The 72,089-nt window shown below is 37.2% G+C and overlaps 2 protein-coding genes and 1 long non-coding RNA gene across 3 annotated transcripts; 1 reads left to right on the top strand and 2 right to left on the bottom strand.

The window, feature by feature from the left end:
- Window positions 1-45,365: 45,365 nt before the first annotated feature.
- LOC104234390 (uncharacterized) lies at window positions 45,366-47,137 on the bottom strand. The gene is made up of 2 exons (XR_011402525.1): window positions 47,073-47,137; window positions 45,366-45,501 (listed from the first exon to the last, which is right to left on the bottom strand). It is a non-coding gene; the product is annotated as an uncharacterized lncRNA (long non-coding RNA).
- Window positions 47,138-49,340: 2,203 nt separating this feature from the next.
- Window positions 49,341-52,655, top strand: LOC138878505 (putative late blight resistance protein homolog R1B-8). Its single transcript, XM_070158191.1, has 3 exons — window positions 49,341-49,459; window positions 51,381-51,596; window positions 51,694-52,655. Exons 2-3 carry the CDS (start codon window positions 51,561-51,563, stop codon window positions 52,318-52,320), a joined length of 663 nt encoding a protein of 220 aa, XP_070014292.1. The 5' UTR covers window positions 49,341-49,459; window positions 51,381-51,560; the 3' UTR covers window positions 52,321-52,655.
- Window positions 52,656-69,816: 17,161 nt separating this feature from the next.
- On the bottom strand, window positions 69,817-71,091 carry LOC138886476 (uncharacterized mitochondrial protein AtMg00810-like). The gene has a single exon (XM_070167626.1). It carries the CDS (start codon window positions 71,089-71,091, stop codon window positions 69,817-69,819), a length of 1,275 nt encoding a protein of 424 aa, XP_070023727.1.
- Between the last annotated feature and the right edge of the window lie 998 nt (window positions 71,092-72,089).

Here is a 72,089-nt window from a genome sequence, read left to right as displayed (position 1 = left end):
CTCCTGATTGCAAAATTTGAAATTGAATGTCTCTATTCTCCAAGCGGACTCCTGACTTTTAAAATTTAAACTGTATGTCTCTATTCTTCAGGCGGACTCCTGACATCAAACTTGAAAAGTATGTCTCTGTTCTCCAGGTGGACTCCTGACAACTTTAAAATAAAAATGTCATTCCTTTCTTTAGGTTGGCGAAATTTCAACAACTTTTAAAAATAAAAAACGCCTTTCCTATGAGTAAAAATAAACTTAGGAGGAAATACATCTCTTATGGGTAAAAACAAACTTAGGAGGAACTGCATCTCCTATGGGTAAAACAAACTTAGGAGGAAATGCATCTCCTATGGGTAAAAATAAACTTAGGAGGAAATACATCTCTTATGGGTAAAAACAAACCTTAGGAGGAAAGGCATCTCCTATGGGTAAAAATAGACTTTAGGAGGAAATGCATCTTCTATGGGTAAAACTAAACTTAGGAGAAAATGCCTTTCCTATGGGTAAAACTAAACTTTAGGAGGAAATGCCTCTCCTATGGGTGAAACTAAACTTAGGAGGAAATGCCTCTCCTATGGGTAAAAATAAACTTTAGGAGGAAATGCATCTCCTATGGGAGAAAATAAACTTAGGAGGAAATGCGTCTCCTATGGTTAAAAAAAACAAACTTAGGAGGAAATGCGTCTCCTATCGGTAAAAACAAACTTAGGAGGAAATGCCTCTCCTATGGGTAAAAACAAACTTAGGAGGAAATGCCTCTCCTATGGGTAAAAAAAATAAACTTAGGAGGAAATGCCTCTCCTATGGGTGAAACAACAACATAGGAGGAAATGCCTCTCCTATGGGTAAAAATAAACTTTAGGAGGAAATGCATCTCCTATGAGAGAAAATAAACTTAGGAGGAAATGCGGCTCCTTTGATTAAAAAAAACAAACTTAGGAGGAAATGCGTCTCCTATCGGTAAAAACAAACTTAGGAGGAAATGCCTCTCCTATGGGTAAAAACAAACTTAGGAGGAAATGCCTCTCATATGGGTAAAAAAACAAACTTAGGAGGAAATGCCTCTCCTATGGGTGAAACAACAACTTAGGAGGAAATGCCTCTCCTATGGGTAAAAACAAACTTAGGAGGAAATGAATCTCCTATGGGTGAAACTAAACTTAGGAGGAAATGCCTCTCATATTGGTTCAACAACAACTTAGGAGGAAATTCCTCTCTTATGGGTAAAATAAACTTAGGAGGAAATGCGTCTCCTATGGTTAAAAAAAAAAACTTAGGAGGAAATGCCTCTCCTATGGGTAAAAACAAACTTAGGAGGAAATGCCTCTCCTATAAATGAAACTAAACTTAGGAGGAAATGCCTCTCCAATGGGTGAAACAAACTTAGGAGGAAATCTCCTATGGGTAAAAACAAACTTAGGAGGAAATGCCTCTCCTATGGGTAAAAACAAACTTAGGAGGAAGTGCGTCTCCTAGGGGTAAAACTAAACTTAGGAGGAAATGCCTCTCCTATGGGTAAACCATTTCCTTATTCCTGAATTATTTACTTACCTGTGTTGTCTTCCCTCGAAACTGCTGGGGATTATTTTGCTGGGGATGAATTTTCCTTTTCTTCTTTACCCACTCTGGGTTGTCCGACCCTCTTGAAACTTGGTCAAAACTCTGTCGAGGATGTTTCTACATCTCGATGATCAGCTGGGGATAACACTGCGAACTGCTGAGTAACCCTGCTGGGGCTAACACTGCTGAGGATAACTCTGCTGAGTAAATATGTTATCTTACTCCTTCCAAAATTACCTCCTTTTAAGTAGGATGCTTCATTCCTCTGCAAACTACTTCCCTTATTTTTCTTTTTTTTTTCTTGCTAGCTTCTTCCTTCGAAGACTACCTCCCTTAAGACTCGTTTTGCCTTTCCCCGAAAGGAACCGCTGAGGATACCGATTTTCACTAAACTTGTGTTGTACTCCTCGAGACTGTTGGGGATAACACTGTTGGGGAATTTTATCCCTTCAAATCGATGCTTCATTCTTCTAGAAGCTGCTGGGGATGATAATGGCTTTTGCTTTTTCTAAACACAAGTGTCATCCCTTTGTTCTGTCTGCTGGGGAACAACTTCCTCCATTGAAACTTATTATATTGGGGGCAACACTGGTTCAAAGACCACTTCCCTTGAGACTGGTGTTATCCTTATTCTTCCTCGAATGGGTACCTGATTTCCAGAAAATTTTCCAAATGAAAGAAAAATTTTCTGCCCCAGTTTGACAATCTCCCTTATGACATGTATTTCTATCATCAATGCCATTTCCTTTACCTGTTTCAAATTAAACAAAATTTGTTAGTTTAAAACACGGTGGTTGGTTGTGATACTCCTACTGGGGATGACTTTACCTTTCTCCTTCCTTGCTCTGCGTTCCACAACTTGTTGGGGATGATATTATTTGCTGGGAATGATCCCTTTCTGCTGGGGATATCCCTCTTCTTTTGTGGCACAGCTCGGAAACTGGCATTTCCCTGACATTTTAGTCTCGCATGAATTTCCCAAATCATGCTCATTGCTCTCCCTGATTTGTCCATGGGCCTTGGCCTTGAGGTTTAATAACCTTTGATTTCGGCAAGGATATCCCTCTTGACACTCGTCGATCCTTTTGTCAATTCCCTTTTGCTGGGGATATCTTTCTTGACACTGGCCTCGCGCCTGTTCCTTGCTGACTATACCACTTGGATGTACTATTCAGATCTCGTCTTGCATAATTGGAAAGTTGATGGCCTATTTTGAAGTCATTTCCCACTTATTCTAACCAGACAGACTCTACCGGGGAAATTTTCTATGAAAGGAAAAGATAAAAGGGAACAGAATAAAAGACAAAGGAAAAAGATGACTCTTTAACAAAAGATACTATAAATAAAAACCTATCAAACGCAGACACCGACTCTAATGGTCATGACATGCACATGTGGCCTATCCTCCGCCGTCAATCGTCTTTCAAGACCTTCAATTGGCAATTCCCCATCTGATTCTCAATCTTATTCGACTTGTAGTGCCCGAAGGGTTTTCACTATCAAGCCTCTCTCATTTTGGTTTTTCTCTCAGCTTTCATCGCCTTATGGTGTCCGTGAAGATTTTCACCGATAAGACTCTCTCATTTGTATCACTTTCCCGCTGGGGATTTGGAGTGTTGCCGGTATGACTCTCTCTGCTGGAGATTAGAGTTCTTTCTGCTGTGGAACAGAATGTTATGTTCGCCGGTAAGACTCTCATTTGTCTGACTTGACATCTTTTGTAGACTGGTCAGAAGGTCTTTCTTTGGACCGTAATGTGGGTTTTTGTACAGGCTAGAAAGAAAGGGTATTAAAGGCTCAAAAACAAAATAAATTTGGGGTTTAAAATTACAACCTTCGGAACCAATTTTGTTTACAGCAAGCGCAACCCTTGCCCCAGATTTTTTTTGCTTGGGAATTATTTATTATTTTTTATTTTTTTTTAATTTTTATTACACCATGCACACTGTGACCATTGTGGCCATTATGCACCCTATGACCGAGCCGTGAAGCGCCTACGTATCCTCTTTGAGGAATCAGGTCAAACGTAGTTCCCAATTCCTCTTTTTCATTTGACTCTCCTTTTTTTTTTTCTGTTATCATTTTTCTTTTCTTTTCTTTTCCTCTTTTTTTTCGTTTTGTCGTTTTCTTTTCTCTTTTTTTTTTCTTTTTATCTTCTATGTTTTGTGTTTCTAACCTGTTGTTACCGATTCCGAATGAGGGGTATGAAAGAAAATAAATAAGGCTCAAAAGGGGTAACGAAGGATAAAGTGTTTGGGTAGCAGAACAAAATGCCTTCGTCATTCCAGTCTTCAAGACATGCCAAGTGCAAACAACATAATTAAATAATAGATTTATAGTCTCTTCCGATGGTGCTGGACTTGACAATTATGTTAAACATTTGCTTTTCCCTTTGTCATTTCAAAAGCACCGTTGGGCGACACTCTCATTATCATGAATGACCCTCATGCCAATTTGGAGAATCTTGCTTTCAACTGTTTTATTTGTGTTTTCCTTGCCCTAGTTCCACATGACTCGGGATCCAAATAATCTCAAACCGTTCTTATTTCCTTTAAATGCTTTGATCACCTTCCCAGGGTTTTATGATTAACTTTTAAGATTAGGCCCAAACTGGGTGCGCATGTCATGTCCCTAGAATCGGCATTGAACAAAAATGATAAAAGGACTAAACAAAAAGATGACTGGAAATAACAAAAGACCGGCTTTGTATTAGACTACCGGCGAAATGGTTTAAATTATAAAACAAACAAAACAACCAGAATAAAATCCTAACACAAACTGGACAAAATTCAAACAAACTGCTATGAAAAAAATGGAAAGATAAAAAGGTTTGACATAGGACAAAATCCAAATTACAACCTTAATAATCCGGACAACAGAAATGACAACAAAATAAGCCACCAAATACTTCTTTTTTGTTAACCAAGGAACGGAGCGTCCTCCCACTTTAGCGAAACTGGCATCTCAGCCACTGAGCTTTGCATCAGTATTGCCAGACCATTGCCAACTTCAATATCATCACCCTTAGTCAACAAGTTCCCAATAGGACTTGAATGCTTCTGTCATCACGCCTGATCCCCGCAAAGCGTGCTTTTGGATCTTGTATTTCCAGCTTACCACAAACCAACCACCTTCTTTCTTTGTGATTCAAAATAAAACAGGTTAGAATGGACTCAGTCGGTCCTCATTATTGACAACATCTTCTTTTCTTTTCTTTTTTTCGATTTTTTTTTCATTTTTCCATTTTCATTTCTTTTTTTTCTTTTTCTTTTTCATTCTCTTTTTTTTCATTCTCTTTTTTTTTTTTGCTTTTTTTGTTGTGGTCGAATCTTATGGAGATTGCATACGTATCATGACCCCGCATGAATCAGACCTTGCGTAGTGTAGTTCGGACCCAATAAAAGATAAACAATACTAAACATTTTTTTTCCATATTATAACAAACTGGGTTTCAAAGGTTTGAAGATGACCTACAAACTAGAAAATCAAACAACCCACATATCTTAATTAGAAGATTTACAAACTCCAAAAACAAATGGCCAACTTCCTTTCTCCGTTTGACAAATGCAACCGAACGGTTATTTTTGCAAACGTGGCCCCTTCCAAATTCCACATGAATTTTGAGGCCGAGGAGGATTATTTTATGAAACTTTATAAAATTGTCCGTTCTTTTACGAAAATAACCTTTCGACAACTGAAAGGTACTCTAAGGCTATTTCGGCAAGAACGGTTTAAGACGCGGACGAAGCTGGCTCAACTTATTTTGACTAAAAATTCAAACGGTATTCGCCTGACCGATGACTCTTTGTTTTTTTTTCTTTTCAAATTACAATAAAAACCAGGTGAGGCGAACACAGCCTTTCAGCGCCTCGGGGATGAAAATTTTTAAGGCTGTGTGGGTCAATTGGACCGAAAATCCTAAAAAAATGACCCAAGGTGGTTGTTTATACAAAGTCAGCCTTCTGGCGTCCCTTTCGGGAACATTCGGCTATATTTGACAAAAACAACATCACCCGACTTGTTTATGACTCTTTTTATCATTTTTCAAAAATAGAAAACTCAATATTGCAAACACGGACTTTCAACGCCTCGGGGACGAAGATTTTTAAGGCTGTGTGGGTCAACTGGACCAAATCCTAAACATGACCCAAAAGGTGGCTATTTATGCAAAGTCAGCCTTCCGGCGTCCCTTTCGGGAACATTCGGCTATGTTTTGACAAAAACAACATCACCCGACTTGTTTATGACTCTTTTTATCATTTTTCAAAAATAGAAAACTCAATATTGCAAACACGGCCTTTCAACGCCTCGGGGACGAAGATTTTTAAGGCTGTGTGGGTCAACTGGACCAAATCTTAAACATGACCCAAAAGGTGGCTATTTATGCAAAGTCAGCCTTCCGGCGTCCCTTTCGGGAACATTCGGCTATGTTTTGACAAAACAACGTCACCCGACTTCTTCATGACAAAATTAAAATTTTGACATATTTTTTTTTTAATTTGTTTTTGGCTATTTTAGCAAAATGTGGGGTTGGACCCGATGAGGGTTGCCTATGTATCTCACATCCGGTGAGAATCAAACTCGCGTAGTTCGGGCAAGTAAACTAACTGATTTTGAAAACAAACATATTTTCCCTTTTTTTTCTTTTTTTTTTTTTGAAAACAAAGCAAACTAAAATAAAGGACTTTTTCCTACACACTTCCTGCTTTTTTTTTGGGTAAACAAATAATTTTAAAAGTAAAATATATTTCGGCAGAGTTCCAACAGTACTTGGACACTGGGTTTTTCTAAAATAATCAATTAACTCCCTAACTGTTATTTCTCTCTTTTTCTCTTTTTTATTTTTTTTCAGTTTTCCAACGTTCCCGAGATTCAAAAACCGGTCAACATGAGGGTTCAGAATAAATGCACAGCACAAATAGGATGCATCAGGATGGTCTTTTCATTTCAGGTTGCTAGTCCTAGACGGACCCAACCCCTGTGTTGAGTCCCCTAAGTCAAATGCAACATGATGCAAATAATCGTTCCTACTAGGGATCCGTCATGAAGTCATGTTATTCTATGTTCAAAACCTGAGTCGGTGTTCTAGACTGTGTACCCGAGCGGACAACTCAAGTCGAGGAGGGGGCAACTTACCGGGAACCAAAAGGCCATCCGGCTTCGTAACTTATCCAAGCCTTTTTTATTTCAGGGTATGACACTAACAGAATAGGGAGTCTCAACCAGTAAGCACATCCCCGGAGGTGAAGAGAGAAGGGTTCGGTACAGTTTATATATGCAGTCAAATAATATCAACGCGGTAAAAGTAGCATCTAGCACATTAGGCTCAAACATGTAAAAATCAGATAAAGCCAAATATAACAATTTATCTAAGCTCGAATTTCTAACCCTGAACCAGTGGTTCTGGGTAAATAGTCCCCAGCAGAGTCGCCAGAGCTGTCGCACCTCCTTTTTCCGGCACCGCGAGGGGCGCAAGAGAGTTTTTTTCCAATTAAAGGACAATCGAAACGGGATTTGTTTATTTATTTCAGAGTCGCCACTTGGGAGATTTAGGGTGTCCCAAGTCACCATTTTAATCCCGAATCGAGGAAAAGAATGACTCTGTATTACAGTCCGCGAACCAGAAATCCGGATAAGGAATTTTGTTAACCCGGGAGAAGGTGTTAGGCATTCCCGAGTTCCGTGGTTCTAGCACGGTCGCTCAACTGTTATATTCGGCTTGATTATCTTATATAATACATATTATAGACTTATGTGCAAATTTTATCCTTTAGCCGCTTTTATTATTTTTATTTATTGTTATTATTTTACAGAGAATTGCAACATTGTGAAAATGTATTTCAAACCACGTCACAATCAATGCACCCGTAGTTATTGGCACATTTCAACTCTGTTGAGATTTGGATTTGGGTCACATAAATGTGCACCCGAGTTTTAAGAAAATTGAATTATTAAAAGGCGCGCCTAAAGCGACTAGCTTATCATTTACTTTGGGTAGGCCCGTGAAATTTTGCTAAACGGTCCATCCCGAAGTCTAAGCAATTTTAAAGCAAATATTTACCGAGGGCCCCGCAATTTTGTATTTTTATTCGGCGAGGCTCATCTCATTCTTATTTTTAAAAGGAATTTGCAACGTCATGGACATGCATCTCGGACCACGTCACAATCAATGTACCCGTGATTAGAGACACATTTCGACTCCGTTGAGATTTGGATTTGGGTCACATAAATGTGCACCCGAGTTTAAGAATGTAATTTAATTAAATCGCGTCTAAAGAGTCTAACGCATTATTATCTTTGGGGAAGGTAGTGAAATTCACTAAACAGTCCATCCCAAATTCTAAGTATTTATTATGACCAATTATTGAGGGCCCCGCAATTTGCATTTTTATTTGGCGAGACTCGTCTCATTATTTTAAAAAAAAGGATAATCTTAGAACGACTACATTTTTTATTTTTCGTTTTTCTCTAAAATAAATGAAGAAAAGATCATACTTTATTTCAATACTTCGAGTTATTATAGTTAAGTTTCGAAAGTGAGTCGTTTAAAGAGTTTACATGGGCATCGCATAGAATATTCTACATACAGACAGTAAAAGAAAGAAAAGACTACATTAAACTACAACTTCAAATCTTTCACATTTTTGCATTCATGCTTCGAGTGGCTTACAAGATGAACCAGTGTATCAGTTTGTGTACCTGGTATTTGGAAAGCAAGGAAAGAAGATGAAGATCAGTAGAAGCAGCAGTAGTGTAAATACACAGCAACAACAGCAACCCCAGCAGCAATTCGACCCAGGTTCAAGGCCCAGAAAACTTTGAAGAAAACCGAACAACTCAATAGAACAAAACCAAAAGTATGTAAACAAACTAAACAACAACAACCCACGCGTGTATTAAACCCGAAACTTCTCACTTTGTTTTTGTTCTCTTTTTAAACTCTACCACACTCTCTTCGGATTTTCAGAATGTATTCTTCTCTCCCAAAATTCTCCCAAAAACCCTCTTTCTAAAAATTCTCCTCCTAAAATCTCTTAAAATTCCTCCCAAAATCTCTCCCAAAATTCCCCTATATCTAAAAATTCTTCTCCCCCTCCCCCCTTATATACAAAGCAAGACCCCCTTTTACCTCTTTCCCCTTTAACTTTTATTATTACTCACACTTTTACTTTAGTAAAAGTAGTCAACGTGGCCCCCCGTGTTCCCTCTTTTGAAAAGTAGTCAAAGTGGGCCTCCGTGTTCCCTCTTTTTGAAAAGAAGACATTATTACCCACCTTTTCCTTTTTGCTTTTATCATTATGTCTTGTTCCCACCATAATTAAATATTCTGCAATTTGTTAATTCCCATATTACCCCTAAAACTACTGTTACTGCCCTGATTCAAAATCTGTTATAATTTCAAAAATCTGTCCAAATAACAATTATCGCACATTTAAATTGCAATTAACTATAAAAATCACACAATTTAGACGTTAAATGCTAAAAATGCAACGTACATTATTTTTATGATTTTGTAAAACAAACTTAAATAAATACTAAATGCAAATGCGACATATTTTTGTAATTTTTTATTAATTTAACCAATAAACACGCACAGACAGAAATACAAATAATTATCAAAAATGCCACAAAAATTCTAAAATTTCACACAAAGGAAAATTATTTTATTTTGGATTTTTTGGGAGTAATTCTCTCATAGGGCAAAAATCACGTGCTTACACGGTCCCTGTTATTAAATCAAAAATCAAAAGATGAAAAAGACTAGCTAAGCCTATCGACTACGAGTTACAAGATCCCTATCTATAAGTCTTCTGAAGCTTGATCTTGAGTCTTGAATGGTTCTTCATACAGACTTTAGATTTGAACCTTGACACTTGTTAGCTGCAGGTGCTAGCTCGTTCTTCTGCAGCTTTTGGGTCAGGACCGGACATGTAGTGCTTGGGACCTCGGCCATGTCTTGAGCAGCTCACATCCTTCATCAACTTCTGAATTGCTTTCTGAATTGAATTCCTTTTTTTCCAGGTAGGTCCCTGATTGCTGAACTTGAAATTGAATGTATTCCTCTGTTATCCAGGCGAGTTCCTGATTGCTGAAACTTGAATTGTATGTCTCTGTTCTCCAGGCGGACTCCTGACTTCCGAAACTTGAAATTGAATGTATCACCTCTGTTATTCAGGCGGGCTCCTGACTACTGAACTTGAACTGAATGTATTCCTCTGTTATCCAGGCGGGCTCCTGACTTCTGAAATTTGAGATGTATTCCTCTATTATCCAAGCGAGTTCCTGATTTCCGAAACTTGAACTGTATACCTCTGTTCTTCAGGCGGGTTCCTGACTTCAAAAAGACAAAGAAATCGATTGAGAACTAAAAATTTGAATTGTATCACCTCTGTTCTTCAGGCGGGCTCCTGATTGCTGAAACTTGAATTGTATGTCTCTATTCTCCAAGCGGACTCCTAACTTCCGAAACTTGAATAGTATGCCTCTATTCTTCAGGCGGGCTCCTGACTTCAAGAAGACAAAAATCGATTGAAAACTAAAATTTAAATTGTATCACCTCTGTTCTTCAGGCGGGCTCCTGACTTCTGAATTTTGAAATTGTATGCCTCTGTTCTCCAGGCGGGCTCCTGATTTTCTGAATCTTGAAATTGTATGCCTCTGTTCTCCAGGAGGGCTCCTGACTCTAACATGGACAAAGAGATTGATTGAAAGCTAAACTGAGTTTTATCATCTCTGTTTTTCAGGCAGGCTCCTGACTTCTGAATTTTGAAATTGTATGCCTCTGTTCTCCAGGTGGGCTCCTGATTTTCTGAATCTTGAAATTGTATGCCTCTGTTCTCCAGGCGGGCTCCTGACTTCAAAAGACAAAAGGTCTATTGAAAACTAAAATTTGAATTATATCACCTCTGTTCTTCAGGCGGACTCCTGATTGATGAATTTGAAATTGAATGTTTTCCTCTATTATCCAGGCGGGCTTCTGACTTCACAAAAAATAGACAAAACAAAGAAAACTTTCTGCCCCAGTTTGGAAACTGGGTGTTTGTTACCCCATACCAATAAAAACTAAAACTTGAATTGTGACAAGACTGAAATGCAACTTTTAAGAATTTGAAAAAATTTAAACTTTATCTTAGGTGAAAAATTCATCAGACTAAGATTTTCATCTTAGGAGAAAGATTCAACAGACTAAGATTTCTTTATCTTTATCTTAGGTGAAAAATTCATCAGACTAAGATTTCTTTATCTTTATATTAGGTGAAAAATTCATCAGACTAAAATTTTCATCTTAGGAGAAAGATTCAACAGACTAAGATTTTTGTCCTTATCTTAGGTGGAAAATTCATCAGACTAAGATTTCCATCTTAGGAGAAAGATTCAACAGACTAAGATTTTTATCCTTATCTTAGGTGAAAAATTCATCAGACTAAGATTTTTATATTAGGAGAAAGATTCAACAGACTAAGATTGTGACTCTAGGAGATAATTCATCAGACTAGGTCCATTTTGTGTGATCTCGACTTTCTTAATTTTCCAAATTCCAACTTCCTTTCTTTTCAAATTCTGCCTTCTTTTCTTGTTCCCAAATTATGCCTTCCTCTTTTTTCTCTCTTTTTTCGATTTCTGCCTTCCCCTTTCTTTAAATTATGCCTTCCTTTCTTTCTCCTCAAATTCTGCCTTCATCTTTCCCAAATTATGCTTTCCTTTCGCTTTTCCAACTTCTGCCTTTATCTTAGGTGAAAGATTCATCGGACTAAGATTTTTATCTTAGGTGAAAAATTCAACAGACTAAGATTTCTTTATCTTAGGTGAAAGATTCAACAGACTAAGATTTCTTTATCTTAGGTGAAAAATTCATCAGACTAAGATTTCTCTTAACCATTTTCCTTCAAAATTTGCTTTATCTACCCACTAACTTGAATTATCTTCTTTCAGAACTACTTTCCTAAAAACTAGTGTTATCCTCCTTCATGTTCTTCAGATGGGTACCCGAAAAAACTTTTAACATGACAGAAAATTTTCTGCCCCAGTTTGGTAATCTTCCTGTAGCATATCTTTCTGCTATCAATATCATTTCCATGCCCCTGTTTCAAATCAAAGAAAATTCTATCAGTTTAAAAGTACGGCGGTTGGTTGTGGTACTCCCGCTGGAATGGCTTTCCTTTTCTCCTTGCCATGCTTTGCGTCGTCCGACCATCTTTGAAACTTGGCTAATAACTTCCGCCCTTCTTGACGACTATCTCTTAATTATTAGTTCTAGTCTTCTTATCTAACCCCATATGTTTTCTGAAAATTGATTCTTCTTGAAGGTCTTGCATGTTTACTGATTTACCGCTTTCCCCGTCATCTGTGTCACTGAAATACCCTTTTTCCCCTGTTCAATCCCAATACCCTCTATTTGTTGCATTATTCCTGAACCGGCATCTACCAAACTTTGTGTTTCATAAGGATCCCAAAGTATGTGGATTATTACCAGCTTAGTGCTCTTGTTATTTTTCTGACTTGTGACCCCATTTTGTGCAATTGGAAAACTAGTGGCCAATTTTGAAGTCATTCCTCACTTGTTACAACCAAAAGGCTCAGAAAGGGGAAATAAACAAAACAAAAGGAACAGAGTAAAGGACAATAGAAAGAGATGATTCCTAACAAGAAAACTACACAGTAGAAACCTATCGGATGTGGATACCGACTCTAATGACCTTGACATGCACCTGCGACCTACTCTGTTAAGCAAATATGATGTTCAGCTCTTGTTGTTCCTTTTCGCCGTGAAACTGGGCTTCATTGCTCCACTTATCCGATTTGATTCGCATTCCTTATTCGGCTTGTAGTGCCCCAAAGGGTTTTCACCATCAAACCTCTCTCATTTCATTCTTTCTCACAACTTACTGTCGCCTCAAGGTGCCCGTGAAGGTTTTCACCAATAAGACTCTCTCATTTTTTATTTCTCTCAGATTTCATCACCTTGCGATACCCATGAGGATTTTTATCAATAATATTCTCTTATTTTTATTTTACTTGTTTGGACCGGAGTGTTGCCCCTGACAAGAATTACCTTACCTGCTTGACTTGGCATTTCTCAAAGACTGATCAGAAGGTCTTTCTTTGGACCGTAATGTAGGCTTTTGGATGGGTTAGAAAGAAAGGGTATAAAAAGGCTCAAAACAATTTCAAAGTGGGTTAAAATTACAACTTTCGGAATCCAACTTCTCATAACAACCACAATTTCTGCCCCAGTTTCTTGCTTGGGGATTTTTTTGATTTCTATTTTGGTATGACTGAACCTCAGAGAGGCTGCCTATGTACCCTTTCGGGATCAAGTCAAACGTAGTTCACGTCATAGAAACTACGTTGTTGCAATTTCCTTTCTCTCTCTTTCTTTTTTTTTCTTCCTTTTCCTTTCTTTTCTTCATTTTCCTTTCCTTTCTTCTCTTTCTTTCTTTTCTTTTCTTTTCTTTTCTTTTCTTTTCTTTTCTTTTCTTTCCTTTTCTTCTTTTTTTTTTCTTCTTCTTTTCCTTTCTTCCTTTCTTTGTTTCTTTCTCCTTTTCCTTTCTTCCTTTTCCCTTTTTTCCCTTTCCTTTTATTTTTCCTTCTTTTTCCATTTGCGTATCTCCGGCACTTGCATTTCTTTAATTGTGTCGTTGATTCCGAAAGAGGGGTATGAAAGAAAACAAATAAGGCTCAAAGAGGTTGACAAAAGGGTAAAGTATTTAGATAGTAGAACAAAACGCCTTCGTCATTTCAAACTTCAAAATATGCCAAATACAAACAAGTACAATCAGAATAAAGAAACCATACACATCATCTCTTGACCGCATCGGAATTGACGGCCATTTTCACACATTTTCCTTCTACATCTGTCAGATATAATGTGCCATTCGACAACACTTTTACTCTTATTACTACGACCGGCCCCCTGTCAATTTGGCCAACTTGCTTTTACGGGGATTTTTATGTTTTACTTGCCCCAGTTTCACATGGTTCGGGCGTCAAACAATCTCAAAATGTCCCAATCTGTTCTCATTTCCTCAAGTGTCCTTATCATTTTCAAAATGGTCTCATTGCTTCGCAACTTTTGAAGATCAGACTGAGAATTATGCGTGCATGTCATGTCACTAGAACCGGCAAAAGGCAAAACAAAAGTTAGAAAAGAACTAAACAAAGAAAATGATTGGGAGTATCAACAGATCGGAATTTGCATTAGACAAACGATGAAATAGTTCGAATAACAAAACAAAAACAAAACAAACTGGATTGCAACCCTAGAATGAACTTAAACAAACCTAGACAACCCTAGACAAACCACTACGACTAAACAAGCTAGACAAAAATGAAAGGATAAGAGGGTTTGAACACAAGACAATATCCGGATTACAACCCTGCAAATAATCTGGACAACAGAAATGACAGCCAAATGGACCACCAAAGCTCCTCCCCAACTGACTTAGGAATGGAGCGTCTTTCCAATTACGAGCACGGCATCTTAGCCGCTAAGCTACGCATCCATATTGCCATGACCACTATCTGCTTCAGTATCTTCAACTTCAGTAACAAGTTCCCAAAAGTATTCTCATACCCCATGTCACCGGGCATCATCCCCACCAAGTGTGCCTCCTCATGTAAGGGATGCAGCGTGATATTCTGGGTGCCACTGTCTTGAATCAAATTTTCCTGGATCATCCTTTCTATCTCTCTTTTCAAATCCCGACAATTTTCCACATTGTGCCCCAGAGCATTGGAGTGGTATTCACACCTTTTAGATGAGTCAAAGCTTCTCGCACGTCGGTCCACCTGATTTGGAGGAATGGGTGCAATCATGTCATGTTGTTTTAACTTTTGACAAAGGCACGTGCCATGTCATCCCAGACGTACCGGCAAGATATGATGATCCAAAAACCATTCAGATGCTACTCCCGTGAGGCTTTCCCCAAAATAAGCTATAAGTAATTCCTCATTTCTTCCCACACCTCTCAATTGGTTGCAATACCTTTTCAGGTGGGCTATGGGGTCTCCATGTCCATTGTACTTTTCAAATTTGGGAACCTTGAAACCAGGCGTCAAGTAGACATCGGGGAACATGCATAGATCTCTGAAGGCAACACTCTTTTGACCTGCCATTGCTTGCGTGTTTTTCAACCGTTGTTCTAATCTTTTTACTCTTTGGGTTATTTCTTCCTGTACTTTCTTTCAGGCAGGCTTCTCTATGTTTACAGGTAGCTCAAACGAGTACGAGTGGTACTCGGGAGAGTGGTACTGTTCTTGCTGTGTAGCAAATTGTGACTCGTGACAAGACTGTCCTTGGCCATTGGCCCAGGCTTGACACATTTTGGTCATTTGTTGTTTCAGTATTCTATTTTCCTCAACCACAGCAGACCCTTGTTGAACCCTCTGACCCTGAGTCTCTTGAGCACTAGTAACAGCTTCGATGTCAGTTATCATTTTCCTTGGATCTTGTGTTTCTAGCTTACCACAACCAACCATCTCACCTTTCTTCACAATTCAAAACAAAACATGTTAGAATGGATTGAGTCGGCTCTCATTATTAACAACATCTTTTCCATTTTTTATTCAATTCTTCTTTTCCATTTTTCATTTTTCATTTTTTTTTCTCTTTTTGTTTTGGTTACGGTCGAATCCTATGTGGATTGCCTACGTATCGTGACCCCGCATGAATCAGACCGTGCGTAGTTCTTGCAAATAAAAGGTAAACGACAATAAAACATTTTTTGGAATTTCCCATTTTCATAATAACAACAAAACTAACCAACTTAATGATGAAATACAGACTCGAAAATCAAAAGACCCATATACTCTAATCAAAAGAAATACAAACCCCAAAATGACAGATTCCTTTCCCTATATGTCAATTTTGACCCAAAATCTGAACGGTATTCATTTGACCACTGACTCTTTTTTTTGTTTTTTTCCAACTTAAAATAAATGACCCGGTATTGCAAACACGGCCTTCCTGCGCCTCGGGGGCGAAGATTTTAAGGCTGTGAGGGTCAAAAATCAAAATACGACCAAAGGTGGCTGTTTATGCAAAGTCAGCCTTCCGGCGCCCCGTTTGGGAACATTTGGCTATTTTTGACAAAAACGGCATCACCTGGTTTATTTATGACAAAATTAAAATTTTGATATTTTTTGGTTATTTTTGCAAAGGGGAGGTTGGACCCGATGAGGGTTGCCTACGTATCTCACGCCCTGTGAGAATCAAACCATGCGTAGTTCGGGCAAATTAACCGAACTATTTTAAAACACGACACTTATCCATTTTTATTTTTGGCATTTCATAAGCGAATAAAAACTATTTTTAGAAACGAGACTCTCTTTTTTTCTTTTTTTTCTTTTCAACAAATAAAACGGCCTATCTTTCCAAGGTAAAAATAATAGACTCGTTTTTTCTTTTTCATTTTCCACAGACAATAAAACAACCTGTTTTCCAAACTAAAAATAAAAGACTCTTTTTCCTTTCCTTTTTCAACAAATAATGAAATAACTTATGTTTTTCCAACTAAAACAAAATTTTTCTTATCCTTTTCCTTTTCAACAACCCACTTTCCAAAATAAAAGACTTTTTTTTCTATTTTTTCTTTGCTTCTTTTTTTTTTAGCAAAACAAAATAAAATATTTTCCTTTTTTTTTTGTAAAAATTTCGGCAGAGCTTCGCCAGCAATTGGTCATTGATTTTTTTTTATTTCTAAAATAATCAATTAACTCCCTAACTGATATTTCTTATTTTTCACTCTTTTTTTTTCTTTCAATTTTCCAACATTCCCGAGATTCAGAAACCGGTCAACATGCAGGTTCGAAACAAATATATGTACAGAGCAAGTAGGATGCATCAGGATGGTCTTTTCATTTCAGGTTGCTAGTCCTAGACGGACCCAACCCCTGTGTTGAGTCCCCTAAGTCAAATGCAACGTGATGCAAATAAGCGTTCCTACTAGGGATCCGGCATGAAGTCATGTTATTCTATGTTCCAAACCTGGGTCGGTGTTCTAGACTGTGTACCCGAGCGGACAACTCGAGTCGAGGAGGGGGCAACTTACCGGGAACCAAAAGGCCATCCGGCTTCGTAACTTATCATGCCTCTTTCTTATTTCAAGGTATGACACTAACAGAATAGGGAGTCTCAACCAGTAAGCACATCCCCGGAGGTGAAGAGAGAAGGGTGTCGGCACAGTTTATACAATTCAGATAATATCAAAGCGGTAACATTTAACACATTCAGCACGAAACATGTATGAAAATCAGATATAATCAAATACAACAATTTTTCTAAGCTCGAATTCTGAATCCCTGAACCAGAGGTTCTAGGTTCGACTCCCCAGCAGAGTCGCCAGAGCTGTCACACCTCCCTTTTCACTACCACCCCCCGGAAGAAGGGCGTAAAGGAGTTTTTCCAATTAAAGGACAATCGGAACGGGATTTGATTATTAATCATTCAGAGTCGCCACTTGGGAGATTAATGGTGTCCCAAGTCACCGGTTGGATCCCGAACCGAGGAAATTTATGACTCTGTTAACAGTCTGCGAACCAAAAATCCGAGTAAGGAATTCTGTTAACCCGGGAGAAGGTGTTAGGCATTCCCGAGCTCCGTGGTTCTAGCACGGTCGCTCAACTGTTGTATTTAATTTTATCTGATTTTAATACATGCTAGCTTATGTGCCTTTTATTAATTTTGAACCGCTTTTTATCATTATTTTTAAAGAATTGCGACGTCATGAAAACGCGTTTCGAACCACGTCGCAATCAATACACCCGTAGTTATCAACATATTTCGACTTTGTCGAGATTTAGATTTGGGTCGCATCAATGCACACCCGAGTTTAGGAATTAGGTACCACAGCTACGTCACGGGAACCGTACCCGTAGCTATGATGAATTATTTAAAATGCACCTAAAGCAAATACGGATGTTTAAAGGTGTTTTCTATACTGAGTTAATATTAATGTGAGGGCCATGTCTTGATCGATGTTCAAAGAAGTAAGGTTCAACCAAATGTCTATGAAATTGACTCTTAATCAAATATAATGCCGAATTCATTTTAAAAGGAAGGCAGTTTGGACCATCTTTAATCACTGGGCCAAGTACTAAGTAGCCTAAATAATTGCTTGACTTCTCAAATGGTCCAGAGTAAATTGATTCCTACTATAAACCTTATGGCCCAAATATTTCTTTTACATTAATGTACAAAATCACCAACCAAATCAAGATAAACTAATCAGCGAACCAACCCTCTTATTAATCCATTAATAACTTTCACTAATCCAATATTATGCTAATAATGAAAAGACCAAGGATCAAATACCTGTATGAAATTAATGAACCAACTTCTCACAGTACTCCATAAAAGAAAAGACAAACAACCATACAATCTTAAAATACCCATTTGATATACCAATTCCGAAATAATGAGAATGAGCGTATCAGCAGGAGAAATCAAACAAACAATATCAACATTCATGACACAAAATCTGAAGGTCAGAGGAAAAGTAAAGTTTGAAGTGTGACCTTTCAGGTGAAGACGTTCGAATCGAACGGAGTTCAGCAACCCCAAAGAAAACAAACGGATCCAACGGATTCAGCGAGCATGCGCTGTAACAGGACTCGATCTCAACAGGAATGTTAAACCAAATGTAATTACAAACTTGAAACTCAGTCGATAAACTCAAACAAACTCTCCACAAGCTAAGGAGAACTACACTTATCATTTCTTATATCAATCAATAAAGCAACATACACGATAATAAATTTGAACCGAGTGTGGATAACTGCTAATGCAGCCGCAGTAAATGGATGTCTGCTCAAGTATGCCGTGACATTTAGCAAGTAGCAATTTTAACACACAGCGGCTCGCAACAAACTTGAAAATCTCCCGGTATAACATATATCAAAGTCCTCACAAGCAGAAGCGAAATTTCGAAACTGTATATGTTTCATTTCTCAAATCAGAAAAGCGACGATAACAAGCCTCATTTACCACATAAACGTAAATCCAATTTATAACAACTAACTTTGAGGTCTATTGAAAGAATAAAAGATAAATCAACACAAAACATGAACCTGAATATTCAACAAGCTTGAAGCATTTTAATTGAAGATTAAAGGAACTAAAGGTTCTTACCCGATGAACAAGCGAACAAACTATCGACGAAACCTCAAACCGGAAAGCTCGACTCAGATGAAACTATGTCGTTTTAATGAAAAATCCCCGAAAGATGTAACATCTAGCCGGATCTGTCGCCGGAGCGTTCAGCAGTGAAACAAAGTGGGAAAAGCAAGGGATGAGGTCGTTGTGGTCGTAGCTGGTCATCGGCGATTCCAAGAGACAACGAGAGATTTCTGGGTGAGCAACCACTCTCTTTTCTGTATATGGCTGTGGGCATGTGTAGAGAAGATGGCTGGTTCTCGACGTCCGTCGAAGAAGATGACGACGTGAAGGGGTGTTGTCTTTGTGTTGTGCAGCTTGGTCGGCGTTTGGAGGTGGGGTGCTACGGGGAAGATGATGTGCAGGGGGTGGGGTTGTTTGTTTTCATGCAGATTTTCCCAGCTCCTCTTTCGTTTTTTTTTTGTTTTTGTGCAGCCTTCAGCTGCGTTCTTTCCCAGCTTCTCTCTTCGTTTCTTTATTTTATGCGAAGCTGCGTTCCTTCCCCAGCACTTTTTTCGTTCTTTGTTTAGTCTTTTAGGCTTGTTTTTATAGTGTAGAGTCTAGGGTTTTTGGGTAGGGTTTTTAGGTTAAGGGGTGTGGGCTTAGGAGTTATGGGCTTGGCAATTGTGGGCTAGGTCCAAAATTAGGCCTAAAGCTGGGTTGCTCGAGCCTCAGCTCTATTCTTTTGCCGTGAATGAGATTAAAAATACGCGCTCATTTATTAATTAGTCCTACTATTAAAACAATTTATTAAAACAAAACTAACCATTAAAACAAATCTATTTTTTTTGTATTTTCAAACATTATATTAAAAATAAAAATACGATACTATTTTTATATTTTTCTTTTGGATTAAAAATGATTACAAATATTAATGAACTTATTATTATATTATTATTATTTTTTTGTTGTAATTTTTGTTTTCTTGTACTAAAATAAAGTGAAAGAGTCAAAATTACTTAAAATATCTATATTATGCCTAAATTAAATATTTTACGCTAATATATAAAAGAACTTGGGGAGGGTCAAAAATCACATGTCTACACATCTCGCAGTGGATAGAAGTATTTCATAACTTTTAATGACGACAGTACTTGATATTGCTATGTTTACTTACTTAATAGTAAAGATGAAGCAATAGACACATTCAAGCAATACAAAAAATGAAGTTGATACACAATTTAACAAGAAAATCAAAATGATAAGAAATGATAGGGGTGGTGAATATGAATCTCCTTTTGAAGAAATATATTTAGAATATGGAATTATTCATCAAACAACATCCCCTTACATGACCCAATCCAATGGGATTGCGGAAAGAAAGAATCATTCATTAAAGAAAATGATGAACGCATTGTTGATAAGTTATGGTTTGCCACAGAATTTGTGGGGGGAAGCCATTCTTACGGCTAACCGGATACTAAATCGAGTACCCCATAGCAAAATGCAATCAATTTCATATGAAAAATGGAAATGAATGAAGCCGAATCTGAATTATTTTAAAGTGTGGGGGTATTTGGCAAAAGTGCAAGTTCCTAAATCCAAAAGGGTAAAAATAGGACCGAAAACCGTTGATTGTGTTTTTATAGGATATGCGACCATTAGTAAAGCATATCAATTTCTGGTTCATAAATCAGAAAATTCCGACACTCATAATAATACGGTTATAGAATCAGATAATGCTGAGTTCTTTGAAAATATATATATCTTTATAAATAGGAATGTGAATTGATTGGTGAAGGATCTAAACGACCTCGGGAATAAACAAAAGAAAGTACATTTAATCAGGAAGATCCAAGACGAAGTAAATGTCAAAAAATATCTACTTCATTTGGACCAGATTTTGTGACTTTCTTATTGGAAATGAGCCTCGAACATCTAAAGAAGCTCTATCTTCTTTGGAATCATTATTTGGAAAGAGTCATTCAATAGTGAAATAGAATCCATATTGATCAACCATATATGGGAATTGGTTAATCTTCCTCCTGGAAATAAACCGTTGGGTTCTAAATGGATTTTTAAGAGGAAAATGTAAGATGATGGCACTATTGATAAATATAACGCAAGACTTGTGGTCAAAGCTAGGTATAGACAACGAGAAGGTCTTGACTATTTTGATACATATTCTCCAGTTACAAAAATTACGTCCATACGAATGTTAGTAGCATTAGCTGCAATTTATGGGCTTGAAATTCATCAAATGGACATTAAGACGGCCTTCTTAAATGGAGATTTGGAGGAAGAAATCTACATGGAACAACCTGAAGGTTTTGTAGTTCTAGATAAAGAAAAGAAGGTATGTAAACTTGTTAAGGTCCTTTACGGACTAAAACAAGCACCCAAACAATGGCATGCGAAATTTGACCAAACAATATTGTCAAATGTTTTAAGATAAATGAATGTGATAAATGTGTGTACATTAAAAATGTTCTAAATCACATAGTAATTGATTGCTTATACCTGGATGATATGATGATAATGAGTAATGACATTACCAACATAAATGCTACTAAGCGTATGTTAACTAGCAAGTTTGATATGAAGGACTTAGGAGTTGCTGATTTAATTTTGGGCATTAAGATCCATAAGAATCCTCAAGGTCTGACATTGTCACAATCTCATTATATTAAGATAGTACTTGAAAAATTCAAGAACTTATATTTTAAAGTTTCAAAGACTCCAATTGACATGAATCTTGCACTAGCAAAGAACAAAGGCCAAAGCATATCACAATTGGATTATGCTCGTGTGTTGGGATGTTTAATATATATCATAAACTGTACACGACCAGATATAGTTTGTACTATAAGTAAATTGAGTCGATACACGAGTAATCTAGGCCAATCTCATTGGATGGCAATGAAACGAGTTTTGGGGTATTTAAACCATACCTAGGACTTTGTTTTGCACTACAGTAAATTAAGTATTCTGCAGTGATGGAGGGATACTGTGATGCAAATTGGATCACCGATTCAACTGATTCTAAGTCCACAAGTGGATATATATTCACTATTGGTGGAGGAGAGGTATCTTGGAAGTCGTCCAACCAAACTTGTATTGCCCGCTCTACAATGGAGGCTGAGTTCATAGCCTTAGATAAAGCCGGTGAAGAAGCTGAATGGCTCCGAAATTTTATGGAAGACATTCCATTTGTCTCAAACCATTGGCACCAATATGCATACATTGTGATAGTCAAGCGACAATTGGAAGGGCTGGGAGCGTTATGTATAACGGTAAATCTCGTCATATACGACGAAGACATCAAACTGTTAGGCAATTACTCTCTAGAGGAATTATTACGATTGACTATGTAAAGTCAAGTGATAAAGTGTCGGATACACTTTCAAAAGGCCTAATTAGAGAGGTAGTTGAGAAATCATCGAGGGGAATAGGACTATGGCCGAGAACAAGTCATTATGACGGTAACTTTACCTAGAAGACTGGAGATCCTAAGATCTAAGTTCAAGGAGATCAAACAAAGTCATTAATGACGGTTCAACATTGTCAACTAAAATTTTGGTGCATTCTCGTGATGAGATAATGTTCAGTACCAAGAATAAAGCATTAAGGCTTTTAAATAATTTCTAAATTTGATACAGGGTATATCAAATAGTGTATCTACGGGATGACAAGTTTAAGAATCACCTATGTAAGTGTGGAGTGTTAGCTGCTTCAGGGAGAATTTGTAAAGCTAATTCTCTATGCACTTATAAAACCAGGCAGTATTCATGGCTGAAACGAGCACAACAATGAGAACCAAAGACGGTTAAGGATTGATTGTGTGACTTATGGTTGTCTAGGTATATACCAAAGTTTGACGGTTCAAAGATATCAAATCTACCGATTGACCGAGTATATCCGACAGGAGTTCACTACGGAAAGTTCAAAGGGAAACCTACTTATCCAGATGCAATTAATCCTTGCTTGCGAATCACACAATTTTTCATGCATATTTTCGTGATATAGCCATCCCCGATTCATGTGGGGAATTATTGTGTTTTTAAGCTTATTTTAGCTTAAAAGAGGGTGAATGAGAAATAGAGGAAAAATGAAATATTTGAGTTTCCCTCCTTGACAAAGGGACATTGTCCTATATTAGAGAAGGAAAAGACTTTTGATGGGTATATATACAATTGCTCTTCTTCTAGCTCTTAAATAGTTAAGAAGAAGGCAAGCCTCGTGTCGTTATCGTCGTCGCTCGCTCGGCTTCGGCTTCGGCTTCGGATTTGGATTTGGTCAAATGATCGATTGATTGATTAATTTTTTGGATCAAATTTATTTATTAATAGTAAATTAGTGTAATATTATTAAATATCTATTTTTGTAAAGAAAAATTAATATTAAATCCAAACTATCCGTTTTTTGAAACGGGAAATAAAGTTTCCTCTGCCCGTCCGTTTTTTTGTAACGGAAAATATGCCCATTTTAATTTGCATACCAGACGGTGTTCATGGCTGAAACGAACACAACAATGAGAACCAAAGACAGTTAAGGGTTGATTGTTTGACTTATGGTTGTCTATGTATATACTAAGGTTCGACGGTTCAAAGATATCAAATCTACCAATTGACCGAGTTTCGACATAAGTTCAATACGGAAAGTTCAAAGGGAAACCTACTTATCCAGATGCAATTAATCCTTGCTTGCGAATCACACAGTTTTTCATGCATATTTTCGTGATATAGCCATACCCGATTCATGTGGGGCATTATTGAGTTTTTAAGCTTATTTTAGCTTAAAAGAGGGTGAATGAGAAATGGAGGAAAAATAAAATATTTGAGTCTCCCTCCTTGACAAAGGGACATTGTCCTATATTAGAGAAGGAAAAGACTTTTGATGGGTATATATACAATTGTTCTTCTTCTAGCTCTTAAATAGTTAAGAATAAGGCAAGCCTCGCGTCGTTATCGTCGTCGCTCGCTCGGCTTCGACTTCGGATTTGGATTTGGTCAAATGATCGATTGATTGATTAATTTTTTGGATCAAATTTATTTATTAATAGTAAATTAGCGTAACATTATTAAATATCTATTTTTGTAAAGAAAAATTAATATTAAATCCAAACTATCTGTTTTTTGAAACGGGAAATAATGTTTCCTCTGCTCGTCCGTTTTTTTGTAACGGAAAATATGCCCATTTTAATTTGCATACCAGACGGTGTTCATGGCTGAAACGAATACAACAATGAGAACCAAAGACAGTTAAGGGTTGACTGTTTGACTTATGGTTGTCTAGGTATACACTAAGGTTCGACGGTTCAAAGATATCAAATCTACCAATTGACCGAGTTTCGACATAAGTTCAATACAGAAAGTTCAAAGGGAAACTGACTTATCCAGATGCGATTAATCCTTACTTGCGAATCACACAATTTTTCATGCATATTTTCGTGATATAGCCATTCCCCATTCATGTGAGGGATTCTTGAGTTTTTAAAGCTTATTTTAGCTTAAAAGAGGGTGAATGAGAAATTGAGGAAAAATAAAATATTTGAATTTCCCTCCTTGACAAAGGGACCTTGTCCCATATTCGAGGAGGAAAAGACTTTTGATGGGTATATGTACAATTGCTATTCTTCTAGCTCTTAAAGAGTTAGGAAGAAGGCAAACCTCGCGTCGTCGTCGTCTTCGCTCACTCGGCTTCGGCTTCGGATTTGGTCAAATGATCGATTGATTGATTAATTTTTTGGACCAAATTTATTTATTAATAGTAAATATTAACATAATATTATTAAATATCTGTTTTTGTAACGGACATTAATATTAAATACAAACTATTCATTTTTTGTAACGGAAAATAAAGCTTCCTCTTCCCGTCCATTTTTTGTAGCGAAAAATCTGCCTGTTTTAATTTGCGTACCAGGCGGTGATCATGGATGAAACGAACACAACAATGAGAACCAAACGTGGTTAAGGGTTGATTGTGTGACTTATGATTGTCTAGGTATACACCAAAGTTCGACGGTTCAAAAATATCAAATCTACCGATTGATCGAGTATGTCCGATATAAGTTCACTACAAAAAGTTCAAAGAGAAACCTACTTATCCAGATGCGATTAATCCCTGCTTTCGAATGACACAGTTTTCACGCATATTTCTGTGATATAGCCATTCCCCATTCATGTGGGGAATTGTTGATTTTTTAAAGCTTATTTTAGCTTAAAAGAGGGTGAATGGAAAATGGAGGGAACATGAAATATTTGAGTTTCCCTCTTTGACAAAGGGACATTGTCCCATATTGGAGGAAGAAATGACTTTTGATGGGTATATATACATTTGCTCTTCTTCTAGCTCTTAAAGAGTTAAGAAGAAGGCAAGCCTCGCACCGTCGTCGTCGGTCGCTCGGCTTCGGATTCGGATTTGGATTTGGTCAAATGATTGATTTATTAATTTTTTGGACTAAATTTATTTTTTAATAGTAAATATTAATGTAACATTATAAAATATCCATTTTTGCAACAGAAAATTAATATTAAATCCAAACTATCCGTCTTTTGTAAAGGAAAATAAAGTTTTCTTTGCCCGTGTATTTTTTGTAACGGATAATATTCTGTCACGACCCAAATCTCGGTCGTGATGGCGCCCAACACACTACTAGAAAAGCCCAACCATTATTCAACACTTAACCCAATTTATCAAAAATAGCGGAAAGAAATATCAATTAAGCAAGATTAAAGTACTGAAGATTTTAACAAAATACACAATATAATCTCACTAGGACCCGGTGTCACGAATCTGAGCCTCTAGAATACAGAATATCATCCTAATACATGGTATATCCAAAGTCTGATAATGCGGAAATAAAGAGATAGGATAGGAGGGAGAAGATCAATGGCTGCGAACGTCGTGCAGCTACCTCGATACTCCTAGAGGCTGGATCTACTGAGCCTGAGACTGCCCTGGATCTGCACACAAGGTGCAGGGAGTAAAGTGAGTACTCCGACCCAGTGAGTAATAAAAGTAACTACAGTCCGAAGATAAGAAAATCCAGTAAATACACAAAGTAAGCTAAAATCCAAATATACAGCAACATATGGAACTGAGCAGCTAAACACCAGTATAAATACAAATACATGAATGCAATGCAATGCATATGATGGTACATTCCAGTACCCACTGCGGCGTGCAGCCCGAGCCATCCATATTTATTTATCGTCGACGGCGCTCACTGGGGGTGTGTACAGACTCCGGAGGGGCTCCTACAGCCCAAGCGCAATATCTTGGTCAGTCATTGTTACCTGACCGGTCAGCCATTGTTACCTGACCAATTTATATCATACAGTGCCATTGTTACCACTGTTCAAGTATATCATCCAGTGTCATTGTTACCACTATTTCAAGTATATCACACAGTGTCATTGTTACCACTGTTTCAAGTATATCACACAGTGTCATTGTTACCACTGTTTCAAGTCACTTTATAATCAGTCCAGAAAATAATATAATAAGCCCCTTGGGCATTTACAAAACAGAAGTTCCCAGCCCGGAATACATTTAAAAATATCATTTAAGTTTTCAACACTTAGAATTATGGCTGAGTTTGCAAAACAGCATTTAAAACCTTGGACTGAAATTAAATGATATGCAAATCATGCTAAGCAGTAATATCAATCCTCGAAGGATTTTACAAATCGGCACAAGGCCCCAAACATGGCATCAAGCCCAGTAATATCAATGAAGTATGTGTATCAATCACCAGTATAGTATAAACATCACACGGGGTGGACCAAGTCACAATCCCCAGTAGTATCCGACCCCGCACTCGCCATGGAGTGCGTGTCACGCCTCAATATAGCGTTACGATGTGAAAGTCCGGGGTTTTAAACCCTCATAATAGCATTTACATCTATTACTCACCTCTAACCGGCCGTAGACTAGTTCGCAATGCCCTTTCCTCTTGAATCGACCTCTTCGCGCGTCGAATCTAGTCAAAATCACAATGAATACGTTACAATAGGCTAAGGGAATATAACCCAATCGAAAAGACTCGAAAAATGTCGAAAATCCCGAATTAGCAAAACCCGAGCCCCGGGCCCACGTCTCGAAATTCAAAAAATTTTACATCAATACGACCCTTATCTCGCCACGAGTCTATACATACCAAATTCATAAAAATTGGAGTTCATTTGACCCCTCAAATCACCATTTAATTTTCTTAAGTTTCAAGCCCTAAACCACCATTTTTGTCCATAAATTACTTGAGTTTTCAGCTCTAATCCATGTATTTAACTTGGAAATAAGTAGAAACAACTCACCTTTGATGCTTGATGAAATCCCCCTTGAAATTCTCTCCAAAATAATCCAAGCCAAATGAAAGAAATGAAAGAAATAAGCCAAATCCGTGTTTAAAAGAATCTGCCTGTGCTTCATCGAGTTGTACCTTGCACTTGTGCTATACAAGTTGTACATCCTATTAAAATTGTTCCTTGTCGGACATCTTCTGTTTAAACACCCATAACGTCTTGTATAAATATCCAATTGATAAACGATTTGAAGATTTAGAAACTAGACTCAAAGATCTTTAATTTGATAGGTTGTACACCATATAACTCTTTATATATCCTGAGATATGAGCTTTTAAATCGGCTCCATGAAATCAGAAAATTTCTGGAGAAACTGCTCCACGAGTCATCTTTAATCAATCATAACTTTCTCTACAAATGTTCAAATTACAATTTCTTTATCTTTCTGGAAACCAGATACAAAGGGCTACAACTTTCGTTTTTAAATCATCTCAAAATTCCTTGTATATCAAAGGATATAGGTCTCCGACGTACGCTCCACGACTGCACGTTGCTGTCCAAAGACAGCTTAGCAGCAGAAATTGCAGCAGCTTTTATTTTCACTAAAAAGGCTCTAACTCCATCATACAAACTCGGAAGTAGACGATTCTTTTTCCTATGAGTCACAAATAATAATACGAACACACCCTTCAATCGAAACTCAATTCGGAGCTCGTTTGCCTAGTTTAATACCCATTTCGCTCATTAAACAATTAACTCACATTTCACGTCAAAAACTCAATCGCAACTTGATGAAATTAAACCAAAATTTCCAGATCAGTCCTATAATTCATGATTTAAATTTTGGAAGTCTCAAAATCAAATTTGGATCTATAGAACTAAAAATGGACCCTTGGATCATTACATGCTTATGCTCAAAACGGCAAAAATCTTCCAAAAACTCTTCCAAAACTTATCCGAGCCTCATGGGACCCCGACCAAAAATGCCAACATAATTCATAACATCATTAAAACCTGCTCAAATCATCAAAACACCTCAAACAACATCAAATTACCCAAAACTCATCGAATTCAAGCCTAAGTTTCGAAAAACTTCCGAAAATACACTTTCGATCAAAAACCCGACCAAACGATGTCCGAATGACCTGAAATTTTGCACACATATCACAAATGACATAACAAAGCTACAGCAGTTCTCGGAATTCCATTCCAACTCTCGGATCAAAATCTCACCTATCAACCGGAATTCGCCAAAATACTAACTTCGCCAATTCAAGCCTAATTCTACATCGGACCTCCAAAATTACTTCTGATCACACTCCTAAGTCACAAATCATCCCCCGAAGCTAACTGAATCATAGGAATTCAAATCCGAGCCCTCTAACACATAAGTCAATATTCGGTTGACTTTTCCAACTTAAGCTTCCTTAAAAGAGACTAAGTGTCTCAAACCTTACCAAAATTATTCCGGAATGACTTCAAATTTTGCACACAAGTCACATTCGACATTACGGACTTGCTACATCGTTCGGAACCTCATTCCAACCCCGATATCAAAATTTCCACTTCCGGTCGAATTTTCTCAAAAACCTTCAAATTTCTATATTTAGCAAAATGACTTCAAAATGACCTCCGGACATCCGAATTCACTTCCGATCGTGCTCCCAACTACAGAATCACCATACGGATCTATTCCTAGACTCGGAATCCTAAACGGACATCTATAACACTGAAATGCCTTCCAACCCAAATTTATGAAATTTTCTAAAGTACTAACTTTCACAATATACGACGAAATGCTCACGGGTTACCCAAAACCAAATCCGGACATACGCCCAAGTCCAAAATCATCATACGAACATGTTGGAACTTTCAGATCCCAATTCCGAGGTCGTTTACTCAAAATTCTAATCCTAGTTCATTTCTTCAATTTTAAGCTTTCAAAATGAGAATTTCCATTTAGATTTGACTCCAAACTTCCTGAATTTTAATTCTGACCATACACACAAGTCAATATACCTGAGATGAAGCCGCTCATGGCCTCAAACTGCTGAATGACGCGCCGGAGCTCAAAATGACCGATCGGGTCGTTACAATCTCCCCCACTTAAACATACGTTCGTCCTCGAACGTGCTGAGAACTACACTGAAGTAGTCCAAAATCACTTGTTTAACACATCATGCACCTTCCCATGCTACCACTACTCCGTTGAGCACATTAGCTCGATAATTCTGTAGATATACTTATTTATTCAAGCAAATAAGCCATTAGGCCCAATTCCAACATCCTGAATTTCCCTGCCAAGCCTGTTTCCATCATACGACCACCATATCAATCTCCACACGCTGTACCCAAACATGACTGCATAACTTTGCTGAATTCACACTTTGCATCACTTACTCATAGAACCACAATAACATTCTTTAAACATAATGGTCGAAATTCCACGAATCTGATGCTCCCATTGCATCTCATGATCTACACAGGTCTTGCTCTAGTTTTTTTTTATATTTTTTTTTCAACACCGATACGACTGAAGAGATGTGCCGAAATTCACAACCAACTGCTGAATCAACAATTCATTGGATCTACACTCCTGACAAGTTCCATTACCTTGTCCCAAACCAAAGAATGATCTTTGCTCTATAATATACTTCATATAATCAGTTTGCACTGACCCCAAATCTAGTAACCTCGTCTCACCCAGTACGAACTGCTCAGGCAATAAGCCACCTCAGACATAATCAAAAATCCCACAAGACGCCACAATGTGCCAGTATGCTATCAATTCGAACGCGATACAAAAGGAAGGCGAACTCTAGAAGGAACTACTCAACTCGCACACTAACATAGACTTCCTCAGAAAACAGGAAAACAGAACACACAAAAGCAAATATGGGCACTGAACTGAACATCACAATGTTGCGGCGTGCAACCCGATCCAAACAATATACCCATGGCGGTGTGCCACCCGATCCACATATAGAACTCACATAAGGAGATATACGTTGAGTTGAATAGCTCATCATATCAAAATACCGAACATCGGTCATAAACACACTAAGGTGCATAATATCATTCCCAAGGAAACATATAGCGCTATAGGCTACAAACTCAAGCACAACTGAGGTGCGATACATGATCTAAGTCTCATCCTGCTCATATAACATCACCGCTGAGCGGAACCTCAACACATAAGGAATTTACCAAGCCGTCTCACAACTCATACGGTGCAATATATCTTTACATGAATTAACTGACCACGAAATAAGACTGCGACTATCCTTCCATAAAGAGCGCATTGCTGAAATAAACACAACTGGCCTGACGTAAGGCTCACTTCCACATTTAAATCTATCCACCGACCTCAAGTCGATCTTGATCGTGCCAAGCTAGGCCAATAATCTTTCACAGGTCCATAACCCAATAAACAGAGTGCCCTCCAGGCATAATTTCTCAAATGGATGATATTACCAAAATCCTCATACTTGGTTTAAATTTCTAATTAATCAAGTGACTACATGTCACACTTATACAATATTCCCGTGGGACAAGCTCCCACCATCTTCCGAAATAATTAACGGGTCTGCACATCCAAACCACCAGCTGCACTAACGCTGAAAAGCGATCAAGAATCCCTAACCAGGATGCAAAGCCTTTCTCACAGAATACCGACCTCAGGTGATACTGACGTCAATACCCATCTTACTCAAAACACTGAAACTCATATACTGCTCATCCGAGATCGTGACATCACAGTCATTGACCAAACTGCAACCTTGGTCCTTACTTCAAATTCCATACCACTCACTGCACCTCACGTGCCAATATACGATAGACGCGATTTCCATCACAACTCTGGAACCGCCGATAGGCTAATACTTCATCACATAAGACTTTCCATTTAACTCACTTCAGGAGAACTATAGCAGCATACAGGCGAATCCTCATAATCGTCGAATATGCCAATCTCTAAGTAGTTGTCCAAGCCACCATAACACTTTCTGGGATCCGCCTACTCATAATAGGCCCTAACAAAAGCATGCTTCAGAATAACATCAATCACTGCGGCCAACAAGCCTCACATGCATAACTCGATCACGCTGGACGAACCGATCACTGACACCAGTATACCAACTCAACTATGGCTAATCAATCTACTTCCTTCCAATTTATCCTTGATTGCCTTAGAAATAATAATATCTCCCTTTAACACCTAACTTATTTCAACCAAACTCACCCCGAGTGACCTTAAATCACGAGACCATGCTGTCTCAAATACCATGACCATTTCATGTCTCTCAAATGCTACACCGCAAGTCAAAACATCATAGAACATTCTGTGCCTTTCTTCATAAGCTGCTTCAAAAGCTTGACTCTTAACCGTACTTATAGACTCAAAATCATTAGGCACCACACTTTACCTCTTGAATTAACTAGGACCGCTATTGAGAGCCACCCAGCTCTGACTTGGCCCCGAATGCAACCAACTCTACTGAATTTTATAACATATGAATACCCTCTCGATAAAGCACCTAGAGGGATCACTTCCCTCGAAGCCTGCACCTATACGAGGCATAAATCATGAATCTTCCCTCAAGTCTGAACATGAGCCAATAAGGCTAACCATAGCATGCATCCAACAATTCATTTACTCAAATTACCACTCATGGTCCTTTTCCGTAGCTGCAATAACCCACCAATACGCCAATAACCAGAATTCACGCAGGTAATAAACCGTGCAATCAGCTAATCAACAGCAAGCTCCCCAACTTGGCTCGAAGCCATAGATCACAACACATATACTCTATTGCTGTCGTAATATCATGGTGAGATTAAACTCACTCCATCATAAGCTCGTGGAAACACGAATCATCTGGAATTTTAACTCTTCTGCAATTCTTGCATTTACTCACACAACAGCTAAGCCCACTTACTAAGTCCTAAATTTTTCAAAAATTTTGGCAGAGCCTCCTTTGTAATTGGTCCTATCCACCTGCCAGAGAATCACCAAAACCATCCTAACAACACATCCACAACTTGACAAAGCATCACAATGCATATCAATTACATAAATCTAAATTGATACATGGACATGCGTTGCACCTATTTGAATCATAACACATAGAAAATACCCTTCAACCCTCCATTATTGGGCTATTCAATCAAGTAGGAACATATTCTTCCTTTAATATTTTCGACCTTCGAGGTGGTCTCCTTGACTCAACGATTTCGTCATAATACATTTACGGAAGCGATCTCAGCTCCCAGACTTATCTAACTAGGAGACACGAAAAATATTCTTCACGCGCCCATAACTCGAGCTACTCAACAAATCACAATAAGAAACGAATCACTTAACAGTTCATCTACTATCCAGTAGGCTTCTTCGCCACTACTAAGTCATAAAAATACACCTCGCAACACTAACATACTCATCACGTGGATATCCAACCGCCATTCCGGCTAACAAGGACAATAATGAACATATGAGTTCAAAACACTTGCTCACAAAATCAACACCTCAGTGCTCAAGCCATTGGCAAAGATTTGGCCTCAAGTCCTCCTGACTGGTCTAACTTCAAACTCACAGAGATTACACCTCGCCCCTCGATCAGGGAATCAAAAGCCATCGAGACACATCTGATACTGAGCGCCCGTTGGTGCATACGATCACGCGGAAGGAATTTCAAAAGTTTCTTTTCAAGCTGAATCGAGGACGCACGATAAGAATTCAAGAATGTGAAGTTTTCCTAAAGGTTCTGCAGCCTCCCGAGGATAAGTACAGACGTCTCCGTACCGAACCGCGAGACTCTACTAAACCAGCTCATGACTCGTGAGACCAAGTAACCTAGGCTCTGATACCAACTTTGTCATGACCCAAATCCCGGTCGTGATGGCGCCCAGCACACTACTAGGCAAGCCCAACCATTATTCAACACTTAACCCAATTTATCAAAAATAGCGGAAAGAAATATCAATTAAGCAAGATTAAAGTACTGAAGATTTTAACAAAATACACAATATAATCTCACTAGGACCCGATGTCACGAATCTGAGCCTCTAGAATACAGAATATCATCCTAATACATGGTATATCCAAAGTCTGATAATGCGGAAATAAAGAGATAGGATAGGAGGGAGAAGATCAATGGCTGTGAATGACGTGCAACTACCTCGATACTCCTAGAGGCTGGATCTGCTAATCAACTGGATCTACTGAGCCTGAGACCGCCCTAGATCTGCGCACAAGGTACAGGGAGTAAAGTGAGTACTCCGACCTAGTGAGTAATAAAAGTAACTACAATCCGAAGATAAGAAAACACAGTAAATACACAAAGTAAGCTAAAATCCAAATATACAGCAACATATGGAACTGAGCAGCTAAACACCAGTATAAATACAAATACATGAATGCAATGCAATGCATATGATGGTACATTCCAGTACCCACTGCGGCGTGCAGCCCGAGCCATCCATATTTATTTATCGTCGACGGCGCTCACTGGGGGTGTGTACAGACTCCGGAGGGGCTCCTACAGCCCAAGCGCAATATCTTGGTCAGTCATTGTTACCTGACCGGTCAGCCATTGTTACCTGACCAATTTATATCATACAGTGCCATTGTTACCACTGTTCAAGTATATCATCCAGTGTCATTGTTACCACTATTTCAAGTATATCACACAGTGTCATTGTTACCACTGTTTCAAGTATATCACACAGTGTCATTGTTACCACTGTTTCAAGTCACTTTATAATCAGTCCAGAAAATAATATAATAAGCCCCTTGGGCATTTACAAAACAGAAGTTCCCAGCCCGGAATACATTTAAAAATATCATTTAAGTTTTCAACACTTAGAATTATGGCTGAGTTTGCAAAACAACATTTAAAACCTTGGACTGAAATTAAATGATATGCAAATCATGCTAAGCAGTAATATCAATCCTCGAAGGATTTTACAAATCGGCACAAGGCCCCAAACATGGCATCAAGCCCAGTAATATCAATGAAGTATGTGTATCAATCATCAGTATAGTATAAACATCACACGGGTGGACCAAGTCACAATCCCCAGTAGTATCCGACCCCGCACTCGCCATGGAGTGCGTGTCACGCCTCAATATAGCGTTACGATGTGAAATTCCGGGGTTTCAAACCCTCAGAATAGCATTTACATCTATTACTCACCTCTAACCGGCCGTAGACTAGTCTGCAATACCCTTTCCTCTTGAATCGACCTCTTCGTGCGTCGAATCTAGTCAAAACCACAATGAATACGTTACAATAGGCTAAGGGAATATAACCCAATCGAAAAGACTCGAAAAATGTCGAAAATCCCGAAATTAGCAAAACCCGAGCCCCGGGCCCACGTCTCGAAATTCAGAAATTTTTACATCAATACGACCCTTATCTCTCCACGAGTCTATACATACCAAATTCATAAAAATCGGAGTTCATTTGACCCCTCAAATCACCATTTAATTCTCTTAAGTTTCAAGCCCTAAACCACCATTTTTGTCCATAAATTACTTGAGTTTTCAGCTCTAATCCATGTATTTAACTTGGAAATAAGTAGAAACAACTCACCTTTGATGCTTGATGAAATCCCCCTTGAAATTCTCTCCAAAATAATCCAAGCCAAATGAAAGAAATGAAAGAAATAAGCCAAATCCGTGTTTAAAAGAATCTGTCCGTGCTTCGTCGAGTTGTACCTTGCACTTGTGCTATACAAGTTGTACATCCTATTAAAATTGCTCCTTGTCGGACACCTTCTGTTTAAACACCCATAACGTCTTGTATAAATATCCAAATGACAAACGGTTTGAATATTTAGAAACTAGATTCAAAGATCTTTAATCTGATAGGTCGTACACCATATAACGCTTTATATATCCTGAGATATGAGCTTCTAAATCGGCTCCATGAAATCAGAAAATTTCTGGAGAAACTGCTCCACTAGTCATCTTTAATCAATCATAACTTTCTCTACAAATGTCCAAATTACAATTTCTTTAGCTTTCTAAAAACATTATACAAAGATCTACAATTTTCGTTTTTAAATCATCTCAAAATTCCTTGTATATCAAAAGATATAGGTCTCCGAAGTATGCTTCACGACTGCACATTGCTGTCCAAAGACAGCTTAGCAGCAGAAATTGCAGTAGCTTTTATTTTCACTAAAAAGGCTCTAACTCCATCATACGAACTCGGAAGTAGACGATTCTTTTTCCTATGAGTCACAAATAATAATACGAACACAACCCTTCAATCGAAACTCAATTCGGAGCTCGTTTTCCCAGTTCAATACCCATTTTGCTCGTTAAACAATTAACTCACATTTCACGTCAAAAACCCAATTGCAACTTGATGAAATTAAACCAAAATTTCTAGATCAGTCCTATAATTCATGATTTAAATTTTGGAAGTCTCGAAATCAAATTTGGATCTCTAGAACTAAAAATGGACCCTTGGATCATTACATGCTTATGCTCAAAACGGCAAAAATCTTCCAAAAACTCTTCCAAAACCTATCCGAGCCTCATGGGACCCCGACCAAAAATGCCAACATAATTCATAACATCATTAAAACCTGCTCAAATCATCAAAACACCTCAAACAACATCAAATTACCCAAAACTCATCGAATTCAAGCCTAAGTTTCGAAAAACTTCCGAAAATACACTTTCGATCAAAAACCCGACCAAACGATGTCCGAATAACCTGAAATTTTGCACACACATCACAAATGACATAACAAAGCTACAGCAATTCTCGGAATTCTATTCCGACTCCCGGATCAAAATCTCACCTATCAACCGGAATTCGCCAAAATACTAACTTCGCCAATTCAAGTCTAATTCTACACCGGACCTCCAAAATTACTTCTGATCACACTCCTAGGTCAAAAATCATCCCCCGAAGCTAACCAAATCATCGGAATTCAAATCCGAGCCCTCTAACACATAAGTCAATATTCGGTTGACTTTTCCAACTTAAGCTTCCTTAAAAGAGACTAAGTGCCTCAAACCTTACCAAAATCATTCCGGAATGACTTCAAATTTTGCACACAAGTCACATTCGACATTACGGACTTGCCCCATCGTTCAGAACCGCATTCCGACCCCGATATCAAAATTTCCACTTCCGGTCGAATTTTCTCAAAAACCTTCAAATTTTTATATTTAGCCAAATGACTTCAAAATGACCTCCGGACATCCGAATTCACTTCCGATCGCGCTCCCAACTCCAGAATCACCATACGGTCTATTCCTATGCTCGGAATCTCAAACGGACATCTATAACACTGAAATGCCTTCTGTGAGCACGTGATTTTTGCTTCAAGAGACAATCGCTCCAAAAGAAATAAAAAATAACAATAATTGATCTCGTTGTACAATTTTGGGATTTTTACATGGCACTTCGTTAATTGTTTATGACTTTGGCCCATTTTTACTTTATTAAAACAAAATACAAAAAAATGTACGTGTCATGCATAATCTGAACCGTAACATGGTTGTTAAATAGAAAAGCATAAACAGACATCTTTGTCCGTGATTTTGTTTTGTTTGATTTTTACCTGTTTTGAATTATTTTAATGTGTGTGCAATTAATTGTATTAAGTGTTTATTTTAATTTGATTTTACTTAGTTTTGTATTTTTATAATAAAAAAAAGAGAAAAAAAAGAAGCCTTTCCTTTTTCCGGATTTGGGCCAATTTGTTAAAATTGGCCCAAACAAATAATGCCCAAACCAGGCCTGCCCGGTCCAGTCCGAGTTGATACCCAGGGTGTCCAAACGACACCATTTTAATCCAGCCTGATCTGGGCCGTTGATCTCAGATTGATCAATGGCCAAGATCACATTTCCCATACCCACGAACAAAACCCGACCCGTTCCACCCGGACCAACCCAAACCCCCTTTAGTTGAAACGACACCGTTTCCCCTAAGCCCTTAGATCCAAGCCATTGATTTCAGTTGATCCAACGGCTGAGATCAACCCACCCATTCCATATATAAGCCCTTTAACCTTACCCTGCCCCCCATCTGATACCCCAGCTCCCGTCTTCACCATCTTCCCCATCAAACCCTAGAGCCGCCCCTGTATCCTTCACCATGAAAGCCGGCGGCATGGACACCGGTGACCCTACCCTCAACACCATAGATGCTCCTAACCATCCTGAACCCAAATCCACCAACCACACACCTCGAATCCCATCCCACCTTCTCGAATCTTCATTTGAAGATTCGAGTCGGAACCCGATTTACACCAACCGACCCCAGCTTCACACCAGACACTCCCCAGACCCCTCGTGACCAAACCATGCTTGGTTTGGTCCGAATCTGATCAGGGAAGCATAAATCCCAGATCTGAGTTTTGGAACTTTGTGATTCTTCGTCACTGGTCCATATCCGTTCAACCGAAGAGATTAAGGTCTAATGGACTTTAATCTGAGAAACACTTCGATTAAAGTCCGTTCAGCCTTAAGAAAGGTCTGTCCGAGTCCGAGTTAAGGTTTTGATTTTTCAAGGTTTAAGGTGAGTTTCTTTCTTTTCTTTATTTGTTTTTGTCCATGTGATTGTTCTAAAAACTGTCCATGTTTGGTGGAATCTGGTGTTTTGAATTTTATTAACTGTGTCCTGTCCACCTTGCCCGAGCCTTTGTGTTTGATTTGTTTCTTTCTTCTACTTGTTCTGATAGTATGTATGTATGTATTTGTTGTGCAATTAGTTGAATTCCAAATTTGTACTGATTAACTGATTCCTCGAAGCACAATTCTGCTCAGTCAATGTAATGCGAACCTTGTTTGATACTGTTAAATGTCGGATTTTTGGCTACGATTGTATGTGTTATAACTAATATAGTCGAGTCGACATGTGTCGTCAATTAGTTTCAACTGTCTGAACAAAAAATAAATCGATTTGCTTCTGTTGAACATTGCCTGAATCAATTAAGAACCAAGTTCAGTTACTTATAGTTGTTAATATGATTTCGGAAACCTAAGGCTTGGTCTGTAATTGAAATCTGAGTTGATGGCATGTGCACTTGTGCACAGCATGTGCATTGTGCACAGCCTGTTTCCTGCATAAAAGGGCTTTTGATTTAAAAATGGTTAGACAGCATATGCTGTCAGATATATTCTACTGCCCATACTTTGCTTTAGTTTAAGAAGTATTAAATCTTTTAAAGGGTAAATCTGCCAGGGAATATTGATGGGGGTTAATACTTAAATAACTAAGTGGAACTGAAAAGAAGAGGGCACATGGGAGGGATGTTCTTTTGGGGTCTAACAGGCTGCTAAAGGGCTGAGGTTTAGGCTTATAAAAGGGGGGCTGGAAAATACATACAGGACACAGAAAAGAGAGGGGCACACGGTGAGGAATAAATTGAAAGAAAGAGAGGGTGATACAGATTGAGAGATATACACACATACACACATAGAAACAGACATTGACAAGAACAGAGTGATTTGAGGGGAGAACATTTTGAGAATTAAAGTGAGGAAAACAGAAAACTGGAAAAGAATTCTCTTTGATGACACAGACAGGCAGGATCAGAAATTACATCTTTGATTGCTATCTTGATTTCACTAGTCTTGACCTGTTTGTGCAACATTGATTTCTTCCAAATCCCAGCTGAGTCTGCTTGATTGTTGTCGTTTTACTCGAAGACTTGGTCTAGTTGAGTATTCCCAGTTGAGGTCTTGATCCCACTTCAATTATTTCGTGTGTTTGTTGCTGCTGCTATTCTGTCCCTGTTGCTGCTGCTATTCTATGTCCTGCTGCTACTGTTAATTCTGTTTCCTGCTGCTGCTGATTTCCCCATCTTCTTCCTCTTCTCCTTTGCATTTTCAGTGTTTCCAGGTACACATTTCAAATCCCACTTTGGTGTTAACTGTAACAGTTCAAAAGCATGAAATGAAAGGAGTTCTTGAAGAAAATTTAGATGTCTGTTTTGTAATGCTTGTGGTATATTGACTTCTGTTGTATAAATTGATTAGTGTGATTCAGTAATGAAAGATTAGTTAGATAATACTTAATCAAGTTTTAGCCTCTTGCATCTTAGTTTATAGTTGTTTGCCAGTATAAGATGTAATGGTACAGTATATAGAAGGCATGGAGAATTGGTATAGATTTTTGACTGGATTCCCGTTTAACTAATGACATGCATAGAATAGAATATTTCCACCTTACACAAATGTTCCTCGTTTATTTTTAGTTTTCCTTTATCATAACCCGCTAGGCAGCATATAGAAGCGCGTTCGAATCCCCGCAAGTAATGAGACATAGTAGTTAATTCCCTTAAATTCAGCCTCAATAAGTCTAGTTAAATTCAATTCAAGAAACGTTTGGACGCAAGTATAACATTGGGTCAATCTCGAATGTAATTTCTTTGTCCAATTAAAGCATGTTTCACAAGTTATGACATCCCTCCACTTTGTAAATAATTAATCAGAAATTGATAAGAATCCGGATTAGGCAAAAGCATATAGTTAAATTAGCATGTCCCTTTTCTTTTAGTTTTAGGGACAAATGCATTAGAAATGTAGCCACTTTAGGATATCCTTTCTAAAATAGAGACGAGCCTCGCCAAATAAAAATGCAAATTGCGGGGCCCTTAATAAATAATCATAATATTTAGAATTCAGGCTAGGCCGTTTAGTGAATCTTATGGCTTTTCCACCATATAATAACGTGTTAGACTCTTTAGGCACGGTTTAAGTAAATTATATTCTTAAATTCGGGTGCGCATTGATGTGACCCAAATCCAAATCTCAACGGAGTCAGAATGTGTCGACGACCACGGGTGCATTGATTGTGACGTAGTTCGAGATGCATTTTCATGACGTTGCAATTCTATAAAAATAAATGATAATAATAAAAGCGGTTTAAACTTAATAAAAGCATGTAAATCATAACATATATTTAAATTAGATAATTAGCCATTATAACAATTTAAGCGACCGTGCTAGAACCACGGGATTCGAGGGTGCCTAACACCTTCCCTCGGGTCAACAGAATTCCTTACTTAGAATTTCTGGTTCGCAGACTTCATTTGGAAAAGTCGAAAATTTCCTCGATTTGGGATTCAAGATAAACCGGTGACTTGGGACACCAAAAGCCAAACCTTTCCCAAGTGGCGACTCTGAATTAAATAAATAATCTCATTTCGAATATTGTCACTTAAATTGGAAAAACTCCCCTCGCGCATTTACCCTTCGGGGCCGGGCGCTCTATAACACTGAAATGCCTTCCAACCCAAATTTATGAAATTCTTCTAAAGTACTAACTTTCACAATATACGCCGAAATGCTCACGGGTTACCCAAAACCAAATCCGGACATACGCCCAAGTCCGAAATCATCATACGAACATGTTGGAACTTTCAGATCACAATTCCGAGGTCGTTTACTCAAAATTCTAATCCTAGTTCATTTCTTTAATTTTAAGCTTTCAAAATGAGAATTTCCATTTAGATTTGACTCCAAACTTCCTGAATTTTAATTCTGACCATACACACAAGTCAATATACGTGAGATGAAGCCGCTCATGGCCTCAAACTGCTGAATGACGCGCCGGAGCTCAAAACGACTGGTCGGGTCGTTACATATTCCTGTTTTAATTTGTGTACCATGGGGTGTTCATGGCTGAAATGAATACAATAATGAGAACCAAAGGAGGTTAAGGGTTGATTGTATGACTTATGATTGTCTAGGTATACCCCAAAGTTTGACGGTTTAATATCGATTGACCGAGTATATCCGATATAAGTTCACTATGGAAAGTTCAAAGGGAAACATACTTATCCAGATGCGATTAATCCCTGCTGACGCATCACACAGTTTTTCATGCATATTTCCGTGATATACCCATTCCCTATTCATGTGGGGGATTGAGTTTTTTAAGTTTATTTTAGCTTAAAAGAGGGTGAATGGGAAATGGAGGGAAAATGAAATATTTGAGTTTCTCTCCTTGACAAAGGGACATTGTCCCATATTGGAGGAGAAAAAGACTTTTGATGGGTATATATACAATTGCTCTTCTTCTAGCTCTTAAAGAGTTAAGAAGAAGGCAAGCCTCACGCCGTCGTCGTCGTCGCTTACTCAGTTTCAGATTCGGATTTGGATTTGGTTAAATGGTCGATTGATTGATTAATTTTTTGGACTAAATTTATTTGTTAATATTAAATATTAATAAAATATTATTAAATATCCATTTTTGTAACAAAAATTAATATTAAATCTAAACTATCCATTTTTTGTAACGGAAAATAAAATTTCCTCTGCCCGTCCGTTTTTTGTAACGGAAAATCTGCCCGTTTTAATTTGCATAAATGTCCATTTACGTTATGGCCGTTTTACGTAACTAACCTCTGAAGAGCTACACCTCTTCGTTTGAACTCAACAGGTTGAAGCTATAAATAGCAGTCCATTCTCTCAGATTTTCCATATGAAATTCTGAATTCTCCTCCTTTCTTTTACATTGTTTTAACTACAAAGAAAGTAACAGTAAGTGTGATTTGTTACTGATCATTATGTTCGTTGAAACACTGGAGTTTGAAGTACCGCTACACCAGTGTGTAGTTCATTCTATCCTAGGAGGAAATAATCCACAACCTCGGGTAATAGGAGGGGATTAAGTTCCTTAAGGAAACACTGTGAATTCAGTGGGCTCGGATTAAATTCTGTTTCTTTTACATTTCTGTTTATATGTTATTTTATCTTCTCCAAAATTACTTTACAAAAATAGTTTACTAACACAAACATCAATATTCATGTCAATCGCAATCCATAACTAGAATATTTAGCTACTCATAATCAAGCTACACATTATATGAATATTTTAGGAGTTGTTTTTAGCATTCAACTTTTTCCTACCATATTGTGTTGTTTGGGGGGCTGTTTTAGATATTAAAAGGCTACGCGTTGCGCCCATAAAGAGGACAGTGTAATCATGTTAGGGGATGGAAATCGAAGGGTTCGGCGATACGTCAAGTGTTGAGGTTGTGCGGGCTTGGTGCTTGTCTTGTGCTATGGCCTACTGCGACACGGCCCATCTCCTCCGCCCTGAAGATCGTGTGGCGACACCCAATGCGGGAAAGTCAGGCGCGGCTCACGCGGCGAGCTGTTATCCCCCGCGGTCAACCTGGGGCGTGATGCGCCAGCGAGCCTTTCCGAAACTTTTTCGTCTCCTTATTGATTTTGGACTTGGTTAACTTTTGCCTGGGGTTTATCCTACCTTATAAATACGGCCTAAATTCGTTTTTGAGGTGGTTGGATATTTTTTTGGAGGCAAAGTGGCTTATGGAGGACTTGTGGAGCACGAAATCATAGAGTGCGTATTTGTATTTTGGAGGCAAAGTGGATCATTATGAAATGTACATAAAAATACACTTTGCCTCCAAACTCATAGTGGATATTTACCTTTCATAATGATCTAAAACCCCTCCACAGTACCTTGGCAATCACTTGTATCATTCTTGTTAACTAACGATCTGTAACTCTTTTAACAGTACGTTGGAAACTCGATATATAAAGTGTCAACTCGTAATTACACGAGATAGCTCTTATTTGACTCATGAAATTGATAACATAGAATTGACATACTTTCATGATTCTCAACTTCATGGCTCACTCATAGGGAACAATAAAAGAAAGTTGTGTCGTAGCGGCGAAAGAAGAATTAGCCTTATGTATCTCAATTTCCAATTCTGAAAAAGTATGATGACTCGACCCTTCCTTTGGAACGTTAATATAATCTACCATAAAAGAGTATACGAAACTAACATTAGCAACTAATCACAAATGTGGGCCCCACAAAATACGTAGGGGGTGAAGGTTTTTGGCTGCCTCGCCGGCCTTTCTTTAATTTTGCTCAACTTCTTCGTTTTTGGTGCCATTTCGTGCAACTTCTTACCGCTTCACATTTAAATAATTTTATATATCAAACAATATAATTAAACTCAAGCGTCGCACGAATCATCGATGTTGCATCAAAATGTAGGGGGATAATATCATAAAATATAAAATTATAACTAAACATCATTGCTAAAGAAGATATATTCTTACACACAACTTGGGGTCATGCCTAGCCCCATATTGCAATGGTGGTTTTTTGTTAATAAAAAATACAGTTTTGCTTTATGGATTGCTTGATTCTGCAGTACTGTCCTGTTAGTTATTGGCTAATAATATTTCTAGAGGATCTCAATGTCTTTTTAGTTTTGTGATTAACAACTTATTTAAAAAAATTGTCACAAGTTCTATTACCACATGAAACAGGGGAAACTTTGTTCGTTTAATGGGTTGAATGGCTTGAAGGCTTGCTCTTTGCGCTGATCAGAAGAACCATTAAATTTCCCCTCTTCTTTAATAGCTTCTCTAATAGACTTCCCAATCTTCTCAAGAGAAGTATGCAACAGGTCTTTTTTAATGCTTGACGTTAGAGGTGCCAATTTTAGCCCAAACAAACCGATTTAATCTGTCCAGCCTCCAAGGTTGGGCCAGTTATTGACCCGTCCATTTGTTGAACTCGTCACATTTTGATCCAATATGTATCTACAAAGTTCACCCGTCCCCCCTTACTTACCCCCTATCTCATGTTTATAAACTTCATTACAAATCACACATTTTAAATAATCCTTATTATCTTCGGTCTAGTAAAAAAAATTCCAACACTCACTTCTCATTCTTCGGTTTCTCTTAATTGGGAGAGGCGGCCTACTTATATTATGGCATGACATATTAGTTTGTCTAACAAGTGGTATTTCAAGATTATCAGGTGACTTAATATTATCTAAATCATCATCTACATTTATATCCTCAGGTGATGTTAGAAATATGTGTGTTACTAGTACTACAAGAACCACCTTTTATTTTTTAGTATTACCACTACCACCTTTATTACATTTTTTTTTTTGCTGCTCTAAGTATGTCCATTGTGCAAATTAAATTAAAATAACTAAATTAATAATTTTAAATAATAAAATAAATAAAAACCAAAGAAGAGAAAGAGATGGACGAGTGCATCGAGATGCCACACTAATTTTGAATTTGAAACTCGCAAATTGCAATAGCACACTTCAAGTCTTCACTTGATAATTATAATTTCGTAGTAACAACTGTAATTAAAAATTGAAATAAAGTTGGAATAGTAATTAATTGATAGTAATTCAAGAGAGAATATAGCAAATATAAAGAATACAGAGAATGAGAGATTATTGTGAGAAAAAATAAAGAAGAGGGGAACTATTTATACTTTTAGAAGGTTAAAATTGTAATTTTTCAATTATTAGGGTGGAGGCTATTTTTTAATGGTGGAAGGCCGAATGGCTATTTCAGCAAAAAAAAAAAAAAAAAAAAAAATCGGTTGGCCAACGGGTTCCCTAGATTTTGACCGTTGCCAATTGTCTTGTCTTATTTTCTTAAAAAAATATTACCCTTAAGCGGGCCGAAAATAGATGGAAAGCAAACAATAACCAGTAAATAGATGGAAAACAAACAATAACTAGGGGTGGGTGTTCGGTATTTCGGTTCGGTATTTAAGAATTTCGATTCGGTATTTCGGAATTCGGTTTATCAATTGTGTATACCAAATACCATACCAAAATATTTCGGTACGGTTCGGTATTTCTTATTTTGGTTCGGTACGGTTTCGGTTTAACAATCAATGAATAATCAATGCTAACAGTGACATGCACAATTGAAATTTTCACTCTAAAAGAATCCGTTTTCCGATATATAACAGTGCACAACTGCACATGGCTGATCTGATGGCACATGCAGTCATGCACAATTGAATAAGTAAAAAGCAAAAGCTGAACAAGACAACAACTTCTTTACAATCTGGCAATCTGCAGTTGCACACCAGTATACTATATATCATATTATACAATATTACAATCTGCATTCTGCACGCCAGTATTAGTATACAAGTGAAAAGCAAAAGCTGGCCAACTGCACAATGCACATTACACAACTATATTAAACAACTTAAACACAGTTGACAGTTCAATACTGCAATCAACTGGCCAACTGCACATTACACAACTTAACACTTAACACAATACACAATTGAATCTGTACACAACTACACAACACATTACACAACTTAATACTTAACACAGTACACAATTGAATCTGTACACAACTACACATTACACAACTTAACACTTAACACTTAAACACAATGCAATAAAAACACAGTGCAACAAAAACAGTCTTAACACTTAAACACAGTGCAACTGGCCAACTGCAACAGTCTTAACACTCTTAACACTTAAACAGTTAAACATAGTGCAACAAAAACAAAGAGGGCATCCCTCAACAAACAGTCTTAATTCTTAAACATGAATTCCAGGAAGACGCGCAAGACAACGCTTAATATGCTTCCTTAAACCAATTGTTCAATTCCTCTTTGGATTAACATTATATACTTGACCACAATGTTTGCACTCTACTTTGCGAACTTCTCCGTTATCTTCTTTCACCACAAAGTATTCCCAAATATCGGAGCGTTGAGCAGTAGCACGGGGCATGATTGCACTTGAACCTAAAAAAAATATAAATCATAAGTTAGAATATTACATTTTGATGATAATAAAACAAAACTACAAAATATTAAGTATATCATTATCACCAAACAAATAGAGTATTAAACTTACCACTCAAGATGTAAGTTGCAACTATACATCAAACAATGCTAGTAGTGCTTCCATTATTTTCCATATCTAAAGATAATACGACCAAATATGTCATACAAATGAAAAAACATGATATATTATTTTGAATTAAAATACACACAAAATATTAAACCTTACCAAGCTCGAGTTCCTCAAGATACTTCAAGTCTTCTTCAACACTAATAGGATTCTTCTCTTCTCTAAGCCAATCTTGAACACAAATAAGAGCTTGCACACATCAGATTCAAGAGGACCTGCATTACCACCATCTTCACAAAGATGAGAACATTGATAAGCAGAAAATCCATCATAAAAAAGATGCAACTTGTCAAAGGCCTTTTCAAAGTGTTGTGCTGTATCCAACATCAAATAGGTGGAATTCCACCTGGTAGGAACATCCAAACACAACATTTTGGTACATTCTACCTTTACATGTGCACAACACTGTTTAAACTTTAAGGTCCTTGCAGGCGAAGATCTCACATAAGTTGAAAATTTATCTTTGTTTGACTATTATCTTCTGCAATTTTAAGTAGGTATTCTTTGCATCTAAGCAAATGATTCTTCAATCCTGTTGTTCCATTCTTAGATGAATTAGCAGCATAAGCTTGTTTACAATATCGACATCGTGCTTTCCCAACCCCATTAACCTCAAATTTATCAAAATGGTTCCAAACGTCAGACCTAGATTGCATTGCTTTCCTTTTCTTGGAATCTTGAGTATCAATGGTGTTGGTGTTACTATCTACCGTAATAGGTAAACTTTCACTAGGACCAACATCACTTACTTTACTTGTATCTTCCATATATATAAAATTAAATAAATATAAACATAAATTAACAATCAACAAATTAACTACCTTGCTATTAGTAATGCTGAGAGAATGTAAATATGAGAGTGCACTTTTAGATTTTAGTTATTTCAAACTAGCTATAAGTAGCTTAAACTACCATGTTTCTGCTTAACGAATTAACAATATCTTTCCAACAGATGCAGCAACAGTCTAATGTAATTGCAGCTAAGCAAAAGCTAAAAAGGCTAAAGAAGCCATTAACAATATCCTTTTCTAGCCATCTATAAATAAATAAAAAATCATGGCCATTACTACTCAAGTGACAAGTCCACAATTATTTAAATCTTTCCAAACCAGCAACCATAGGAATGTCACAACAAAGAAGACTAACAGTGAATTCACTCAACTGTCATCATCCTAAAGTGTCTATCACAAGAAAAATGCAAGGAAAGTTCTAAAAATCAGACCTAAACAAAGTAATCATATGGTAAGCCTAACACATAGTCGTGTACTCACAACTGTTAATATACAAGCAAATGAATTAAACAACATGAACGTTATACAGATGATATTTTCCTACTAAAGGGAAAAGCTCGGAATAGCAGTTCATTCAATCAGCAGTACAACCAAAAGAAAACAAAACATACCTTTGAAATTGAAATTGAATCGAGCTCGGAACACTGGAACAGGACAGCAGCGTCTTCGACACTTCGTTTACCCGGAATTTGTGAGGAGTGAGGAATCGACTCGAGCTGGAAATCGCCGCCTATAACCCTAAATTAGTTTGATGCAAAAAATCAGAAATTAAAAAATTTATGCGTCTGAACTCTGAACTCAAAAAGTTCAAAACTTAAAAATATAAAAACTCAGAAAAAACCTCAGAGAGTACTGGGATGAGAATGAGATGAGATGAGACTTACAAAACTTACAAAAGTAATGAAGTTAACCGGTGAAGATGAGATGAGACTCGAGCTCGACTGTCGACTGGTCGTAAGTCGTAACTCGTAGACTCGCAGTCGATTCTCGATGATATCCTAAGCCCTAATGGCTAATGCCCTAATTTGATTCAGATGCCTAATTTGATTCTCGACTATTAGACTGTCTATTAGAGAGGAAGAGTAATGGGCTTGGGTATTAACTGACTTGGGTAATTGAGATTGGGCTTGGGAGTTGGGGGAGTTGGGCCTGGGTAGGACGCCGGGACGGTATGGGCTTAGTCTAATATATATTATATAGGTAATTAGGCTTAGATATAGTCATATATATTATATAGGTTCACCAAATTTTCGGTATTTCGATTTACCGAAATTGTAAAATTATAATACCGAGAACCGAACCGAAATATCGAAATACCGAAAAAACCGAAACCGAAATACCAAATTAATTTGGTTCGGTTCGGAATTCGGTTTTTCGGATTTTATGCCCACCCCTAACAATAACCAATAAATAAGGACTGGCAGTATGAAAACAGAAAGATAGTGTGAACATAACATTGACCACTAGCAGTCTAAGACAAAATTCTATCAGACTAGCCTCACACTGATACGAGTTAGAAATATGCTCAACTACTTCCTAACCTACAACCTTAATACTCGACCTCCACAGCCTCCTATCGAGGGCTATGTTCTCGGAGATCTGAAGCCTCACTATATCCCGCCTGATCACTTATCCCCAGTACTTCTTAGGTCGCCCTCTACCTCTCATCGTACCCGCCAACGCCAACCACTCGCACCTTCTTAGCGGGGTATCTGGGCTTCTCCTTTGTACATGCCCGTATTATCTAAGCCTCGTTTCCCGTATTTTGTCATCCATGGGAGCCATGCCCACCTTCTCCCGAATATCTTCATTCCTAATTTCATCCATTCTAGTATACCCGCATATCCACTTCAACATCCTCATTTTTGTTACTTTCGTCTTATGGATATGTGAGTTCTTAACTGGTCAACACTCAGCCACATACAATATGGCCGGTCTAACCACCGCTCTATAAAACTTACCTTTGAGTACGGTGGCACTTTCTTGTCACACAAGACTCCAGATGCTAACCTCCATTTCATCCACCCCACCTCAGGTGTATGAAATCCTCGTCGATCTCCCCATCCCCCTAGATAACTGACCCAAGGTACTTGAAATTGCCTCTCTTGGGAATGACCTGCGATCCAAGCTTTACATCCATGCCAGCTTCCCTCGGCTCGGCACTGAACTTGCACTCAATTGACCTACATATGAGAAAATTAATATTAAAAAAAATCGAAAGAATACGCTCCCCTAAAATAAAACTCTCGTAATGATTACATTGTGGATGCTATTATATTATTGTGTGAAGGAAGGATTCTTAATTTGTAGAGGCCACAACATTTTCCTCTAAGAAATAAATCTGTCAAATATGGAAGAGATCTATATTTTTCTTTTAGGAAAAGTAAAACCAATTATGGTAAATTTTTTATCCTTCCTTCAAGAAAAGGTAATATCAAATTTGGTAAAAAAATCATGACAAAATTCTAACAATTTGGGCCATATCAGATCGAACCGGGTCGATAACGGGCCAATCCAGCCCGATTAACACCTTTAGTTTGAAGGCAGGACAACCAATATCTAACAAGGCACCCTCTTGTTATGGAGCGTTTTATCCTTTTAATATGAATTTTTTTGTGCGAATCCGAATTAGTCGAACTTCAATGCAGATATTAAATATCGGATAAAAGTAAATAAAATACTTTAACTCTGTACAGTGGAATGGACTGTTACCTAATTGAGTCCAGCTCAAAAGTTTATTACTGAATGACTAAAGTGAGACAAAACTTTATTATAGTTATTCTATACAAGTACTTTTTCTAAGATCGAGCATTCTAGTAAAGTTAAATCATTGAGCATCAGCAAATGTTTGTTTGATCACACTCTTCAACATTGCCGTCACACCATCTCCAGCTTTCCTATCTCAGCTAGCTCCTCCATTTCTGTAATTCTGTACAGAACCATATAGCTAAAGAACTATCTAGCAATTAATTATCTGCAGCCACTCTCGTAATTGAAGGTAATTATTATTATTATTATTATTATTATTATTATTATTATTATTATTATTTTTTATTATTTTTTTGGTTTTTGCTGTCTATATATCTATCTATATCTATATCTATACTATATTAAAAGTACGAAGACCCTTAGCGAAATGTCGTTCGTCTTTTTTACCCTCTAAAAATAAATTTTACATTGGACATAATTGTAATTTAAGTTGCTTTCCTAATAATTAGGGTATTTGAATCACCTAAAATTTTAATATTTCCTTATTGAACTAAATAAGAAGTCCTAATTACTACCGTGAGTTTAAAAATTGACTTTCTTACATAACATATATAAATTAATAAGAAAACGTGAGTTTCTTAAACTTAATAGAATACTTTTTATTTATGAAATAATAGTTACATACAATAAAGGACTAAAATTTAAAACTAATGTTTTTTCTTTTCATTTCAAACTTGATCTTTATCACACATAAAAATATATTCTGAAGTTCCTCAATTTTATGTTAAATATTATAAGAAACATTTCATATAATAGTTATTTAATTAATTTTTTTAAAATTTTAGAGCTTAAAATTAATTAAAAGTTACTTATTAATTTATTTCTTATATGAACCATGGAGGAAGTTAAAATTTGTTTTTTCTTTTGATTTCAAACTTTGTATAAGTCTAACGCGTAAACTATATATAAATGATAAGAAAATAAAATAAAGGTAAAACAAAATGATTTAAAAAAGAAGAGGTACGAGTTCTTGGACAATAGAGTATTTAGTTCACTTTTTAAAAATAACAAGACTATTTCACTAATAATATTATTCAATATTATACTTTTAACTTTCAAAAGTTTTAAATACACTATTATACTTATGAGCAATGTTGAGCAGAAATCAATAAAAGACGTAAAATTAACAAGATAATTTATGAGATTCTTTAATTTTTAATCCATGTCACATTTAGCTAAATATGAGTGAGTTTATTAGCTAGATTTCAATTGTAGATTCTCTTACTAGCTTTTTTTTTTTAAATGTCCCTTTTTCTTTATTATTGTACTTTGATTTTGTGTTAATTTAAAGTTCGTAGATTATTAGTTACCTGAATATATGTTGTAAATTGTATCCTGCAAGATTATTTAGATTTTCAAAGTTCTTGCCCGTGAAACTGAAATTCTGAAATTGTAAAGTTGAAATAAATTTTAAGTTAAATTATTTATGTTGAGGACTCATAAGATATTTCTTTTAATTATTGAGTTAGTTATACACAATTAATATTCATGATCATCTTAAGGAACTTACACTTTTATTTTATAACTTAGTACTATATTTTAAATATTATACTCATTGAGACAGGATTCACGTGCATCGCGCGTACTCTAAGACGAGTAATATATAAATGAAACTTGGAGCAACGATAAAGTTGTCTCCGTGTGACCTATAGGTCACGAGTTCAAACCCTGGAAGTAGCCAATATTGCTTGCATTAGGGTAGGCTGTCACACCCCTTGAAGTGCGGTCATTCCTTGAATCCTGCATAAATGCAAGATGCTTTGTGCACTAGACTATTTTTTTGTTTTGTCTATATAAAATATTTTTTTCTTTAAATAGTTTCGGTCTTCATACCACTGATGTAGAAGAACAAGGACGAAAAAAAGATTGGTTTTCTTAGATTCTCTTTTTATTTTTGACCTGAATAATATGAATTTGTATGGATAAACTGTGTATTAAAGAGTACTCCTACTATTGAGTCTAATATTGCTAACATAGTTAAAAGATGTTAGTTGAAAGTTGCGGGACAAGGATGCATATTTGGACTGTTACATACATCTGAGAAATCTTCGTTAACTTGAAACAAAAACTTTCGTAGGTCAAGAATTGGCAATCTATCTAAATCTAAGGCGAGCAATCGGTTCTAACATTGTTATATTTACTTCCAACAGCTGTAAAGAGACCAATCTAATTGACATGGAGAAGGTTCTGACTGGTGAAAGAACTACTGCTCATGCAACGACATCAATCGATGAGGAAGTAGTAGAATTTGAGGATGATGCACATAGTATAATTCAACAATATAATTGACTGGAGGAACAAAGGAAGTAGACGTTGTCTCGATTGTTGGAATGCATGGATTAGGCAAAACAACTTTGGCTAGAAAGGTGTTCAATCATTTTATTGATAATATATAGACACTTTGACGTCCGAGCATGGTGCTCTATATCTAAGGAATATAGTTTGATGAAGGTGTTCTTGCAGATTCTTAAACAAGTCATAGGCAATTTGGATGATATCAAAGATGAAGACATGCCTGACAAGTTGCGAAAGAATATAATGCGCAGGAGATATCTCATTGTATTAGATGATATATGGGAAGTTAAGGCATGGGAAGAGTTGCAATTATCTTTCCCACATGATGAAAATGGAAGCAGAATACTGGTAACAACTCGAAATGAAGAAGTGGGTTGGCAGCTTAAGCACCATAGTAATCCATATTCTCTTAGATTTCTCACAGTGGATGAGAGTTGGGAATTATTCCAGAAGAAAGTATTTCAAGGAGAGATCTGTCCCCCCGAGCTACTCAGAGAAGGACAACGAATTGCCAAAAATTGCAAAGGGTTACCACTTGTGATCGTCTTGATTGCTGGAACTATTGCAGAGAAAAGGCAAGCCTCTTTATGGCTTGAGGTCGCAAACGATTTAAGTTCCCATGCTTCAGAAGAGCAAAGCATGAAGATAATAGAGTCAAGTTGTGACAATTTGGAAGACCATTCAAAGCCTATCCTTCTTTACATGGGGTTGTTTCCAGAAGACCACAAATTTCCAGTATCCGATTTACTAAAATTGTGGATGGGTGAAAGTTTTGTAAAAGTTGTGGATGGGTGAAAATTTTGTACAGGTAATGGACACAGAGAACATGGAGGAAGCATCTAAAATTTGTTTGAACGATCTAGTGAACAGAAGCCTAGTAGTGGTTACTAAAAGGAGAAGTACAACAACAACAACAACAACGACCCAGTATAATCCCACAAGTGGGGTTTGGGGAGGGTAATATGTACGCAGACTACAAAAAAACAAGTTTAATGGTGAGATAAATTGGGTTATTGCAGTAAGTCACTTCAGGATTCAGCTCTCAACATTAAAAAACAAGTTAGAAGAGACCACAGGATGTGACAGTCTCCAAGTTGATGCCCCGTATCGTTAAATAAAGGTGAGGCCACTAGTATGGTGCACTAAGCTCCCTCTATGCGTGATGCGCGGGGTCCAACCACAAAGGTCTATCTATGAATAAAGGAAAGTGATTTCATAATTATGATACAGAGTTTTTGGCAAAAATCATCCTTGAACTATATAGCCCAAACCTAAAGTACATCCTTGTGATGCCTTAGTGAACAAAAAAATCCTTATGCTATTTAAGCTATTGCAAGAATCATCCTTCCGTTAATATTTGACAGGAAAACTAACGGCTAACTAAGCAAAAGAGCATGCCAAGCACGTAGGTAGGGGTGGCAAAATGGTTAAAAGAAAACAATTAACCACCCATATTATCCACTAAAAAATGGGTTGGATAATGAACTTGTTTAAAACGGGTCAAATATGCATAAGAACCCTATTATCCATTTAGAAAATGAATAACCAATCGGTCTAACTTTTACATTTGTAAAGCCTCAAATTGGAGGTTCCTCAAGTTAGGTAGACTAATAATTCTCCCAAAAGTGATCATATGCAAGAAGTCATGGATAATATGGTTACCAATATTATCCGCCGGCTAACCCGTTTTTTATCCGTATTAAATATGAGTCGGGTTGGATAATTTATCCGTTTTCGACCCGAACCATATCCGACCCAACCTGCCCGTTTTCCACTCCTACACGTGGGTTTTCCGCTAAATTGTTCAAGAATGCCCCTCCTGCCTAATCGTCTACCACCTTCACCAAAAAAGACTAAGGCATCAAAAAATAAAGTTTCTTTCCATATGAAATTCAGAGAATTATCTAGGGCAAACTCCTGAGCAAAAAGAGAAGCAAGGGCTATTTTTTCATGCCTCACAAACAAGGTAAATAATCAATAGTCAAAAAGTTAGAGATTTTTCAATTCTATTACTACGATTTTTGCTATTTCTCAACTGAATTAGTTTTGTTAATGTATTTGGCTTCTTACTGTACGTCTTCTTTGTCACTTTAATTTGAAAGGGATTACTGCATGTGTAAAGGACAATTAGAAGTAACCAACTCCCTTACCTGTTTGTTAAAATGTCAAACAAATTTACTAATGTTATTTCTTTTCTCGTTCTGGTTTGAATAATCCCAATGTTGCACTCATTTTTCCCCAAAAGAAAATATTGGAGAAGAAGATATTAGTTTAGAAGTTCTTCATCCAGAATTAGAATTGTTAATTTCGGGAGTCTACATTAGATAACTACATTTTCTGCCGCAAAAGAAAATATTTTTCTAGTTACAAGGTTACATCAAAGACCATTTCTTCACAGAGATATGCAATGGGAGTCAATTGACACCCCTTCGCCGGAAAATTACACTATATAAATATGTTAAATTCTTAATTTTATGTGTATATACTATACGTTGACTCCCCTTGATTTTTTTGTGTGCTTACTTATTTATATTTTGACTCCCCTTAGTTAAAATCCTGAATCCGCCACCGGCAGCAACACTAGTGGAATAGCATAATGTAAGATCCTTCATGTGATTCAAAAACTCTCAGGAAATTGAAGGGGTTGATCGCGAAGTACAATTTAAAGATCGTTGCAGCAATGAGAAGCAAATTGGAGAAATTGGATGTCGTGGTTAAACAAGAGCATCGAATAGTCTTAAAATTCGAGAGGAAAAATTGAGGCAAAATCTGATTGTACTATTCCTTATTTGCAGTTTTATATTAAATTTGTTATGTATGTACAAGTTCAATAAAAAGTAGTCTTATATTAAAATAAGTATGCATATACTACAATACCATTGATTAATTAAAGATAAAAACCAGCAACATAACACCAACGCAGAAACCAGTAGCTTTTTAATAAGAAATAAAAAAACTTCAAACACCAGAAAACGAATTAAAGACAAGAAAGTATCAATATTTCTTCAATATAATAAGAAGGCAAAATTCTTCAAGAATTTTTATTTTGTCGAGATGATGGAAAGATACAACTTTTTTGCATGACCAACGATGCACCTCTTCTAACCTGAAAGAACAAATTAAAACACTAAATATGACTCTCTTTAGTTGTAAACTGTAATAAATAATAAAAACTGAAATAAATTTTTTTACCGGTAGCTTTTCAACGTTATGAAAATTTGACGCTCCCTCAGCCATAATGGAGTCCAAACTACAAGGGTAGTTTGATGGATGAATTTCAATAGCATCTAAGGAAGAAGTGCAAGTTCTACTGTTGTGGGCAGGCCTGCCACATTTCTTACAATCAACTGATTTTGGTCTCTTTTTAACTTCGTCCTACTAGCTCCTTGCTCATCACCTTTTGTTTTCTTTTCTTCCCCTATCCCTTCAAAGCCCTTGTATAGATTGGGCGCTAGCGCTTTACTAATATAATAAAAAGTCAGGCTCTTCTGCTGAGAGAAGTCTTTCCATCTTAATTTTTGTTTCCTTCCTTTCTTCTTCTTCAAGTAAGAAGGTGGCAATGGTGGAGAATTTGATGACTTAGGCCAATAATCAGGGCCATTCATATTCAATATGAAGACTTCATAAATTTTTCTATATGTCTTGATCTTGTAGCAATCATCAACATAGTCTAGAACCTCATCCTTTTTCAACCAATCCGATATAGCATACTTACAAGGAATTCCCGAATGTTCTCATTTCCTACAGCTACATGTTTTCTTATATAAGTCAATAACCCAAGTATTACCTTCGATAGGTCCAATGACTTCATAATTCCATGTTTTTTACTTTTTAGGAATATAACTAGCAACATCCTTCATCATAGTTTTGGCCAACATATTCTTAATAGTAGGACAAATATCACTCAAATTTCATTTTTTAGCTTTCTCTATTTGAATTAATTCTAGTCATGAGCAAGTGCCTAATGGTATCTAAAAGTTTCAGAGTTAGCCTCACATAAGTTTTTCAAAAGAATATCGCACTTAGGAAGCGAAGAGAAATGTGATCTTGACCATTCACTTTGCAATTTAGTAGAAAGCCATTTACATGCATTTTTATCTAGAGTCTGTTTGGAAAGTCACCCTGTAATTGGAATTAGAATTGGTGTAATTACTAGGGTAGTAATTACACAATTGTGTAATTACGACAACCTGTTTGTTTGTCATAGTATAATTACATGTTTACTGTTTGGTTGCGCAAGTGTAATTACACAATTAGATTAAATTTCAAATTAAATAATTACGAAACTTAAGAGTTAATATAATAAATATATGCCTATAAATTTTTATAAGTATAAATGATATTATATTTGGTATTTAGGATGTATATTTTTTTCTTGAATATACATTAATTTAGTAATCATATATCTATAACTAATATATATATATATATATATATTAATAATATTTTAGATACTTATAAAAATTAAAAATATACATTTTGTAAGAACATCATGGAATTCATGTTTGATCAAATAAGTTAATATTTTTAAATACAATGTAGTAACATTATTCAAATGTTTCACAAAACTAATCTATCAATTCTAACTAAAAAATGAACAACATGCAATGTGAGCCAATACTACTAAAACAAGTAAATTAGAACCATGAATATAATACAATTTCAAATTTTTTTTAAAAAAATAGTTTAACATATGTCAAATTCCAACATAATAATAGTAAGTTCCACTGCAACTTAAAATTAAGAACATGATAAGCTTATAACCACATTTAACAACGAAATTCCACTTTAATTGCATCACTCATTATATGCCAAGTTTGACAATGACTCATTATTTCTAATATTAGGAGGTGTAATTTCAAGAAATAAAATAAGAAAATAAATAAAAAATAGAATATAAGCAATTACATGGAATCACAAGAAGTAAAGATAGAGAAATAAAAGATAAACAATGTACAAAGAAAAATATATTTTAAAATTTTAAAAGAATTAAAAAGTAAAAATAAAATTAAAAAATTAAAATAATAGAAATAAAAAGTTATAAATAAAAATAAAAACAAAAATGAAAGAAACTAAAAAGCAACCTTGTAATTACACAATGTAATTACCACCAATTCTCACCTCCCCCTTTAGAATTGGAGAGTGTAATTACACCCCTCCAATTACACCCAATTTCATGTTGATCAAGTAATTACTTGGCCAAACAAACATGTCAAACTGTGTAATTACACCCAATTACACCCAAATCCATTTCCAACGTGGCTTTCCAAACATGCTCCTAATTCAAATAAAACAGTCATACAATCAATCTCAAGATCATTCATCAAATAGGTTAAGAACCATTGCATGTTTCTTTATTTTCCTTCTCGACAATTGCATAAGCTATTATTGGAAAAATATTGTTATTCCCGTCTAAAGTAACTGCTGACAGTAATTGTGCCCCATACTATGTTGTAGTCTCGTCGTTATGCATTAACAAGAAAATATTTTTACGTGCTACATATTTTCACACACACATACATATATTTAATGAATTAATTGTCTTTATTTTTCTCTTAAATTTTGTGTTTCTCAAATAACATCATATTAAAAGTTATGCAATTAATGAAGTTAAAATTGATCACGGGAAACGATGTTCAAATACTCCAGCACAAACTAGAAAAAACTAAATGATTTTTCCCCACCTATTAACTGTTTATCAACAAAATTCCTTTGTATATGTATTGAGGAAGAAAATATGTATTACGACAAGTAATTGAACCGTGTGCAAGCTGAAAAATAAATTGGAAAGAATAAATAGCTGCGGTTATTGACTTATATCACATAGCAGTATGTTTAATTCACTACCACCAAAGGAAGTGATAGGGTGGTAAGTACTCAACCATTACATAAATACTAAAGGATGGAAGACTAAAAATAAAATTAGCATGTACTAATTAATACACACGTTGATATAATCAAAAATTTGTGTAGCATGACCCCAAAGCACCTAAAAAGGAATCATAACGAAGAATGAATATCGATCACTAGGATGTTTTTTATGGACCTACAAAAATTCAGACCAATCAGAGCCCGTCAAAAAAATTCTATAAAATCAGCATGTATTAAAAATTGATATAATCACAAATTCATATTGTAGGACCACAAAATGTAAAAATGAACCCGAAATAGTGGCAAAGAGATGTTAGTAACTGAGTTATTTTCTATGGACCTACAAAAATTAAGGTCAATCGAGTTTGTCAAAAACATTTTACAAATCAACATGTACTAATACACATGGAAACGTTGATATAATAAAAAAAATCCGCATTGCATGATCTCAAAATACAAATAATGAATCCAAAAGTCACGACGAAGCAATGAGTATTGATCACTAGGCCATATATGGACCTATAAAATTTCAGGCCAATTGAAGTCCGCCAAAAAAATATACAAATATGAGCATTTACTAATACATACAAAAAAATGGATGTAATCACAAATTCGTACCACAAAACGCAGCAAAATGAACCCGAATGTCATGAAAAAGTAGTGAGTATTTGTCATTAGTCCGTTTTCTATGAACGTACAAAAGTTCAGGCCAATCATAGCCCATCAAAAAAATTATATAAAATTACCATGTACTAATACACACGAAAAAGTGGATATAATCACAATTTTATGTTGCATGACCGAAAAACACCAAAACATAAACTCCAAAGTCATGGAGAAGCGATAAGTATTGGTTACTAGGTTGTTTACTATGGGCCTATAAAATTTAAGGCCAATCAGAGTCCGTCAAAAGAATTCTACAAAATCAGCATGTATTAATACACACGAAAAAGAGGACATAATCATAAATTCGTATTGCATAAACTTTAAACGCCATAAAATGAACCCGAAATTCATGGCGAAGTAATGCGTATTAGTCACTTGGCCAAAAAACATAGTCATGTCGAAGTGATGAATATTGGTCACCAGGTAGTTTCCTATGGACCTGAGAAATTTCGGAGTAATCGGAGTCCGTAAAAAAAAATCTACAAAATTAGCAACACACATGAAAAGGTGGATATAAATTCGTGTTGCATGACCACGAAACGCCATAAAATGAACCCCAAAGTATGAAAATATCACTATTGTTCATTAGGTTGTTTCTTGATAGCCCACAAAAATTTTAGGCGATTCGGAGCCCGTTGCTCGAATTCATGAAGATGGTATAGATATTAGCACACGAAAAAAGTAGAAACCATCCTGACTTCCTGTTTTATGGACCTAAAACATCAAAAACGAGGTATGGTCATGGCAGAGCGTTGACTAATTCTCATTAGGCTGTTTTTGATGGGCTCACAAAATTTTTAGCGATTTGGAACCCGTCGCCCGAATTCATGAAGATGGCGTGGACATCGACACAAAAAAAATTGGAAGTCGTCCTATATTCTTGTTTTACGGCTCTAAAATATCAAAAAAATGAGGAACGCTCATGGTGAAGAAATAACTATTGTTCATTAGGTAGTTTCTGATGGGCCTACAAAACTTATGCGATTCAGAGCTAGTCACCCGAATTCATAAAGATGGCATGAATATTAGCACACAAAAAATTAGAAATCATCTTGAGTTCCTATTTTATGGCTCTAAAATCCAAAAAATAAGGAGCGGTCATGGAAAGAACAATGATTATTGTTCATTATGTCGTTTCTGATGGGCCCACAAACTTGTAGACAATTCAGAACTGTAGCCCGAATTCAGAGGGCTTGAACATTATCATTAGAAAATTAGTAATCGTCCTAAATTCCTATTTTATCGCCCTAAAACACCAATAAACAAGGAAAATCATGAAAAAGCAATGAATATTATTCATCAGGTCATTTCTGATTGGCCCACAAAATTTTAAGCAATTCGGAGTCCGTCGCCTGAATTCATGAAGAATGGCATCGACATTAGCACACGAAAAATTAGATATAGTCCTGAATTCTTGTTATATGGCCCTAAAAACCAAGAAATGATGAACAATCATGGAAAAGCAATGACTATTGTTCATTAGCTCGTTTCTTATTTGGCTCACAAAATTTTAGGCGATTCGGAGCCCGTCGCCGAATTGATGAAGATGGCATGGACATTAGCACATGAAAAATTAGAAATCATCCAGAATTCCTAGTTTATATCCCTAAAATGCTAAAAATAAAGAACGGTCATGGCAAAGTGATGACTATTGTTCCTTAGGTCATTTTAAATGGGCCCATAAAATTTTTAGGTGATTCAGATCCTGTCAACCGAATCCATAAAGATGACATGGACATTAGCACACGTAAAATTAAAAATGATCTTGAATTCTTATTTTATGGCTGTAAAATACCAAAAAATAAGGAACGGTCATGGTGAAGTAATGCCTATTATTTATTAGGTCATTTTTTATGGTCCCACAAAACTTTAGGCAATTCGGAGCCCGTCGCCCGATTTCATGAAGACGGCGTGGATAAGCACGCGCAAAATTATAAAATTGCCCTAAATTCCTGTTTTATCGCCCAAAACACCAAAAAACAAGGAAAAATTATGGCAAAGTAATGACTATTGTTCATTAGGTCAATTCTTTTGGGACCATACAATTTTAGGCGATTCAAAACCTATCACTCGAATTCATGAAAACTGGCGGGACATTAATTAGCACACGAAAAATTAGATATCGTCTTGAATTCCTATTTTATGGCCCTAAAACAACAAACAATGAGGAACACCCATGGTTAAGCGTTGACTATTGTTCATTAAGTTGTACTTCGGCTCACAAAATTTTGGGCAATTGGGAGTGTATCGCCCGAATTTATGAAGATGGCGGGGACATTAGCACACAAAAAGTTAAAATTGTCTTGAATTCCTCTTTTATAGCCCTAAAATGCCAAAAAATAAGGAACGAACATGGAAAAATGATGAAAATTTTTCTTTAGATCATTATTTATGGGCTCACAAAATTTAGGCGATTCGGAGCATGTTGTTCGAATTTATGAAGATGGCATGGACATTAGCACATGAAAAATTGTAAATGGTCATGGATTCCCATTTTGTGGCCCAAAAATGCAAAAAAAAATGAGAAACGTCCATAGAGAAGCTATGATTATTGTTCATTAGGTCGTGTCAAATGGACCCACAAAATTTTAGGCGATTCATAGCCCGCCGCCCGAATTTATGAGGAAGGCGTGGACATAAGCACATGAAAAATTGAAAATCATTTAGAATTCCTGTTTTGTGGCCATAAATCCCCAATAATGAGGAATAGTCATTTTGAAGCAATGAATATTGTTCATTAGGTCATTTCTGATGAGTCCATACAATTTTAGGCGATTCAGAGCCCGTCGGCCGAATTCATGAAGATTTGGTGGACGTTAGCGTTTGAAAAATTAGAAATCATCCTGAATTCCTAGTTTATGGCCCTAAAATGCCAAAAATAAGGAACAATTATGAAAAAATCATGACTATTATTCATTAGGTGGTCTGTGTCTGAAGGCTCGGGCCCATGGAGAAGGCGTGGATTATAACACACGAAAATCTGGAAAACGGGTAGAATTCTTGTTTTGTGTCCCTAAAACGCCAAAATACGAGGAACGACCATGGCGAGGCGGTGATTATGGTTCATTAGGTAATTTTTGGATGGTCTGGAAAAAATTTAGGTAGTCTAGGTCCGGGGGCCCGGGCCCATGTTGAAGGCATGACCTATAGCACACGAAAATCTAGGAATCAGGCGAAATTGCAATTTTATGGCCCTAATACGCTAAAAATGAGGAACGGTCATGGCGACACGGTGACTATAGTTCCTTAGGTCATTTTTTATTCCCCCATAAAATTTTAGGAAGTTAGTGTCCGGGGGCTCGGGCCTATGAGACGGCGTGGGCGATAGCACAAGAAAATCTGGATATTGGGCAGAATTCTAGTTTTATGGCCTTAACATGCCAAAAAACGAGGAACGGTCATGGTGAGGTGATGAGTATGGTTCCTTAGGTCATTTTTTATGGACCAGAAAAATATAAGGGGGTCCCAGTCTGGGGTCCCAGGTGCATGCAGAAGGATTGGGCTAAATAACAGGAAAATCTGGTCCGGGGGCGGCATTTCATTTTTATGGCTCTAAAATGCCAAAAAATGAGGAACTGTCATGGTGAGGCTGTGACTATTGTTGCTTAGGTCATTTATGAAGGCTGGAAAAGTTTTAGGCAGTGTGTGTCTGGGGGCCCGGGCCCATGGAGAAGGCATGGGCTATAACGCACGAAAATCTATGAAACAGGAGGAATTCCAGTTTTATGGCCCTAAAACACCAAAAAATATGGAATGGTCTTGGCAAGATGGTAATTATAATTACTTAGGTTGATTTTGATGGCCCGACAAAATTATAGGCGGTTCCGGGTTTGGGGGCACGGGCCCTTGCAGAAGGAGTGTGCTATAGCAGACGAAAATCTGGGAATCATGCGAAATTCTAGCTTTATAACTTTGAAACACTGAAAAATGAGGGACGTTCATGGAGAAGCAATGACTATGGTTACTTAGGTCTTTTTTGATTGCGTGGAAATTTTTTAGGTGGTGCAGGATAGGGGCTCGAGCCCATGCAGAATGGTCTTGGCGAGATGGTAATTATAGTTACTTAGGTTGTTTTTGATGGCCCGACAAAATTATATGCGGTTCCGGGTTTGGTGGCACGAGCCCTTGCAGAAGGCGTGTGCTATAGCAGACAAAAATCTGGGAATCATGCGAAATTCTAGCTTTATAACTCTGAAATACCGAAAAACGAGGGACGTTCATGGCGATGCAATGACTATGGTTACTTAGGTCTTTTTTTATAGCCTGAAATTTTTTTAGGGGGTGCAGGATAGGGGTTCGAGCCCATGTAGAAGGAATGGGCTATTGCACACGAAAATCTGGGAATCGGGCGCAATTCCAGTTTTATGGCCCTGAAACGCTGAAAATGAAGAAAGGTGATAGCGAGGTGGTGTCAATGGTACTTAGGTCGTTTTTGATGGCCCAAATAGTTTTTAGGAGGTACTGGTCCGGGGGCCTGGGCCCATGCAGAAGGCGTAGGCTATAGCACACGAAAATTTGGGAATCGGGTGGAATTCTAGTTTTATGATGCTGAAAGGCCAAAAAATGAGGAACGGTGATAGCGAGGTGGTAACTATGGTTCCTTGGGTCGTTGTTTGGTGGCCCGGGCAAATTTTTGGTTGTTCGAGTATTGGGCTCGGTCTCATGTAGAAAGTGTGAGCTATGACACACGAAAATTAGGGAATCCTGCGGAATTCCAGGTTTATTGCCCAACAACAACAAAAAAATGAGGAACAATAATGAATTGGTAGTGACTACGGTTCCTTAGGTCATTTTTAATGGCTTGAAAAGTTTTTTGGCAATCGGGGTAATTTTTGTCGGGCCCATGCAGAAGGCGTGGATATAGCACACGAAATAACGAGGAACGTTCATGGCGAGGTGGTGACTATGGTTCCTTAGGTCATTTTTATGGCTTGAAATGGTTTTAGGCGGTCTGAGTCTGGGGGTCCGGGCCCATAAGAAGGTATGGGCTATAGTAGATGAAAATTTGGGAATCGGGTGGATTTTCAGTTTTATAGCCCTAAAATGCCAAACAGCAAGGGTCGGTCATGGCGAGACGCTGACTATCATTTCTTAGGTCATTTTTTGATGGCTCGGAAAAATTTTAGGCGGTCCAAGTCCAGGGCCCTAGGCCATGTAGAAGGAGTGTGTTATAGCACATGAAAATCTAGGAATAAGGCGGATTTCCCATTTTATAGCCCTAATACGCCAAAAACGAGGAACAATCATGGTGTTTACCTTGAAAGTGGTAATTACAATTAGATTTAATTTTGTGGTTCTAAAAATATGTGATCTATATTTATGCTAGTTGTTAGGTAATGGATGATAAGTAAAAGACTTGGAAACAAGATAATAGCTTGAAAACAATGTGATAATCAAACCGAATGGCTAATAATCGGGGCCTCGAGCTTGCATATTCGGGACCTCGAGGTAGAGTCAGATGCCCTGCCGAGGGTAGCCGATGGAGGATTAACAGTTAAGGTAGGTTTGATGGAAGCCTTTTATGACCAATAATGAGCAATAAATGAAGAACAATAAATAGAATACAATGAATATAAGCAATAAATGGAAGTAATGTGATCAAGAGAATATGTTAGAAAGCAGAAAGAATGGCCTTGTATATTTAATATTGAGTATTAGTTCCCTTACAAAATGACAAGGGCCCCCTTTATATATGAGGGGGAATCCCAACATAGTACAAATGCATTTATTACAAAGATACATGGTTAGTACAGCTATTTAATGTCACGGTACGAGCTTGAGCTAGCCAGACAGACTAGGTCAGCTTTAGTCACATGCCTTGGGAGCCTCCCACTTTTTCACCATAACTATCGGTCTGTACTACCTCGAGGCTAGACGTCGATAATCCCTCGGGTGTTAATCTCGACCATAATCTCGAGCCTATGGAAATGTTCTTACGAGGCATCGTAACGATCGAAAATTGGACCCTACGATTTTACCGTATACATATAGTCCCCACATTTCTTAGAGTGAAATGATAAGAAATGACTTTGATATCCATCTCGTCGAACTTCTCGTGATGATGCCATACTTTTGACGTAAGACTTTGTGATAACTAATGTGTCCCATCAATTCACCTTTCCAAAATCATTTAATGTACCGCCGATTCATATTCTCCAAAGTTATAATATCGCTGCCGGTCCAATTCCCAAAACGCATTGATTGCGCCTGTCGGTACGTCTTTTAAAGAAATTGATTGTGTCGTCAAGACCCCCAACTTTGAGTTGAATGAGAGTATCGCTTCAAATTTTTAGAATGAAACTTAGCCTTTCAGACCCCGTCGGTAGTCCTCGAGGGGGAACTTGCTCGGATGCCTGAGAATAAAGATGGTTTTTAGGCTTTCAAAGGCAGTCCCCGAGTGAGAGTTCGCTCAAGCTCGGGCGACTTGAAAATTTGTTTCAAATTTAGAGTGAAGATAGCCTTAAGGAGTTATAGATAGATCCCGATAAGGGTACGCCTGGACTCGGATAGTCCCTAGGTTAAAGTAACTGAGAGAACGTTTAACTTGATTCGAAGGCGAAAGATAGCCCTAAGGCTTTATTGGTAGTTTTTGTGTGAAAGTTGGCTCTGGCTTAGGTAGCTCAAGGGCCAGCGGATCGGGTAGATGCCTCGTATTTGCAATAGCAGAAATCCTAGAGGTAGGGTACCACCTCGATGTCAGGCCCATATGAGTAGGTCTTTAGATGTTATCTTCTTTTTTACAGAGGTCCTCGAGATCGGGTACCATCTCGAGGTTTGTAATGATATTAATGGCTCCTTGGAGCATATACTCTTCTTGGTGGAGGTCCTCGTGATTGGGTACTATCTCAACGCTTGTAATGATATTAATGGCTCTTTAGAGCATATCTTCTCCTTGACATAGGCTTTCAAGATCGGGTACCATCTCGAGACTTGTAATGATGTTAATGGCTCTTTAGAGCCTGTCTTCTTCTTGACAGAGGTCCTCGAGATCGGGACCATCTCGAGGCTTGTAATGATGTTAATGGATCTTTAGAGCCTGTTTTCTTCTTGATAGAGGTCCTCGAGATCGAGTACCATCTCGAGGCTTGTAATGATGTCAATAGTTTCTTGGAGCCTATCCTCTTTTGACGGGAATCCTCGAGATCTGGTACCATCTCGAGGCTTGTAATGATGCAGGGAGCTTTAATCCCCAAAGCGTAGCTCAGCAGCATTAATTGCATGACATGGTTATGAAACAACCAAGGCAATCCCACTGGTACATTTTCCCCAAGCAAAAAATGGCTTAGTCAACAATTTTGATTAGCCTTTGAGGCAGGCGGATAGTCACCGCTTTCTTCATATATAGGGTTATCTTCCCTCTTTTGAGGATTTCACTATTCTAAGTAATTATCCTCCTTTGTATAGTTGTTCCTTCCTGCGTTGGGCCCTTCACCATTTTAACTTTGAAGCCCTTGCTCAAATTCCTGCTCCAATTCCCTGGTTTTGCCACAGTTATGGCTGCTACTTCAGGGTCCACTCGGCAAGGATAAGGGAGTTCTTCCTCTGGGTCCTGCGTGGTTGGTGGTGCGCCATTGGTTCCAGGCGAGCCAAACTCTTGACATTTTGTTTCAAGGGGCGACTTTCCGTCAGAAAAACCTCCCAATGTTCGGGGTTATTGGGAGTATGCCTCGAAGTTTATTTCTTTAATAGGAGAGGGGCACCTTGAGTTAGTGAGGAAAGATTATGGGGGGGGGAAGTAGTACTGTGGGTACCTTCCCCAGAAGAGAATATCATGGATCATGCCGAGGGGTTTCTGAAAGTATACACGTACCTCTTTACGCTGGGTCCCCTTGATGGGGTCGTGCTCGACTTCTGTAGAAAGTACTAGGTTACCTTGGAACGAATTCATCCATTATTTTGGAGGATAGTGTTGATTATGAGGTTCTTTGCGGAAGGAGCTGGGCTTGAATTCACTCTTAGCCATCTCATCAGGCTGTACCGGCCTTTTCATCATCGAGGTCTACTAACCTTACGATGCCGATTAACCATGCCTTTCGTCGTTCATGACGAAGAAGATGGGGATCGGGGATGGATGAGCCCATTCTTCAGAGTACGGACCATTGATATTATACCTGTGGAGTTTCTACCATTCCCTAAGGAATGGAATTTTACACGTAAGTGGTACACTTACGCCTTTGTTGTTTTGTTTATGGCGGAGGCGGGCCCCGTAAATGCGCCTTTCTTTCCCTTTCTGCAGAAATTTCATGGATGTCGTATAAGGTCTCTGATCTGATGGATTGGGCTCGAAAGATGGCGACCCACTCGGCTTATAATGAGCATAAGTGGCGAGCTTTGTCCAAGGGTATATGGGAGGAAAAATACCATGGTACGTGCTATGTGATTTGCTCCTTTTTTGAAAGACACTTTCTTTTTACGCGTTCTAACTCCGTCACTATAGGAATTGGAGAGTTCTTTAAGGCGAGATCGTGCCCTCTAGGAGAGGGAGAAAGATCGTCGGCTTTAAGGTCGAGGGACAATAATAATAATACTAAGCAGAAAGGGCCTTCGCAGGGCGACAATGATTATAACGAGACGAGTTCAGCCCAGTGTCACCCCATATTTTCGTACATGAAAATACACCATAAATAAATTAATGAGAGCCCAAAAATGAAATGTCACGTCCCGCAATACTACATTACGACGATGTTGCACCATGTAGTGTTATACGTTGAATTTGTCATAAGGTAACTGACATCAGTCCAAGGAAAAGATTATTTGGAGATTATAAGAATTATACTATTTCAAACAAGTAATAAGTAAATTCGTAAAGGTGAAAGGGGAAGCAAGTCAAAGAAAACGAATTTTCGTCCAAGTTTGGCATGTTGGGATAAAATACGGCTCTAGCTAAAATACTCTGTATTTATGGACTAGTACCATATAAGGTACCACATGACCATAATAATAAGTTATATAAAGTATGTGAAAAGTGAGTAATATTTTAAGTAAGTGGGAATAATTCTCAATTTTACGGGTAATTGATTAATTACCAGATAACGAAACATTACGTAATTAATTGGGGATATATTTGGATAAGGTTAATCCTTCCCCTCCACAAAAACGTGGCAGCAAAATGAAGTATTAATCAAAGCCAAGTTATGACTCTTATGTCAAGAAATTAGGTGTCCATTTTAGAGTAAGACTTATTATTTAGTCTACTTACGTGTAAGTTTAGTCTTTTGGTCATTCATGCAACATAGACTTCTACATTAGTCAAAGCTTTAAAAATGTCTACATCTAAATTTTGCTTAAAAGCTTTGTAGTACAGCCCATTGAAATCCTTTCTGCCTAATCTCGGTTACGACCTCCTCTCCCCTTTAACAAACTAAAACACTCACAAAATTGTGTCTACCATTTCGCTTATATATGCCTCTTACTTATACCCTTATCTCATCATCCATTCACACAGCAGTTTAAAAATTTCATGTAAGACATTCAAATTGGATTCACTTGGACATTGAATAATTAAGTGAGAATCACATACCTTTCTTTCTTATTTAAAACATTCCAAGAACAGACGCTAAGACAAGCTTCCAACAAAATTTCATGCGAACAAATCAATTCCACAGAGAATTATTAGCACTTTATCAACGCAAAATTTTGCGGTTCTAAAGGAGTACGGTGCAACATATTTCAAGAATATCATACGGATTTTTCCCTACTCCAGGTATGTTAAGACTATCCCTTCTTTCTTTTGGCATGATCCATACGATATGAATGAAACATACAAATGCACAAATTCCATAAATGACTCTATTCACAGAAGTATTAGAGATATCTATGTTCTTGAATTTTCATGTTTCATAATATTTTATCATCTGTTCATGGGTATCAGAAAAAAATACGAAAGTTGAAAAGAGTTTACTTTATGATATTACTCAAATGCAAAATGGTCTTATGACATTCCGAAAGATTTTATTAACATACTTTTCATGCATTGCATTCATGTACATTAACTCGTGACCAGATGGCATTATATACGCGTATATATATATATATATATATATATATATATATATATGTATATGGGATATGGGATATGGGAAAGGTTATGACGTTATATACGCATCACCACCTGATCAGCTACTATACGTTGATGATTTTTCTCACAGTGGTCGATATGATATGATGGGATGCCCTCAGAGGCTGATGATGCTATGTGTAGACATGTGATTTTTGACCCTCCCCAAGATTTTACATATTTTAGCATGTAAATATTTAATTTAGGCCTAATATAACTATTTCAACTCATTTTTACTCTTTTACTTTATTTTATTACAAGAAAATAAAAATTACAAAAAAAAAGAGTTACATATATCTAGAGTATTAGCTTTATTTTCATTTTACAAAGAAAAATTAGTTTTATTTAGTCTAGTGCAATTTTCTATTTTTTTATTTTTTTTTTATTTTTTTAAAATTAGATACTTTCAACAAATAAAGATTGAGTGTATAGTAATTTTGTCTTGCTATTTTTGATTTAATAGGAGTAGACTTTATTTTTATTTATTTGTTATAAACAAAATACTACAAAAAAAAAAAAGAATCCATCAATTAGCCAACTTTGTAACAGATTTTCAAATGCACGTACACATATTCCTTTTTCTTGAAAATCACGCACACACATGACACACCTTCATTCCTCACCCTATATACATTTTCCTATATAGCACACGAGAGAAAGAGGAAAAAACGGGAAAAAACGGAGAGCATAAGGAAATTTTGCATTGTCTTTTTGTTGGCTAATACACCTCTGTTTCCTCCCCTTTTCTGGAGATCAAAATCAGCAAATCAACTCCTTTTCTACCATTGTTATAAGACACCCCAAGCTCCACAAAATTCAAAAAATAAACAAACCAAAAACTACCCCAAAGGAACTCCACATCCAGCCATGGAAATAAGCTAAAAACATATTTTTTCGTCACTAAAACCAACCCCAAATCAGCCCCTCTTCTTCGTTCAAAAAAACGACCCCGAAGATAATCTCAAAATAGCTCAAAAAATGAGTTGAAAACAACCCCAAAGAGCAGAAAACCTTACTGCGAAACTGCAAGAAAATCAGTCCAAAAATACCAGTAAATCACCTCTAAACACTGCCAAAAATGCAGCAATTCATCCCTTAAAATACCACCTTTTTTTTTGCACTAAAAACCAACAATGAAAAGCTCCGAGGTCAGTCTAAAATCTGTTGGGATAAAATAAATAATCTCGTCCAGGAATAATATCCACAACTAATAATAATAACACAAGAGGATAACAATGACACCAAATATTTTAGCGGGATAAAGTACAATATCCGAGTGTAGCAATATTACCATTATAATATTACAACTCAGTAGTGTCAAGAGACTACTACAACTTTGAAAGAAATAACACTCTTTATATAAAACACTTCACTACAATATTACTACCACTCACTAGTTATCTCACAGACAACAATCTGTGAATTACTCTCTCTAACTTCTATTGTTTCTCTCTTATTTTGGTGTATGTTAAAGGAGAAATGAAGCCTGCTATTTATAGGCACATTTTCACTAATCAAACCAATTTGATTGGTTAATCAATGTGCAAATTCCAGCAGCCCAATCTTAAAAAATCTGAAGTTTTTTTCTTTCGTCCATCACTCCTCTTCCTTTTATTCAATGTAGTAGGTGAGTCAATCACTCCTCTTTCTTTTTCTTTTATTCAATGTAGTAGGTATGGAATCCACAAATCTCTCCCTTAATTTTGATTTTTCTTCTTCATTCCAAGTCTTGATCTCAATCTTTGAAAAGATTCAAACTTGAGAGCCTTTATGAAGATATCTGCAACTTGATCATGAGACTTCACATATTTGAGCTCGACTTCCTTCTTCGCAATGCACTCTCTGATGAAATGATACCTTGTATCTATATGCTTGCTTCGATCATGATACACTGGATTCTTCGCAAGTGCCTGTGCTGATTTGTTATCAATACAAATCTCTATAGCTTCCATTTGTGGCAAATTGAGCTCCTTCAATAATCTTCTTAGCCAAATAGCATGACAGGTACATGATGTTGCTGCTATATATTCGGCTTCACAAGTCGAGAGAGTAACAATGGACTGTTTCTTTGAACTCCAAGAAATAACAGAATCACCCAAGAAAAATACAAAACCAGCTGTACTTTTTCTATCATCAATATCTCCCGCATAATCACTATCACAAAATCCCATAAGACTGAAATCACTAGAAGAAGAATAAAATAGCCCAAAGTTAATCGTACCTTTTAGGTAACGAAGAATTCTTCTAGTGACCTTCAAGTGAATAGAGGTAGGAGCCTCCATGAACCGGCTAACTACTCCAACTGCAAAGAGTATATCTGGCCTGGTACAAGTCAAGTACCTCAAACTTCCCACAAGACTTTTGAAGAATGTGGGATCCACTTTTTCTCCTTCATCAAACTTGGACAATTTTGTCCCACTTTCCATCGGTGTGTTCACGGGGTTGCAATCGAGCATGTTGAACTTCTTCAATATCTCCTTTGTATAGCTTTCTTGAGAGATAAAAATTTCATCCTCCATCTGCTTCACTTCTAGGCCCAGGTAATATGACATGGGCCCTACGTCTGTCATCTCGAACTCACAAGACATATCTTTCTTGAAAGCTTCAAACAAACTTGGGTTATTACCCGTGAAAATAAGATCATCAACATAAAGACAAACAAGTAAGATATCTCCATTAGTATGAACTTTAAGGTAAAGAGCATATTCATGGAGACAACGAGTAAACCCATTATTTTGAAAATATTTGTCGCTGCAGCTATTCCATGCTCGCAGGGCTTGCTTTAATCCATATAAAGCTTTCTTCAACCGCAACACTTTATCTTCATAGTTTTTGACCATGAAGCCTAATGGTTGTTCAACATAGACTTCTTCTTCAAGATAGCCATTCAAAAAGGCTGACTTGACATCTAGTTGATGTATCTTCCACTTCATTTGTGCCGCCAAAGAGATCAGCAAACGAATTATCTTCATGCGGGCAACAGGTGCATAGACTTCTTCATAGTCAATGCCTTGCCTTTTCTTGTAGCCTTTAGCCACAAGTCGTGCCTTGTATTTCTCCACATCTCCATCAGCATTCTTCTTTATTTTGTATACTCATTTCACTCCAATTGCTCGATGACCCTTGGGAAGAGTTGTTAACTCCCAAGTGTTGTTCTTCTCTTGACTTGATCTCCTCCTCCATGGCTTGTCTCCACCTTTTGTCTGTAACAGCTTCATCAAAGTTCATTGGTTCACTGTCAGCAAAGAGACAATATAAAAAATCAAAATTAGTAACTTCTTCAGTGTCATCATAGATCTCTTGAATGCTCCTTGTCTTTTGCGGCTGTTCATTTGAACTTTCTTGAGAAGAGGGAGATGCAACATTTGTTGGAGAAGAAGGTGGAGTTGTGTCCTGCACAGGTTCCACGGTCTCCGGTTCTTCTTCATCACCAAAGTATGGAAGAAAATCATATGAAGTTTCTTCCTCAGCTTCCCAATTCCATGCCAGTTCTTTATCAAATTCAACATCACGACTTACCACTACCTTGCCGCTGCTTGGGTTGTATAGCTTGTAGCCTTTTGAACTTGTATCATAGCCAACAAACACATGCTTGACACTTCGATCGTCAAGCTTTGCTCTCCCTTGATGTGGGACATGAGCATAGGCTATGCTCCCAAAGATTCTTAAGTGCTTGACACTTGGCTTTCTTCCACTCCATGCTTCTTGAGGGGTTTGATCTCTAACATTTCTTGTTGGAGACCTGTTATTCAAATAAACTGCACAAGAAACAGCTTCGGCCCAAAATTCCTTAGGCATACTTTTAGCTTTCAACATACATCTAGACATATTAAGAATCATTCGATTCTTTCTCTCTGCAACACCATTTTGTTGAGGTGAATAAGGTACCGTTAGAGGGCGACGAATTCCATGAAGTTGACAGAAGTCATTAAATTCGTTTGAGGTGAATTCGCCTCCTCTATCGGACCTT

The sequence above is a fragment of the Nicotiana sylvestris genome, chromosome 1 (genome assembly GCF_000393655.2).
Source record: "Nicotiana sylvestris chromosome 1, ASM39365v2, whole genome shotgun sequence".
In the NCBI taxonomy this organism is placed as follows: domain Eukaryota; kingdom Viridiplantae; phylum Streptophyta; class Magnoliopsida; order Solanales; family Solanaceae; genus Nicotiana; species Nicotiana sylvestris.
The sequence above is the reverse complement of the archived record's forward strand: the minus strand, read 5'-3'. Positions and strand labels throughout refer to the sequence as shown.

Bases quoted from the DNA above. Each gene is read 5' to 3' on its own strand.
- LOC138886476 (XM_070167626.1), bottom strand. From the start codon at position 71,091: ATGAAGATAATTCGTTTGCTGATCTCTTTGGCGGCACAAATGAAGTGG.
- LOC138878505 (XM_070158191.1), top strand. From the start codon at position 51,561: ATGCATGGATTAGGCAAAACAACTTTGGCTAGAAAG. The intron at 51,597-51,693 runs GTGTTCAATCAT...GTGTTCTTGCAG, and splicing joins AAACAACTTTGGCTAGAAAG to ATTCTTAAACAAGTCATAGG.